We start from the raw sequence: 72,089 nt of genomic DNA, 5'->3' as shown, positions 1-72,089 counted from the left end.
GTTGTTAATGACAAAATCTCTATATGAATTTAGATTGAATAAGACAGAAATAATGTTTATGTTCTGCTCGGGGTTTTAAGTTAAGATTCGATTTCTCAAGTAAAAATATATCTCTAGTTCAATAAAATAAGTTGTAGCTATGGATGTCAAAATGGATAAAAGTTAATGGATCAACCCAAACCAATCCAAACCATGGATCTTAATGGATAGAATAATTGGGTACAAATGGATTAATGGATTAAATGGGTTAATGAATTTAATGGATTGGGTTAAAATGGTTTAGATTGTAATGCATAATGAGTTATCCATAAGTAAACCAATAACAATTTATAACAAACAAAAAATCAAATCAAATATATAAACAAAAAACCAAACTAAATTTCTAAGAGACGTTTACACTGAGAGACACTTTGTGTCTTTTATTAACACTGAATAACACTTCATATCCATAAAACACATTGTTGGACAGCTGTCTTTTTGGTGGACACAAAAGCCCTTTAAGGAACAAAAACAGATATTTCCTCGATTGGAATAAATGAAAAAGGTGCAAAAGTAAAAGTATTTGTATGGGTTTTATGGTCTCTTTCCTGATCGTCGGATCATTTTTTAAAAGAAGATCTAATGGCTCAGAAGAGGCGTATTGGTTTGGCTAGTAATAAATGTTGTTCCTTAAACATAACTTGTTGTGGGTTTCGTTTTTCAACGAAAGTGAGAAATAAGGTGAGGAGAGATATAAGAGATAGAACTGATCGCTTCAAAAGTCATGGTTAGTTTGGTTATGGATGTCTTGTTTGTGGTTGTGGTGGTGTATTCAAAATAGCATCCACATGTAGATTGGGTTGTGGCTAGAGAGGGTGTGGCTATATGGGTGTTGTGGTTGAAACCATGAAGGTGGGTTGTGGTTAGAGAGGTTGTGGCTACATGAGTGTTATGGTTGAAACCATGAAGTTGGGTTGTGGTTAGAGAGGTTGTAGTCAGAAGAGGCGTATTGGTTTGGCTCGTAATAGATATTTATAAATTGAATAAAGAAGAAAAAAAATTTGTGAATCGATGAATTATGGATCTGATTCGTCATTTAGTAAAATTTCTCTACAAAATCATTCATCATTATTATGAAACAAAATAAGTTTTTCTGTGGACACAATTCAGTAGTCGAACACACTTCTGTGGACACAATTTATGTGGACATGAAAATGTTACAAAATTTTATGTGGATACCATATCTACCACCACCTTCTCCTCCTCATGTCTTCCACCTCATATTCACATTAACCACCACAACATCCACCAACACGGCATCCACCACAACTTCCTCCTCCTCACATCTTCCACTTTCGTATCCACATCCACCACAACAGCATCCACATCCACGGCATCCACCACCACATCCTCCTCCTCACGTCTTCCACCTCCGTATCAACATCCACCACCATAGCATCCACCATCACGACATCCATAATCACCACCAGCTCTTCATCCTCACGTGTTCCACCTCTGTATCCACATCCACCACAACGGCATCCACCACCACCTCCTCCTCTCGGGTGAATCAATTAGTTTATCTGCCGGGTGAATTAATAAGTTTATCTGTCGAAAGAGGAGAGGGATCACTAAGTTCAAGGAGCGGGGTCTAACCTTCCATTTGTAGTTTTTCCAGACCTTTGATGTCGAGAGACGGTCTCTGAGAAGATGATAACGCGAAACACGAAACACGAATCCGACGGTGAAACATAAAAAATAGTAGCATTTTGGGAAGTTAGATTTGGGGCCAATTTCAGATTATGAAATCTGGATCTACAAGATGTCGCCGTAGAAAGTAATTAGGGTTCATCGGGTTTTGTAAAAAGGGGAAAAATAAGGTGAGATTGGAGAGAGGTATGTTCAACGGGTTTTGTAAAAAGTTTAAAAATAAGGAGAGAGAATCGGTTGGGTTGAGTTATCTAGTTAACTAAATGTTGGATTGAGTCATCTAGTTAACTAAAGGTTGGGGTTATATTAGTTAATCTAGCAAAAGAAAGTGTGTTGTAGCACAATGTGTCCCTGAGTGAAATTAGAAACACAAAATGTGTCTCTGAAGGTAAAAATTTCCAAAATCATTCATCATTCATCATTATTATGAAACAAGATAAGTTTTTCTGTGGACACAATTCAGTAGTCGAACAGACTTCTGTGGACACAATTTATGTGGACATGAAAATGTTACAAAATTTTATGTGGATACCATATCTACCACCATCTTCTCCTCCTCATGTCTTCCACCTCATATTCACATTAACCACCACAACATCCACCAACACGGCATCCACCACAACTTCCTCCTCCTCACATCTTCCACTTTCGTATCCACATCCACCACAACAGCATCCACATCCACGGCATCCACCACCACATCCTCCTCCTCACGTCTTCCACCTCCGTATCAACATCCACCACCATAGCATCCACCATCACGGCATCCATAATCACCACCAGCTCTTCATCCTCACGTGTTCCACCTCTGTATCCACATCCACCACAACGGCATCCACCACCACCTCCTCCTCTCGGGTGAATCAATTAGTTTATCTGCCGGGTGAATTAATAAGTTTATCTGTCGAAAGAGGAGAGGGATCACTAAGTTCAAGGAGCGGGGTCTAACCTTCCATTTGTAGTTTTTCCAGACCTTTGATGTCGAGAGACGGTCTCTGAGAAGATGATAACGCGAAACACGAAACACGAATCCGACTGCGATGAAACATAAAAAATAGTAGCGTTTTGGGAAGTTAGATTTGGGGCCAATTTCAGATTATGAAATTTGGATCTACAAGATGTCGCCGTAGAAAGTAATTAGGGTTCATCGGATTTTGTAAAAAGGGGACAAATAAGGTGAGATTGGAGAGGGGTATGTTCAACGGGTTTTGTAAAAAGTTTAAAAATAAGGAGAGAGAATCGGTTGGGTTGAGTTATCTAGTTAACTAAAGGTTGGGTTGAGTCATCTAGTTAACTAAAGGTTGGGGTTATATTAGTAAATCTAGCAAAAGAAAGTGTGTTGTAGCACAATGTGTCCCTGAGTGAAATTAGAAACACAAAATGTGTCTCTGAAGGTAAAAATTGCAATTTCTAAACCAATTTTACTACACCAAATTTTATTTATATTTTCATATATATATATATATATAACTAAATTTAATAAACTAAATCTAACCCAATTATTCACATATACATATATATATGTGGGAAATACCCTAAGATAGCACTAAAAAAATTTCTGTCACAAATATAGATTCTATGGATCGAAATGACCAAAATGTTTCATTAAACAGGTAATATATACTTATACCCCTAAGGTTAACTAATCAAAGCCATAGGGTTTAGAGTTAAAGGGTGGAGATTTGAGATTGAGATTTAAAATTTTATAAAATAAAAAATAATTATTAAAAATTTGAAAATAATTTTTTTAAAAATAGTTTCAAAAATTATTTTCGAATTACAAAAAAAAAATTGAAAAAAATAAATTAATAAATTTGAAAAAAAATTCAACATTTTTTTTTTGTAAAAAAGTTCGAATTTGCAAACATATAATCTAAAACTATATTTTTTATATCTAAGGTATTATGGTCATTTTACCTATTAAATGAAACATTTTGGTTATTTTCCTCCTTATAGTCTATTTTTGTAACCAAAACTTGAAAATGGTCTACTTAGGAGAATTGTATATATATATATATATATATTTGTTAACACCCAACTTTTCATAGATATAAAACTATTATATCTTGATATTTTCATAAGCCAAATTTAATCATAAATTTTGCCAAATCATAAGATCAAGTTTTCCACCAAAACTTTAAATTGGATTTTTTTTCCATCAAAATGCTAATTCTCATTTTTCCACAGGAACAACAAAATCATGTTTTTCCGCCAAAGCTGCAAAGTCGTGTTTTTTCTGTCAAAACCGTAAAATTGAGTTTTCCGCCAAAACCGCAAAGTCGTGTTTTCCCACCAAAACCGTAAAATCAAGTTTTTCCGCCAAAACGCAAAGTTATGTTTTCCCGCCAAAGCCGTAAAATAAAATTTTCCGCCAAAACGACAAAGTCGTGTTTTCCCGCCAAAACCGTAAAATTGAATTCTCCGCTAAAACCATAAAAATCGAATTTCCCGCCAAAACCGCAAGATTGAGTTTTTCTGCCAAAATTGAAAATTGAGTTTTCTCGCCAAAACTGCAAAATCGTGTTTTCTCGTGTAACCTGTAAAATTGAAATTACTGCCAAAACCGTGAACTCAAGTTTTTTTGCCAAAATCGTAATATTGAGTTTTCCGCCAAAACCATAAAATCGAGTTTCCCGCCAAAACCGCAAAATTGAGTTTTCCCGCCAAAATCGTAAAATTGAGTTTTTTCGCGAAAACTACAAAATCGTGTTTTCTCGTGAAAACCGTAAAATTGAATTTACTGCCAAAATCATAAAATTGAGTTTTCCCGCCAAAACCATAAAATTGAGTTTTCCCGCCAAAACCGCAAAATTGAATTTTCCTGCCAAAATCGCAAAATCGTTTTTTTCCGCCAAAACCGCAAAATCATGTTTTCCCGCCAAACTACAATATTGTATTTTTCCGGCCAAAACCGTAATACTATGTTTTCTTGCTAAAACCGTAAAATTGAGTTTACCCACCAAAACTACATAATTAAATTTTCTCGCCAAAATCACAAAATCATGTTTTCTCACCAAAACCGCAATATTGTATTTTCTTGTTAAAACCGTAATACTGTGTTTTCTCGCCAAAACCATAAAATTGTATTTCCGCTAAAACAGAAAATCTTGTTTTCCCGCAAAAACGTTAAAAGTAGTTTTCTCACTAAAATCATAAAATTTTCTTCTCTGCTAAAATAAAAAATGGTTTTTAACACCAAAACCATAAATTGTATTTATCAAAAGTCTAAGTATTCTCTTTGTTTTCAGCCCCAAAGTAATATTTTTACTTAGTAACCATTTAAGCTATATAATTAGTGTTCATGGGTTAACCATTAAAACCATTAATTCATTAACTTAAATGAGTTATGGATTGATCCAATCCATTTGACAAATGGATTGGTTAAAACCATAACCCATATAAGCTTAAAACCATTTGGATATGGTTTGGTTTGGGTTGGTTTACTCATTTTGTTACTGATATTTATGGCTGAAGAGGGAAAAAACAAAACCAAAATAAATAAATAACCATTACATAGACAACATTAGTATTTTTTCACAAACATAAGCACTTGAAACAAACAAAAAACAACAATATTTTTATCCCAAATGAAAAACAAAAAATTGGAAAAACACAAACCAAACAACTTAAAACCAAATGCAACAACTTTAAGTACAAAGGCAAAAACAAATAAGTTTCCAAGTTTTCCTTGGAAAAAATTTTAAGCAAACATAACACAACAGTTATGAATAAACTGTGGGAGCTCAGCACCAACACACCAATATTTTATTTCTTCCCAGTGCTGCTCTTCCACGTCTGGAGAAGGACGGCATGAGTGAACTACTGTCTTCCTATGCCAAGAGTGAGAAGTTCCAATCACCAGAAGTCTGTCTCCCATCGATTTAAACGCAATCCCCCAACCGAAGGCAGCGTTTGCGCTCACAGGAACAACACCAAGTTTCTTCCAAATATTAGTGTTTATATCATATACCCGAAGCTCGTTCAAAGATGTTTCTAACATGTATAGATTGTCATCAACCACAGCAATAAGGGGCGGAGATTGGGAATGCGCAATGACTGTCATGTCTTTTAGCATGTCAGGTATCAACTCCCAAGAATTGGTCGTCTCATCATAACTTTCTCCACAAGTGAGGTGTTTATCATTATCATCTCGGCCACCAAGGACGTAAAATTTTCCACGCAAGAAACATCCTGAGCTGAACTTCCTTGCTTTATGCATTCCATTAATCATAGTCCACCTTTTTGTATCAGCATTATACTTTTCTACAGTTTGCACAACAACAGGGTTCCCATTTTCATCCATTTTAATGCCTCCTGCAAAAAATGCGGTTTTACCATGGCTTGCAGAACCGTACATGGCCCTCGGTGTGATCATTGAAGGAACTTTGAACCACTTATGATTCTCCAGCTCATAGCGAAACACCACAATTCCATCTATTTCTCTCCCTATGACAATTAGTTGAGTACCCACACTAACAGTTTCCTTATCGCTGTGGAAAAAGCAATAGTCAGAAGAAGGAACTTTAGGAAGTCTCCGAAAGGTTTTAAAATCCTTATCAAACATTTCCCAATTAGATAGAGCCCCTGAATGCAAAATCACATAGGGTTTCACAAGTCCCTTTTCTTGTCTCACCCTGAAAATTTCACAGCTCTTTAATAACTGCAAGAATTTCTTGTTAAGAAACTGCAGTTTCCAGTACTCAAAGCATGGTAGACGAGCAATGATCTCGACCTCAAGCTCGTACAAAAGCTTATGATCAACGTAACAAGCATTATGAGTTTTTAAACCTGCAAGATTCTGAAATTCTTTTGCAATTTCTCCTTTTTCTTCCTCGTCGGAATCAGAAATAGGTTGCACATTCAAGTCAGGTATGTGAGGTTTAATGCCAACCATTGAAATCTTCCTTGGTTCAGATTGGCTCAAGCTTGCTCCAACTTTAGGAGCCTGATCTTCTCTTAGCATTAGCACATCTCGATTTATTTTAGCCATCTCTTTTGACATCAATTCCTGTAAATTTCAAAATAATACTATGAATAACAACATTCAATTCCAAGAATCTAACATAATTTTTTTTACTACATATAATTACAAACAATTTTAAGTATTTGAACTTCCAAATTTTATTTAAAGAAACAATAATGAGATTCTGTTATATGAACTGGGAAATCAAAGAGATTCAAAAATTGCATTAAGTAATATAAACTCAAAAATTGCAAGCAAATAATTAATTAATGCTTCTATATAATTTATTGTTTTGAAAATTTAATATTTCAAGAGATTAAGAAAAATATTTCCTTAGTCTATACAATAATGTGAGCCACTAGAAAAATGTAATTTAAATTTATGCAACACGACGGAAATGGACAAGCACTGTTCTAAAACATATAATTACAGGCCTTTTAAGATTATAATTTTTCTATTTAAAGAACTTTCAAAATATCAAATTGGGAATATGTATTATTTCTTATAAGTAAATCAATATAATTTTAAAACTAAGCATATTATGACAAAGATTAATATATTTTGTGATAGTGATGCAATATAAAAATCTGATATGTAATAATATCACTAGTGATTAGATTTATCATAAAATTTGCATGTGTACCTTAAGAACTGATAGAAATTCTTTATTGAATGCTCTCTTGAATCCCAGTTATATTTAGTTAGTTGAAAAGATGCATAAAAAATCTTGACTAAGTTACTCAGATATATATAGCATATGCGTTTTGAATTTTAGCTCTACCATATTATAATGTTTTGTTTAATTTTCTTACCATATTAATACAATATCCTTATTCAACCTTCTACCATAAATACAAGTAATAAATTATCTGGAAATTTTGACTAAACTTTTATGAGTTTATTTAAATCTTTACCATACACGATAAGACTACTAATTAGTGATTTTTTGCAGTTTTGACTAACTTTTTGTTAATTGTTTGAGAATATTTATTAGGTTTTCAAAGAAATTTTTTGAATACTTTTTGGCTTTCCATTAAATTAATTATTTTATTTCATTGCAATTTTTTTTTTAAATGTATGCATTATTAAAGAACAATAAATAACAAAGTTGATATTTGCGAAATACAATAGTTCCATTTTAAAATAAAAGATTACTTTCCATCTATAATGGAAGTCCATTTTGTATATTTTCTTTGATCAAAGTCTATTTGTGTATATAACACATTAAATTTATAAATCAAAAGTCGAGTATTAATTTAATACCCTATGATTAACCTGATTCGAACCAAACTATATTTGGTTACTCTGAGAATATAAAGAAATGAATTTATGTTACAATGCAACATATATTTATTGTTTCTCCGATACCTTTTAAGTACCTTACAATGTTCACTTCTCAGAAGAAAATTTGATGCTCCTATATCTTCAGAGAGTTTTTTAAATCGGCTTCAAGGAAATAAAATATTACGAACTCAAATCATTGATCTTGGATAAACGATAAGGAGTTTTGAAATTGGGATGATCTAATAAATAGTTACAGATATCAAGCCGCTAATATCGAACTGACATGTAATAATATTAAGAAATAACAACCTTATCCTTATTATTATTTGTAGATAAATAAGCACATATTTATAAATGTTGCTCTTTTTTTTTAACATTGGGTAACACATTACATCATCATATAATCTCTAAATCTATTACATATGATGATCAACTACCTGCAACATATGTGATATTGATGAACAGCTTGACGAATAATGATTCCACGATAAAGCTCTCCCCGAAACACTTGAAACCACAGACGGTTCTGCATGTACGACATCCTCAATAGACAAGCTTTCACCGCAACAGGCGACCACAGCGAACGGCTCTGCTTACAGTACTCTGGAGCCTCTGAAAGCTTCACATCCTATAATCTGCAAAAAAATTGCATAGTCTGGGATTCAAAACCCCAGACCTGGGTGTAGAAGCCTTTAAACCTTAACCAATAGGCTAGGGTGCTTCCACATAAATGTTGCTCTTTTATTACTAACTATTTACAATTCCATTATTTTCTGCACCTCTGTGAAAATAATAAATATTAGGTTCACAGAAAATACGATAAAATAATATATTAAAATTACCAAAACTAAATTAGTTTATTCTTTGTTTTAGTAAAATCTTATAGAAAATCCATTATGTAACCATATAAAATAAAATAGAGATTTTTAAAATAAAATAGATACAACCATAGTTTATGGTTAAAAGCCAAATGACCTTAAAAACTCTAGTTATCCGAACTAAAATAAATAAATTAAGATACTATTTTAATGTGTTATAACTTTTACAAACCTAAAATTTCGGAAAATAAACTGAAACCAGATAGCAATTTTAACTGAACATATGACATAATTTCCCGCCAAAGCCGTAAAATCAAAATTTCCCACCAAAACGGCAAAGTCGTGTTTTCCCGCCAAAATCGTGAAATCGAGTTTTCCCACCAAAACCGTATAATTGATTATCCCGCCAAAACCATAAAATCGAGTTTCCCGCCAAAACCGCAAGATTGAGTTTTTCTACCATAATCAAAAAATTGAGTTTTCTCGCCAAAACTGCAAAATCGTGGTTTCTCGTGAAAACCGTAAAATTGAAACTACTACAAAAACCATAAAATCGAGTTTTTCCGCCAAAACCGTAGTTTTTCCGCAAAAACTGCAAAATCGTGTTTTCTCATGAAAACCGTAAAATTGAATGTACTGCCAAAATCGTAAATTGAGTTTTCCCGCCAAAACCACAAAATTGAGTTTTCTCGCCAAAACCGCAAAATTAAGTTTTCCCGCCAAAACCGCAAAATTAAAATTTCCTGGCAAATTTGAAAAATTGTTTTTCCCGTCAAAACTGCAATATTGTATTTTTCGGCCAAAACCGTAATACTATGTTTTCTTGGCAAAACCATAAAACTTACTTTTCCCACCAAAACTGCAAAATTGAACTTTCTCGCCAAAACCGCAAAATCATGTTTTTCCACCAAAACCGCGATATTGTATTTTCCGGCCAAAACCGTAATACTGTGTTTTCTTTCCAGAACCATATAATTGGATTTCCACTAAAACAGAAAATCTTGTTTTCCCGCAAAAATGTTAAAAGTAGTTTTCGCACTAAAATCACAAAATTATCTTATCTGAAAAAATAATAAAATTGTTTTTAACACCAAAACCATATAATTGTATTTATCAAAAGTCTAAGTATTCTTTTTGTTTTCAGCTCCAAAGTAATATTTTTACTTAGTAACCATTTAAGCTATAAAATTATTGCTCATGGGTTAACCATTAAAACCATTAAATCATTAACTTAAATGAGTTATGGATTGACCCAATCCATTTGTCAAATGGATTGGTTAAAACCATAACCCATATAGGCTTAAAACCATTTGGATTTGGTTTGTTTGGGTTAGCCATTTTGACACCCCTAGTTGTAGCACTGGTTTGATCGATTTTTATTTGATAGTACTATAGTAGTATTTTCGGACCTTAAAAGCAATTCAATTTACCTGCATATGTTACAATTTAGATCAGATATACGTATTTGATTGTCCTCATCTACATCAATCTACCCATATACAGTAAAAACTCTATAAATTGATAATATTGAGACTATAATAATTTATTAATTTATAGAATAATTAATTAAAAGAAAATTTCCATTTTTACAAATAGTTTTTATTTAAAAGAAGGAAAGAATATTTTATTTAATAATATTTTATATTAATTAAAACTTTATATATTTGAATTTCATCTATTTTATGAAATTATTTAACACATTTTATGTATGTTGAATATATATGGAAGTATACAAATGAGTTTTTATATGTAATTCGATAAAACAACACCAAATTTTTGAAATAAAAATAAAAATTAGAGATACAATTCATTTTGAAGATTAATAAATGATAATATGCTTTATTTATGTATATATAAAAGAACAATTTGAGTAGTAAATATCAACTAAGTTAGTAATTTGCAAAGATGGAAGAAACGTTGTTCCAACGGTTGGTCCATGTCAAGAGCTTGCAAAATGACCAGCGTGCCCTTATTCCTTAGTTATTTACTGAAGAAGTGTAATAGTTTTGTAATGATGACATGCATGCAATTATGACTTATATATACAAACAACGTAAGTATTTGTGTAGCATACACATGTCTAAAAATAGTCAGCAAATACTGATCAATACGACAGCATTAGTTGACGATTTGTTTTGGAGATTTGATCATTACATATACAAATATACACACAATGCAATCGATATACCATGTATACCATTTCTGCAACGATCAATACATCGCTTCACATGAATTGTTTTCTCTATTTAGGGGTTTGACATAATTTTAATTTTTACATAAATCAACTATATAAACAATGGTGTTTTGCATCAAAAAGATGAAGTAGAGGTATGATCAATGTGGTGGTCCACAACTTCACTTGGTCTCTCACAAGAATTATAGGTGTTTTACCGGTTAAAAACTTTTGTTTCTTCACAAACCAAAATTTCATCTCCGGCGAGTCACATCGAAGTTCTCTGTCTCAGAACACTCAATTTGAGTTAGTGGTCGCCTAATTTAAATGTAAGTATGTAGGTAATGTATAACAAATTTTCAGTTATTTTTAATGGTCGTTGATTATTTAAGTAAGTGGTCGGCTAACTTAAATAATTATCCGGACATTATTATTGTTAGTTGGATTTTTTGATCTGTATTCAATTATCACCATAGACTAAAACTCGTAGATTATTCTTATATCTAATAAATTAAGTAGTGTATTTTAATTATTCATATATTATTATTGCTAGTTGGATTTTTTTATTAATGGTCGGTTAAATTAAATAATTATCCAGACACTATGATTGTTAGTTGGATAAAACTTTTTATGTAGAACTAATTATTTTATTAGCAGAAATTTGAAAAAGACAAAAAAAAAAGACGAAGAGCTTTACACCATTACTTCCTTCTCCCAAAAAGTTCTGAGGTCGATGTAAAACACACAGTTTCCTTGTGCAAGTCTCACTCTTCTACAGAACCAAGGCCAACAAAGACCAAACACAACCATACCTTGTTCATGCATCTATGACTTAAAATCATCGGAGAATCCTGAAGTTGACCCAAGAGTCTAAAAGGGGAAGCTGGAGAAAGCAAGAAGCTTTCATCGCAAAACTTCAGTGGATCCGATGATGAAGATTAATACAAGTCTCGGCCATGGGAGGATAAAACCAGCAAATATTCAGATAATCATAGATCTACAAGATAGGACAGAAAATCTAACAAAAGAAGAACCGGATCTACCAGAACAAATAAACACAAGGAAAAAAATAAAAAGGCACAACGCCAAGACTAAAAAGTCATTGGACACTGACTGGAGAACATACAAACGATGGAGACAAAAATTATGTAAAAGAGAGGACAAGTGAATTAGAAGAGAGGAGAGAGATATAGGGAGAGAGTTGTGCTATAGGAAGGGTAAGGGAAACTGCCATTAAAAAGAACAGATCAGCAAAAAATGAAATTCCATATATACCATGTGAATCTAAAGAGAAACCTTATACAAAGGTGGAAACTTTTGTCTTTTTATTCAGCTTTAAGATGTCATACAACGTCATTCTCTATTATACAAGAGTCACTCCTTAACCTAGTAAGGCAGTGTCAACACATGATTAGAGAGTGAATAAAACATTCAAATCTATTAGACGTTGCAGGGTAGTGAGCTGGCCTTGTCATACTCGTTGCACTCGCTTTATATGATCTTTGAGCATTCAACGCCGTAACAGAGAAGGAAGAAGAGCTGGAGCTGGGCTTCACATCGTTCTTCACCGTGGACCTTATTATCGTCTCAGTTTCTGGCCCAATACTCTCTATACACCCCCTCAAACTTGGGGTAGAAGGAACCGAGACACCAAGTTTGTCTCTCAATTTAAAGAAGAGAGCCTGAGACAGTGAATTGGTGAAAATGTTGGGGAGCTGAAGAGTAGCTGGGATATGTTTAACTTCAAGAGCTTTCAAAGCAACTCTCTCTTGAACGTAGTGGTAGTCCACATCAAAGTGTTTCGTTCGCTTTTGAAACATTGGATTTGCAGTAAGGCAGACGGCTGAGAGATTATCACACAACAGCAACGTGGCTCTTTGTTGTTGAAGACCCATCACCTGAAGTAGGTTATGTAACCAGACAATCTCAGAAGCTGCTTCCGACATAGTCCTATATTCTGCTTTGGTTGAAGACTTGGAGACTGTATCATGCCTCTTAGCCGACCATGAGATGACATTGGAACCAAGAAGTGTACACAAACCGCCAGTGGAACGTCTTGTGGCTTTACATCCGGCCCAGTCACTGTCACTATAGCAGAGCAAGGTGGAGTCTGTTCCTGCAGTCATGCTTATGCCCATGTTGTACGTGCCTTTGACATACCGCAGGATGCACTTCAACAAAGAGAAATCTTCTCGACTTGGCATATGCATCCTCTGACAAATGTAGTTAACAGAGAACTGGAGATGTGGCCTTGTGATAGTCAAATACTGCAGTTTACCTGCTAGACTGCGAAAGTAAGACGGATCAGAGAAGAGTGCATCCTGACCACTGACGTTATGAAGCTTCAAGGGTAAAGGAGTAGGCATTGGAGCACAATCTGCCATTCCAGCTGTGATTAGAAGATCTTGAGCGTATTTCTCTTGATTCATAAACAACCCATCTTGAACACGATGAATTTGTATGCTGAGAAAATAATGAACTTCACCCATGTCCTTCATACGAAATTGAGTATTCAAACACTTGAGAAGACTGTATCAATACTTCATTGTTTCCAGTGACAATCGTGTCATCAACGTATAGAAGAAGGTAGATGACATCTGATCCTCTGTGATAGACAAACAATGACGGATCAGGACAGCTGCAGAAAAACCCAAAATCAATGAGGAACAGAGTGAACTTGATTTCTATATAATCTTTCCATTCTTCTTGCTCATTTCCCCTTGCAACAAGCCTTGATTTCAGTTTGTTCACACTCCCATCAGCATTGAGCTTGACCTTGTGAACCCAACCGCAGTTTACTGGATTCTGACCTTCATGTGGAGAAACCAAATCCCATGTTTCTGTCTCATGCATAGTACATATCTCAGTTTCCATTGATCCATTCCAACGTGGGTCTCTTAGTGCTGCTTTAAGAGATTTAGGCTGAGTGTAGTCAGACTTCACAGGGAACAAGGCATGGCGAGGGTTTGGTTTCACTATGCCTGCACGTGCCCTTGTGATCATATAGTTACCTGGTTGTTTCATAGGTATCACTCCTTGATTGACTTCCGGATTTGAGTCAGTAGACGAACTGTCAGATTCTGTTTCTTGAGAAGAGTTTCCATGAACCTCTTGATGTTGAGCATTGTTAACGTTTCAGTTGATGGAATGACCAATGGTATAGTACCAATGTGGATAACATTAGAATGTTGAGGAGGAAACACTTCTTCAATTGGATCAGTAGAGACATGAGAGTCTTGTTTCTGCAGACTGGAAGAACGCCAAGCATTCAAGAGAGCAGAGTCTGAGGGCTTGTGATACTGACTGTACATATCTTCAAATGGATAGACAGACGCATCAAACAAGACGTGACGACTGATAAAAACTCTTCCTGTGGGAGGGTAATAACAGTGATATCCCTTATACTTCACATTATAGCCAATGAACATACACACCATAGACTTTGGATCCATCTTGTTCTTCATATATGGTCGCAGATAGGGAAAGCATTTACATCCAAACGTTCTTAATGATGAATAGATCGGTGGCTTCGCATACAGAGCTTCATAAGGACTCTTATTCTCGGACAATACTGAAGAAGGCAGTAAGTTACCAAGAAAGCCGCAATAAAGAATGCTTCAACCCAAAACTGTTGAGGTACTTTACTGTTATACATCATCGTGAGTCCTAACTCCGTTATATGTCTGTGTTTGCGTTCGGGAAGATCATTCTGTTGAGACGTGTGAGGAAAAGACATCAACTGTCTGATGCCGTGAGTTGCAAGATGTTTCAGAAAGGCAGCGTTTATGACCTCTCCTCCACCATCACACTGAAACTGCATGATCTTTGTTTGAAACTGATTCTCCAGAAGAGTTTGAAAACACACAAAAACAGTGTAGAATTATGATTTGGACTTGAGAGGATAAAACCAAATAAACCTTGTGTGATTGTCTATAAAGATAACATAATATTGAAATCCTTGTGAAGAAACAACTGGGCTAGGCCCCCATAAGTCATAATGTATCCTTTCAAGAGGTTTAGAAGCCAAAAATTCAGAAGAAAGGAAAGGAAGCTTGCAACTCTTTCCCAACTGGCACGCATCACACAGCTGCTGAGGACCAGAGGTGTGCATTATTATCGCCTTATTTCTTGAAAGCTGTTGAAGGATATCATTGTTAGAGTGACCAAGCCTATGATGCCAAACTGCTGCACTTGCTGCCTGCTGTCTTGAAGAGTAAAAGGTTTGATGTCTGACATCTTTCAACATGTAGAGATTCTTATATCTTTTTCCTTGGGTTATCACCTGCTTTGCCCCTTGTCCTTTACAAGCACAGTTTCAGAGTCAAACGTAATCTCACAAGGAAAGTACGAAGTTAACTTTGAAACAGATAGAAGAGATTTAGTGATTTTAGGAAAAACTAAGACTTCCTTGAGAGGTAGAGTACCGTGAGGAGTTTGCAGAGCAATAGACCCAACATGAGTAATAGGAAGGTAGTCTCCATTACCCACTATGACTTGATCTTTGCCAATGTATGGCTCAGACGACTAAAGACGAGAAGCATTGTTTGTAATGTGAGCGAAAGCAGCTGAGTCAGGATACCATTCCTGAAGAGAGTAATGATCTTGATCAGAGATCCTGGCTGTCGTCAAGGCATTGTGAAGACTCTCTGGAACTTGATAGTTCTGATAAAATCTGCTGTAACAATGAGCCGAAGAATGTCCATACTTGCCACATATCTGACATGTTGGTCTTGATTGGACCCTCAGCTTGAGTTACCAGAGAACTGATGTTGGAACCCACGACCACGAGTTGAGTAAGAACCGGATCATCTGCCTCTGTAGCCTCCTCGACCACTGTTATATCCTCGTCCTCTGTTTGAATAACCTCGAACAGCGTGAAAGGCTAAATGTGGCGTAACGACATCAGCTGAAGCTTGATTCTCACTTTGTAGCTTGTCATCAAAGTTAATGAGCTTAAAGACAACATCTTCAAAGGTCATATCAGGAAGGGAATCCATAGAATGCTCAATCACAGTACATATAGACTCATATTCCTTTCCTAAACCACTCAACGCTCCATAAATCATCTATGGTTCAGTAACTGAAAACCCTATGGAATCTAGCTGATCACATACGCTCTTGACATCTCCTAGATATTCAGCCATAGTCTTCTGGTTTTTAGACATACCTTGAAGCTTTCGTTGGAGATCGAGCTTGCGTGTTGCAGAGATTCGGTTGTATTTCTTTCCCAAGCTGAACCAAACCTCCTGAGCAGAGTGTAAGCCATAGACAGAACGTAGAGTCTCTTTCGTTAGTGACCCAAACAACCAAGCCATAACCAGTTGATCCTTGCGTATCCATTTAGTAAAGTCCGGATTAGCTTCTTCCGTGACAACATCGCCGTTTCTGATGGACACGGTAGGAGATGGACGAGGAGAGCTTCCATTGATAAAGCCCAAGAGAGACTGACTCGCTAAGAACGACTCAAACTGAGTTTTTCAAAGCAGATAGTTTGAAGAGGAAAGTTTTAGAGTAACACATTGTGAAATGGTTAGAGAAGGAGCTGACAAAGTATCCGAGGTATCGGCCATGGAGCTCTGATACCATGTGAATCTAAAGAGAAACCTTATACAGAGGTGGAAACTTTAGTCTTTTTATTCAGCTTTAAGATCTCATACAACGTCATTCTCTATTTATACAAGAGTCACTCCTTAATCTTGTAAGGCAGTGTCAACACATGATTGAAAAGTGAATAAGACAATCGAATCTATTAGACATTGCAGGATAGTGAGCTGGCCTTGTCGTACTCGTTGCACTCGCTTTACATGATCTTTGAGCATTCAACGCCATAACAGAGAAAGAAGAAAAGTTGGAGCTGGGCTTTGCATCATCCTTCATTGTAGGCCTTATCATCTTCTCAGTTTCTGGTCCAATACTCTCTATAATATTTAGCTAAAAATTTTCTATAGATTATTATCTTACTATTTTATCGAATTACGTTATATTTTCCATGTACCCAATTTAGAACCGGAAGAATGTATTAATTTACCATGTTTATTAATTTATTAAGTATTTATTTATAGAGTTTCTATTACTAGACTACATGCTTAAGCTCGAATCCTGGTCTCACACGTACTGCATCTGTTTAATAGGATATAACTTTGGTGTTTACGATATCACCACTTGATGTTGCAATATCTTTTTTCATTTGGTTTTACAACAAAGATGGTTTACTTGAGTGTTTCATTAGTGTTTTATCATTAAGGTCCTCTGAGTTCCCTTACTGGCCTCACGCCCTTCCTCTATATTTCTAACCGATAATTTTTTTGTTTGTTTCAAGTTATAGCTACACTACATCATTTCCTTTTAAATAAGTGTAAGTCCATATAAAAGAAGCCTTAGTATTCAGATTATCATGAAATAAATAAAACTGGTTAGTTTCTAAAAAAAAGTTAATTATAAATCAATTATTTGTCTTTCTTTAGAAAAACTAGGATGCATGAAATTTTCCAGTGGTGTCAAATGCTTTTACTGCATATAATCCTGACATTTTCTCGTAGTATCTAGGACTGGAACTCGGGTCCGGTAGTGTCGAAAAACAACTCTCTAGTTGAACACTAACGGACCCAAGTTACAGTCCTAGATGCACATGCACTTGGGTAAGTTATCATGTAATTTACTTCTTTTATTTTTATGAAAATGTGTTTCAACTTGGTGTCTAAGGCTTGTTTTGACTATCTCTTAAAGTTTCTGTATAAGATCTTAAAATTTGTTATAACCTTTTAATTGGTTTAACTTGGTCTCCAAACATTTTTATTTCCTTAAATTTATTTTTCTCTTAATATTTTTTTTAATGTAAACTTGTTATCTAAGGCTTGTACTTTTCATCTCTATTAGATAATACACTTGAGAACTTGAGAAAAAAAGCACAAGAAATCACCAAATTAGTATTGAAATTTTCTAAAAAATGTCCCAACTTCTCAGCCGAATCAGGAAGCCCCTTGTCTGCAAAAGTATCCTCGTAAGCATTTCTTTCGTCTTTGTCTATACGATTAGGTCAGTGTACTAATTAACTACACGCTGCAGAGACACAACAAGTAGGTAGTTCGGTGGTCCTCGTCTATGCCAATCTACCCGTACATGTTACTAGACTACATGCTTAAGCTCGCAAGTTCAGGCAAAGATTCTTCAGATGGCCGCATATCCATAGGAAAAAACTCACGGTCGGAGCAAAAACACATCGTGATTAAGGACCTAGCACTGGTGAATGAAGTCCGTAACGCAATGACTCCGATATAATGATTTCAAAGTTGGCATCTCGGGAGACAGAACCAGTGACGTGCGTCTACTCCTTCCTTTCCAACCAACACGATCAGACTCCTTGAACGTGCTTCCACCTCCTTTGCCCACAGGTCCTGTGATCCAAAACATTGCGATGACCTCTTATCTCGACCTAGAGGATGAAGATTGGGTACTGGCTGTCAAGCTCTATGGCTCTAAGATTAAGCTTTTTAGGCGCTCATACAAACCTACGTGGATTGATTGAAACTACATGCCTCCGTCTATATACACAACCTCGAGTCTCATGTATTCTAAGAAAGATGAAAGGTTCTACGTTCCAATTCCTGGAGGAGATTACTTGTACTCTTTCGATCCTAAGTCAACGGAAAGATGATCGTCCCGAGTTCATTGGCTTGTGGACTGAAGATTTAACTAAGTATTTGATGAAAGCCAGTTGGAGGTAAATACGTTTACCAAGACAGTCCACTTCTTGGAGCCACCTTCAGGTGAACAATTCCTCGTCAAATGGTATGCATACCTTTAGGTGCTGTTCATTTGCTCACCCAGGTGATCCATCTGGATAAAAATGCAAATCGATGTTCGTTTTGTGCATTATAATGCTACATCCAGATGGATCACCTAGCTGGACTTTTAAAAACTCATCTCAAATTCTCACTCAAATGATGGTGAGTCTTGATGGTGCATATGCAGATGCATCTAGTTCAGTCCAAAATGATAAATGACAAAAATGACCTTTTAAAATCAAAATATTATTTTCAAATCGTAAATCTAATTTTTTTTTTGCAAATACATTTTTCCACTAGAACCAGAAAATACATTTTCCCACAAAAACTGAGAAACACACTTTCCCGTCAAAACCGCTAAATGCATTTTTCCACAAAAAAACTTAAATTGCACATTTCCATAAAAACACACTTTACAACCAAACTAGTAAAACCACACTTTTCGGCCAAAATCAGAAAACATATTTTCCGCCAAAACCCAAAAAACGCAATTTTCCCGCCAAAACCGAAAAATGGATTTTCTCGCCAAAACCGGAAAACGCAATTTCTCCGCCAAAACCGGAAAACACATTTTCTCGCCGAAACTAGAAAATACATCTTCCCGCCAAAACCGGAAAAACGTATTTTTCCGCCAAAACTAGAAAAACTTATTTTTCCATCAAAACCAGGAAAACATATTTTTTCCGCCAAAACCGGAAAAATGCATATTCCTGCCAAAACTAGAAAATGCATTTCAACGCCAAAACCGTAAAAATGCATATTCTCGCCAAAAACTCATTTCCCCGCCAAAACCGGAAAAACGCATTTTCTCGCCGAAACCGGAGAAAATGTATTTTCCCGCCAAAACTGGAAAAAGTATTTTCCCGCCAAAACCGGAAAAACATATTTTCCTGCCAAAACCGGAAAACGTATTTTCCCGCCAAAACCGGAAAAAACGCATTTCCATCCCGAAACCGGAAAAATCTTTTTTTCCGCCAAAACTGAAAAACCATATTTTCCCGCCAAAACCGGAAAAACGTGTTTTCCCGCTATAACCAGAAAAACGTATTTTCTTGCCAAAACCGGAAAACACATTTCCCGCCAAAACTGGATAAACACATTTTCCCCGCAAAAACTTGAAAACGTTTTTTCCCGCCGAAACCGCAAAAATAATTTCCTTCAAAAATGCAAAAAAGCAGTTTTACCGTAAAAGAAAACTAAAATGCACATTTCCCGCCAAATCCGCAAAAATGCATTTTCCGCCAAAATCGCGAAAAAAAAAACTTTTCTAGTCAAACCCACAAAACGCACTTTTTCGTCAAAACACACATTTTCCGTCAAAACCGCAGAACGTACATTTCCCACCATAACCGCAAAAACTTATTTTCCGCCAAACCCATAAAAAAGTATTTTCGGTGAAACCCATAAAAACGTATTTTCCGCCAAAACCACAAAAAATGCACCTTTTCGTCAAAAACACATTTTTCTTGAAAAACCACAAAAATATTTTTCCGCCAAAACTGTAAAAATGCTATTTTTCTGCCGAAACATAAAAAAAAAATATTTTAGTCTTTTTATTAACAAGTGCACCTGGATGCAGATGTAAGTTAAAAAATGAAAAGCAAACGAACATAGATGTATTCTGATGATTCATCTGGATGCATGAACGAAATGAAGAAACAAACAACACCCAGATGAAACATCTAGATAAGACATCTAGATTGACCATCTGAATGCATCTTCCAGATGTACAAACGAACATGGCTTTATTCTTTTTTCTCTGTTTTCATTTATTTTAATAGAAATTCCCTATGATGATCATTTTTAAGTTTTTATCACAAAAATAGTTCTCAATGAGTAAAATCACAAAAAAAAAGTTTTATTAAAGGGTAAAAATATAAAAATATAAAAAGGATAATTTTTACCCTAAGGTTAACTAATCTAGATTTAGAGTTTAGAGTTAAGGGGTGGAGTTTTGGAGATAAAGTTTCAAATTTAAAAAAAATAAAAACTAAATATTAAAATTTTTAAAATAAAAAGAGACTGTTTTGGTCTTTTTATAGGGCTATTTTTGTGACAAAAATTTAAAAATCGTTATTTGAGAGAAATGCTTTTCTTTCGGAGTTGATACACTAAGAGACACTTTTTGACTTTCTATTAACCCTAGAGACACTTCTTACATGTGACACACTTTGTTGTGGGACAGCAACAAATTGTGGACAATTTTGCCCTTAATGGAAAAGACATTTGTGGATGGGTGATTTGTGGACGAGTGATGCGTGGTTTGGTGATTTGTGGACGGGTGATGTGTGGATGAGTGATGAGTAATGTGTGGATATGTGATGTTAATGTGTTTGTAGTAGATAACATGGATAAACACTCTGTTTTGATTCCATAAAACTATACAACAATACGTGGACATGGACTCATGTTACCAAAATTATACCATAAAACGTGGACACGAATAATGTTATCTCCAATACAAACACTTGGCTTCTTCAGCTCAATTGATAAATTATCTGCAATTAAACTTCAATCAAGATGGGAAAGAGATGATATTGTGAGTATGAGCGGAGAGAAAAATCGAAGAAGCGTTTACTTTTTGTCGGAGAGTAATAGATCTTGCATGTCAGAGATTTCTGATCTAAGGAATTTATGCTTTGTAATGATGTGGATGGATGTAATTTTGATTAGAGTTGAATTTAGATCCCAAGATGATGAATGGAATCAAAAGAATATTGTCCATGTCCACAACTAGTTTATAATTCTCTTAAGATATGCATGTCCATAACTAATTTATAATTTTGTTATCCACGCTTTGGTGTCCACGTCCACATTTTGTTTACACATTAATATATATAATATTAATTTCCACAACTAATTTATAATTTTGTTATCCACGCTTTGGTGTCCACGTCCACATTTTGTTTACACATTAATATATATATATATATATAAACATGGATCTTAAAAGATAGAGAATTTTATATAAAGTTTATTATGACAATTATTTTTGTTTAATATGTTTTAGAACTCGAGATAAAAGTAAATCTCTATAATATTATTTGAGAAGTCAGTTTCCTATGTGTCGCACTCATATTAACTCTCACGATGGTTGATTACACTGATACTCTTAATGAATTAAAAATATTAAATACTATTATTTATTTTTTTATTTAGTTTCCTTTTTAAAAATTTTCAAAAAAATATACCTATAATTAAAAGGAATTTTTTTATAAATTTAAAAAAAAAAACAAATTCAAAACGAAAATATATGTATATATAATATGATTTCAAAAAAAAGGAAAGTTCACAAAATAGTAATATTACATTTAAAGAATATTTTTAAATAACATAAAATATACTTTTGAAGAAATAAAATACTTTATTTATATCTATATTTTCTTAGATGAAAAACATGAATTTGTATATGATGTGATTTCATTAAGAAAAAATTACACAGATAATCTTGATATTAGAAAAAGAAATAACATTTCTTTTAAAACATAATTTTAAACAATACAAAAAAAAATCAAACTAATAGAAGTATTTTTATATATCTATCTATTTTCTTAGAAGATTATATAAAATAATTGAGAAACATAAACTGATATATGTTTAATTGACTAAAAATAGTTTATAATTAGTATTATTGAAGTGTTTTATTTATTTTTCATATATTTTAGTGACTATAATATCTTCCAATTACATCAAAAAATATCGATAAATTATATTCTACTTATATAATATTATTTTTAAATAAAACCAAAATTTTGTTTACGGCTTATTTTTAAGAGATATTAAAAAAAATCGTTTGATCAAATAGTTGCAAGATAGATATATTATATTTTATCGTTATTAAAGTTATTTGTTTTCTTAATATTAAATTTTCTTTTAAAGTTTATGTTTGTGGAACTTAATACAACCATAATCAAAATACCAAAGCAAATCTGAATTCTCATTTTTAATATTATTTAAAATAAATTTTAGTTTCCATTCAATAAATCAAAGGCATAAAGTTATTTAGAATTTATAAAATATTTTAATTATTGTAAATATTAATATGTGTTCATGAGCTTCTAAAAATGTATCACCTACTTATATGTATGTAACTTCCTATTGACCATCACTTTATTTTATAATATATTTTAAAAAACATCAATATATAATTTAATAAATATTATGAAAATACATGCACGTTTAAACAATAAATAAAATTGATTTGTTTTGACTTGGTTATAATTTTTTTTTTTTTTTTTTTTTTTTTTTTTTTTTTTTTTTTTGTCATCAACTTTACAGACTCATATAGACTCTGTGAACCAAACTGGGAGATCTTGATCCATGTGAACTACAAAAGACGTTTCCTTCCTAGCGCTACGGGCTAAGCTATCCGCCTTCTTGTTATGCGTTCTTGGTACATAGATAATCTCTGCGTGGGAAAAACTCTCTTTCAAGCTGTTTATATCCTCCAAATAACTTGCAAATGCTGGCCATTCCTCTGGTGTTGAAACCATCTTCACCAATTGAGAACAATCCGTTGCAAACGTAACCTGAAATTGTCGTAAGTTTTTCATACATTCCATTGCCCATAACAAGGCTTCCATTTCTGCATGAAGGGGAGAAAGTGACGCCCGAACATTCCTTGCACCCATCAAACCCGCAAATCCCTCTAGAGTACTATACCATCCTTGGCCAGAAAAAATATCATTTTCTTTCCAGGAACCATCCGTAAAACACCATCTTCCTGGGATTGACGGAAGAATCATTGCCCCTACCGGTTGGATCCTCTTGTTATCATTCAAAATTTGAGCCTCAGCCCAAAGTTTTGATTCCGCTTCAGCCAGTTTAAGGGTATCCAACGGATCCACATCCATATTACTAAAAACTTTATTATTTCTTCCCTTCCATATATACCATAGTATCCATGCAAACTGATGATCCTCCATCTGTGGAACAACTCTCCAAAAAAGATGATCCATGTTCACAAAGAGAGAACTTGTTGGAAACAATGTTGGACATGTTGGAATCTTTGAAAGAGCCCATGTCTGAAGTGCAGGAGGGCATTCAAAAAACACATGGTTGATCGATTCCTCCTCCGCACCACATCTTGCACAAACAATGTCGCCGGGTATCCCTCGCTTATGCAGATTTTTCTTGACTGCTATACAACCTGTCACCAATTGCCATAGAAAATGTTTAATCTTTGGTGGACACCGTATTTTCCAGCAATATGCTTTCAAAATATTCACTGTGGGTCCAAACACTACTGGTGGTTTTGCCTTATCTGGATATATCCTTTCAATCTGATATCCAGATTTAACCGTGTATTTTCCATTATTTGTGAAATGCCATCCATCCTTGTCTGCTATCAGAGTTCTACTCAATGGTATACTCTCTATTAATTTCACATCCTGTGGATCCACCAAAGCCTGAATCGCCTGCGAATTCCATCGTCGCAAATGAGGATCAATAAGCGACTCCACTGTAAGGTCTGGGTAAAGATTGTGTTGATTTTTATTGGCTGGTCTCGGGCGAGTGGTTGGGAGCCAAGGATCATTCCATACTGATATAGAAGATCCTGTTCCCACCCTTTTGATTAGTCCTTTGCTTACCAGAGATCTAGCAGAAACAATACTCCGCCAACCATATGACGGAGAGTATGAACGAATCGGTTCCAGGGGTGAAGCATTCCTGTAGTACCGACCTTTAAAAACTCGAGAAAATAAAGTATTTGGCTTTTCTATCAGCCGCCATAATTGTTTACCAAGCATCGCAGTGTTAAAGTCAGTGATATCTTTAAAACCTAAACCTCCATCTTCCTTACTTACACATACTTTGTCCCATGATTTCCAATGCATCCCTCTTGTACTACCGCATGGGCTCCACCAAAACTGTGCTACCGCACTCGTCAATTTTTTTGCAGTAGCCTTGGGTAAACGATAACACGACATCACATGATTTGGCAAAGCCGTAATCACGGATTTGATAATCACCTCTTTTCCTCCTTTCGTAAAGAACTTAAAAGTCCAACCATTGACCCTATTATTTAACCGCTCTTGAACAAAGACAAAAACTTGTATCTTAGAACCCCCAAGACTCTCCGGTAATCCTAAATATGTTCCCATTCCTCCCAGATTTTGTATGCCCAAAATATCTCTTAGCTCCTGTCTGACAGATTCTTCAATTTTGTGTCCAAATTGAATTGAAGACTTATCAAAGTTTATTAGTTGACCCGAAGCTTTCTCATATTCCTTTAAGATCTTTAGAATAGTATGACACTCTTCCTTTTTAGCTTTACAAAAGAAGAGACTATCATCCGCAAAAAGCAGATGAGATATTGAAGGGCATGCCCTGGCCACCTTTATTCCTGTTAATTGTTTCTCCCTCTCCGCCTTCTTAATATTTGATATCAATGCCTCGGTACACAGAATAAATAAATAGGGAGATAACGGATCTCCTTGACGTAAGCCCCTCTGTGGTATAATAAGTCCTCTAGGTTGGCCATTTAAAAGAACCCGATATTGAACTGATGATATACATTCCAACATTAGTTTAATCCAATGAGCATGGAACCCCATTTTTTGTAATAATGCCTTAATAAAGTCCCATTCAACCCGATCATAAGCCTTACTCATATCCGTTTTGACTGCCATATACTTTCCTTTACACGCCTCATTAGTCCGTAATCCATGAAACATTTCCTGTGCTATAAGGATATTATCAGAGATCAGTCTCCCTGCCACAAATGCCGATTGCGTTTCTGAAACTAGGGAAGGTAGCAATACCTTCAACCGTTGACACAAAACTTTCGAAATAATCTTGTACCCTACATTACATAAACTGATAGGTCGCAACTCCGTCATCCTTGTAGGTCTCTCTGTCTTTGGAATCATGCAAATATTAGTAATATTTAACTTTGTATCCATTTCTCCAGACACCAAAAAATCATTCACCATCTCCACCAAATCTACTTTAATAATATGCCATGAATGTTGAAAGAACAGAGCTGTCATACCATCCGGTCCTGGAGCCTTCTCTGGATGCATCATAAACAGAGCCTCTCTGACCTCATCCTCTGTCGCTATCCTCAATAATCGTTGATTCATCTGTGGAGTTATGCCCGGTGTTACCTCTGAGAGAAAATCATCAAACTCCGATGGAGAAGTTGTAGTAAATAATTCTTCAAAATAATCAACCGCAACTTTCTCTACTCCAGTATTCGCTGTAATCCAATTTCCCTCAACATCATATAGCCCTACGATCCTATTACGGACCCTTCGTTGCTTAGTTAAAGCGTGATAGAATTTTGTATTGAGGTCTCCAGATGAATACCACATATTTCTACTTTTCTGATGCCAGTACTCCTCTTCGTCCTTGTATGCCTCTTGCAACTTCCTAGACACCTCCATAATATCCTCCTGAGAACTAGTATCATCTGTTTGTACCTCTTCAAGAGCTTTCTGTAAGTCTGATATTTTTTCCTTCCCATAAGGTGGATTATTTTTCCTCCATTTGGCTATTTCATGGCGGCAATTACTAATTTTTGCCACTATACCAGTTCCTGTTCCTTCACTATTATCGGACCATCCCATTGTAATTGATTCCAGAAGGCCTTTTTGTCCAACCCATCTCTTATCAAATCTAAACTGTCCTTTTCTCCTGAGAACTTTATCTTCTAAGTAAGCCACCACTGGGCGGTGATCCGATGCCACCAACCCTAAATATTCTGTATACGAACAGGGGAATAGCGTGTGCCACTCCTCATTCGCTAATGCACGATCTAAACGACATCTGACCATTACTGCCCCTTTGCCTTTGCCTCTTCTTCCTTGCCATGACAACTTATTTCCTTTGGCAGGAAACTCCAGTAAACCACAATTCCTTATCATATTGTTAAAAGGAACAAATGAGTTCGCACTTCTCAAAGCTCCACCTTCTTTTTCATGATTTCCTGTGATCTCATTTAAATCACCAATAATAAACCAAGGTTCGGATCGCGAAATTCCATATCTAGTTAAACGTTCCCACACTTGTTCTCGTAGGTCTTGAACTGGATCTCCATACACAAACGTCATATATACCGTTTTTCCAAGAGCCACTGCTTCCACATCTATCATTCGATTACTTGAATATAAAACATTAACCTGATACTCGTTATTGTAATAAAGCGCTAGTCCACCACTTCGTCCCACTGGATCCACTGTGACCAGATTATCAAATCCGAAATGAGATTGAAATTTCTGGACAAACTCAAACTCTTGCTTTGTCTCCGTTAAAAATAAAAAATCTGGCTTATGTTTATGCCATATCTCCGTTAAATAACTTATAGTCCACTTACTTCCCATTCCTCGGCAATTCCAACTTAGTGCTCTCATTTAAAAAATATATAGAAAGACTCCTTTGAGCTGACAAAATTGGATGTAATGATACCCTGAACTCTCCAACCCCCATAGTAAAAAGGCTCTCCGCCACGTTAACGCCGTCAAGCTTATTAACTTTACTATCTCACCATCCCATAATAATTTTCCTTGAAACCTCCAAAGAAAACACTTGTGTGTCCCGTGATGAAATAAAATATTAGAATGGTCTCTAGCCAACAACAAATTCCTAATTTCCAACCATCTGTTGTGATTCGTTATTCTTCCAAATACCATATAAGATCCCATTAAAGCACCTCGAGCATCCTCCGTAAAGCCTTTAATACGTAACAAAAAAATCTGTCTAAAGTTATAATTTAAATAAATTATAAACCTCCTGCTCCATATCATGAGCAAGAAAATATTACACCAATTCATAAAACCCATTAAAAGTGATCCTTTGTGGCATCGGGGAAACTCCAAAACATAAGGCCATGATGATCTAAAAATTCCCATAATACGTTGTTTATAAAAGAACTTCATCCATAACAAAACCATATGTCCAAGTACCCACTTTTGAACTCCATATCCAAGTCCAAGAGAATCTCTATATCCCACTACTCGCTGATGACCTCCATGTCCAAATCCAACTAATGCGCGATGTGGCCGTCTCCGGTTTGATGAGACCAGAGACCACATCTGCAAGCTCCTTACATGATCCATTTTCAGATTCCAAAAAACCTGAGAACCATCCAAAGACCAATATCTCTCCTTCCACCTAAATATATACCAGTACAGTACCAAGTCTCTCATAGTCCATATCAAACATATCCAACGAGAGATACAAGAAACATCAAAAACACCAAATTTCTTCCAGCATAAAACCAGAACCAGATAAACTAGAAATACATAAACCAAACGTCCAACCCAATGCCATAAAGCTCCAAGCCCCAAAAACAAAGAAATGCTCATATAGCTTATTGATAAAAAAGAATGAAAAACTCCCCAACCCCACCACAATACTTCCTGAGTCTTAAACGGTTTGGAAGAGGAAAGTTTAGGGTTTAATGGGCCCTTATCCTCTGTCTGCCTTGCTCCATCTCCTTCTCCCCGACCCTTCCCTGGCTTAGCAGGATCATTCTTTCGTGGTGGAAGCACTGCCTGGACAAACCTCATCCTAGAGGTCCCTACTGCGATCGCCGTCATTCTCTTGAACAAGGCCTTGCGTGCTCCTTTCTTCTTCTCCTCATCTCCTGCTTGAATACTCTGCTCTCCAGTCCCCCCCTGCTCATGTTCCTCTCTCGGATCTCGTGATTGATATTCCGAATTCCTCATCTTCTCCTCTGATCGCGTAAAAATCCCGATCCATTGAAGCCCCCTCATTGTTCTAACCCCGTCAATGCCATGTTCTCCTTCGAAAACCCTTGATTCCAATACTTCGTTATGATTCTGTATCCCTCCAATCCTATCATAATGATAGAGATCAAGTCGACTCCCATAGACCCCCGGATCCCATTCGAAAATAAACATCAAACCCAAGAAACCCTAGAAACAGAAAGACACCGTCGCCATCGCCTTCGACTTGGTTATAATAAAAAGTAATTATATTTCATTTGAATTTGAAAGAATAACAGTAACTCAATATACTCACAACATGAGTGATTCGACTAATCTAACTTATAGATTTAACTACGATAAGAATATATAATTTTATAAGAATAGTAATTTATTTTATAAATATAAATCATAGAACAACTCAAAACATATTAAAATGAAAATAAAATTTTCAACAACTGTTACAATTTAGTTATTTTCTAAAATTTATATATATGCATGAGACTTGAGAATATTATCGTTATATTAATTTATGTAACTTGTAATCAGACACTTTACTTTATTTTATTATTTTTTATTCTAAGCATAATATATCTAAAGTTATACATAATCTTCATAAAATATATTTACATATTTAAGACAACAACCACCTAAATGCAAATAAGAAATTAATCAAAATTTTAATATATTTAGAATAAAAAATATTATAGTTGAATTCAGAGATGCAATCCAAATTACGCAAATTATAACTAAATTGATTGAAAAAACAACAAAACCGATTAAATATAACATATATAAAATCATATGTATTATTAATGTAATATAATATTATAAATATAAATGATGCATACAAATTTTAAATTAATTTAAATTAAAAGTAAATAGCAATCAATTATTATAGTATATTTACTTCAAAAACATTTATACCCGTGCATAAGTACGGGAAATCACCTAGTAGATACATAAAGTAGAACAAGAAAAATAATAAAATGAAATAAGAAGAGGAGATAGATTTTCTTTAGTTTAGGGTCATAAGAATCTTTTTGACAAAATAAAGTGTGTCTCAAGTAATAAGTGTCTTGTAGTGTAATTTGAATGTGAGAAAGTGTCTCTAGATGTAAAAAATTCTTTCTTTCGATTGTTGGTCCATATAATATATTCGTCAACTGTTAACAACGGCTAGTACGAAACCTATATATAACTCCTGCCAATTTACAAAAGAAAAAATTAACTACTTCGTTTTCTTGTTTTAATAATACCACGGATTATCCCCTATATATTATTTGAGAAGCATTATAATTTTTTTTTGTAGCCACATGTCATCACTAGGATGATTCTTAGAATCATTATAAAAATATGTTGGTCCATCTAATTATATAATAAGTTTTTTATTAAAATAACAATAAATTCATTATTAATGTACTTCATTATTTCCTTAAATAAAATTTACAAAATTGCCTGATGTGGCTAAAGTATATATGGCAATTAATGATTTTGAATAATAAAGATTTGATAAAAATTAGTGTATCTTCTATCATATTTGTTTAATTTTAAACTATTAAATAAATTAAACAACCACAATAACCATATAATCAAAATTTTAGATTTTTCTGTATATGTTATATTTTGAATTTTTAAAAATGACTATAAATTACTAAAATCGTTAAAAGTCTCACATTCAAATGATTAAAAAATTATATACATAAAATATAATTTAATTAATTATTAATATTAATATATATATATATATCGATTTAAATTAAACTATAAACCATAAAAAATACATAAATATTTTTGGTTTAAAATTTACTTTGAACAATTTTTTGGTAAAAGTTTTGAACGAACCTTGACATCTTATTTTTTTAAATTATAAATTATTAAAATTATTAATCCCACAATGAAAATTTTGATATCAGTAATTTAAATATTTTCTATAAAAGATACAAATGATCAAAAAAACTATATGAGTAGAAATCATCATTTAATAGACATTAATATTAAAAATATACTAAAATATACTATGTATGTTAGTATCATTTAAATTTAATTACATATCCTATCAAATATTTAAAAAAAATTGGATTAATAAAATTGATTTATATGCTCACACCAATTTAATTATATATTTAGTAGTTACTGACTTTTAATTATTCAATATATATTTATAATTTTATAATATGTAAAAATATTTAATACATAAAATAATTTTTATATATAATGTTCATCCCGCGCAAGGCGCGGATCTTAACCTAGTTATTATTATTTTGATATGAGTTTCCCATATGTTTCCAGGTTTTTCTATGATGAATATGAGATTTACAAAGGGTCGAAGCAAGTCACAAGCAGAACAGTAGACTTCATCGTGTTTAGAGCAGAGGTCCATCCTATAGTATAGAAAAGAAGAAAAAACAATTGTTCTACACAGTCGACATTGGGGATCTTTGTATCTTTCTTGGACAAGGTGAAGTTTTTTGCGTCCGGGCTAGCTCGCATCCTGGTCTCAGAGCTAATTGCATCTATTTTTCGGGATACAACTTTGGAACTTACGATATCAACACCAAACGTTGCAATTTGTTTTGCGCTGAGGAAGATATATTGAGTTCTACCAAGTTCCCTTACTGGCCTCATCCCTAATCATTATGGTTTGTTTGGTTGGTATGAACGAGCGTTTGTTTTTAAATTATATTATATACTTAATGTTTTGTTCAAGTGTTTTGCCTTATTCATATGCATAAAATTGTCCCCTCAGTTGTAATCAGGCTACTCGGGTTATGTCTACTGGATCTAATTTGACGGAAGCAATATCGCTAAAGTTAAATTGTAATATAATTGCTAGTCAACACCAAACTGGATCTGGTCATAGTGGTTGGTGTCTTTATCTAAGACCCTTGGGTCGGGTGTTCGATCCCTTGTTGGTACTCCAGTCTCTCTCTCTCTCTGGCTTGCTGTTGTTGTTGTTGTTGTTCCATTGTTGCCTATAAAGTGAGGTAATCTAAATTACCTTATTTTTGCGGTAAGTTTTTTTGCTAAATGCGCACATATCTGACCATCAATTAACGAGCACGCTAATTAAAGTTTTTGCTCTCATTTATAATTTTTTTCTCTTAATTTTTTTTCCATGTACAACTCAAGAATGAACATTACTGAGAAATTCTTGGGTTCACCCCCTAGGTGAACCTCAATAGTGGTTGAGTATTTGATATTTGATATCTTTTAAAAAAGGAAATAAAATTGAATTTCCAAATATGATATAAATTTTTAAAATAAAATAATAAAAATACATAAATATAGTTACAAAAAATAAATAAATAAATATTGTTAAAATGTTAGCAAAATACTAAATCCTATACCCTAAATTCTAAACTCCAAACCCTAAATTATAAACCTTAAATCTTGGATAAACCGTAAACCATTGGAAAATTTTAAACCCTAAATCATACATCAAAACTAAATCTTAATAACACTAAACCCTAAATCTTAATCACTAAACCCTAAACCTTGGATAAAGCCTGAACCCTTGGATAAATCATAAACTTTAAATCAAAAATATTTAAAATTAAACCCTAGAGTTTATGATTTATTCAAGGGTTCAGAGTTTACCCAAAGGTTCATAGTTTACCCAAGGGTTTAGGGTTTAGTGATTAGGATTTAGGGTTTAGTGTTATTAAAATTTAGTTTTAAGTGTATGATTTAGGGTTTAAGATTTTCCAACGTTTAGAGTTTATCCAAAGTTTAAGGTTTAATATTTAGGGTTTAGGATTTAGGGTATAGGGTTTAATATTTTGCTGAAGATTTAACAATATTTATTTATTTATTTTTTGTAACTATTTTTATGTATTTTTATTATTTTATTTTAAAGATATAATCTAATTTGGATATTCAATTTTATTTCATTTTTTAAAAGATATCAAATTTCAAATACTCAATCACTATTGGTTGGTGAACCTAGAGGTTCACCATAGAGGGTGAACCCAAGTATTTCTCTTTTTTCAATCAAAACTCTGGGAATGTTGGGGGGGGGGGGGGGGGGGGGGGGGATTGAACATTTAATCGTTAGAATAAAGGGAGACGTGATGAGTGGTTGATGATTTATGGAGTTGGAAGTTACAACCGCAATGGAACTTGTTTTGTTAACTTCAGGCTTATTCAGGACATCACGCTTCTTCCATCAACCGCTGTGTTCGTAAGAAGATTACAACTTACAGTTATTCGATTCCTAAAAACAAAAACTTGAAGTCTTTATATCATTTTAAGAGCTGCCAATCCGAACATGTACCCAAAACGATCCAAAATCTCAAAATAATCCCAAAAAGAAACGAAACAGAAATACCAATCTCTTTATTTAGAATCTACCATTGCGGTTTCCAAAGGCGTCGCTTCTATAGTAAAACTGATCGTTGTCGTTGTTCTCGTTTGAGTTATCTTCTTCATTGTTGGTGTGGCTTGTGCGACGGCCATATAGACCATAACCATGTCCTGTATCTCGGACAAAGACTGACTCTTGCTCTTCTTCTCCATCTGTTGTGCTCGGGTGATTCTCCGGCACCGGTATATTACGGTTTGTATCGGTAAGTTCGGTTATGGTTTGGCTGTTTGTTGCTTGTGTTTGCGTTAGAAAGAATGAAATGATGAAGAAGTTGAAAGAGAGGAGGGCTGTGAGATTTAGTGATCGGGCCATTCTTCTTGGGTTTATGTTGGTCGAGTAGAGACTATATATTTAAATATGATGGTGCACCCATTGCCAACGTTTGGTGGGTTAATTGGTCAGAAGAGTGATTCGTACTTTACCAAACGTTTGGTAAAATAAAAATAAAGTTGTTAAGAATGCAATGAAAATAGTTTCATTAGTTTTGTTCCTTGATTTGCGGAAAAGCAATTTGAATGATCGATCACCGAAAGTATAAAGATGTTACACTCCTTTAGATAAATTAATTAGGTTAGATGATTATAGGAAAAAATATTATATTTACAAAAAAAAAGACGAAGTTAAAATATTTTGTTTGTACACAGCTCACCATAGAGAAAGTCGAGGATTTTCATCTGATAAATATACAGAAAGTCAAGATGAAATTTCACAGGAGGTTCAGATGAGGTTTTTGTGGTTTGGTGTTGTCATCTTGAACATGAGGTTCAGATGAGGTTCTGCTCTCCTTCACAAACTTTGCGTGCTCGCTTGCTCAGTTCGTAGTAAGATCTCCGGCTAGTCATAGACAATTAAGTCTTTGTTCTGTTATCCTTTATTGTTTAACTTTGGGTTTTTGAGGGAATGTAAGGGTTTAGGTGATGTTTCGGTAGTTTGAACAAGACCCGTCTGTTTGGGTTATAGCTTCCCGTGTTTGGGTTTAGTTTCCGGGGATTTCTACGTTTTCCGCCGGCTTCAGGATTTCACCGATGTATCTTTTTTATGGTAGTAATGAAAATTTCAGTGGAAAAAAAAAGTCGAGGATACATAACAGATACAAATTTTCGGTGTATTTGTATACGTTCTACTTTCTGTTTTTAATAGCAACGAAAAAGTTGGAGCATCTCTTACATATGTGTATATTTGTTTTTGGTAAAAACATATGTGTATATTTATCATATGAATCCTAACAATCCACAATTCTACATATAACAGTACAAACTACCAAGAGAAAAACTGTAATCAACGATGATACATATTCTAGAGAAAATTTTTGTTTCTAAAAGATTTATTTTTTACATTTTCAATGTATGTTTTATTAACTAATTGCAAATTTTAAAAATCTTAATTGCATTAATTGATTTTTTATTGGTTTAAAATTATGGAAAGAAATAAACACAAAAAAAATTATGTAAATTTAATATGTTTTATTAAAATGTGTGAAAAAACTAGAATATAAATCTTTTAGAAACAGAGGGAATTATGCTAGCAATGCAGAAGAAATGGTAAAAATGTTCTCCATTGGGAACAGAAGAGGCAGAAAAAACAATGTAGTATATAATTTAGAAGAAAACGAGACGAAAAACTCGAAAACAATGTTTGATTGTACCATACAACATACTATTGCATTTTGGTTCTTTTATTATATAAATATATTATCCACCGGAAGAATTGTTTATGCAACCGTTGACCGCCGCTCTCTACGCCGTCTTTCCTTTCTGAAGCAAAAGAAAATCAATTTCTCACATTAATCATCTTTTCCTCAAATTACAATATATATAAGTGTTACTAATATAAGTTTTTAAGAAAATGACAGAATAATGAATTGACCTTTTTATCTTCTTCGATCTTGGCCTTAATGATAGAGTACATTGCAACACCAGCAATGGCTATTCCAGTTCCGATACCTGTCTGCGTCGATATTTTGTTTCCTGCAAACATTAATCATTTTCAAACTACGTTAGCTATTTCATTTTTTTTTTACCTCAGAAATAAAAAGAAGAGATGAAGAGAGTTGTAATCTCTTACCGAAGATAACGATGGAGAAGCCGATCACGAACACACGTTTCAGAACGTTTCCAACAGCGTGAGTCAATGGTGCAACCCTCTCCAACGTATTAGTAGCCAACTGCAACCATACGTGATTTTCTTAAGTTTAAGCTTAAGGATGAAACTTTGCATATTAAATTTACATTACCTGATTGTAGAGATGGTAAAACATTCCAACCCAGAAGAGATCAGAGATGAATTTTGTCATTCCCACTTTAGCTATCGCGTCGCTGAAACCATGTTTCAACAGCTGAGGCCCTTCAACCTAACCATAAGATAAACCAATAATCCTAATAAATAAGTTGCTTGGCACATACGTAGCTGATAATAAATAATCTGAGTGGATTCAAAAGACTTTACGATGATGGCAGGAGGAATGCAGACGATGAGAGCAATGATGGAGATGTAAGCGTAGACATTTGTACTGTCCATATCAGTCTGCGAAAAAAAAAAACCACAATCCAAATCTCAACATGCAAACTTGAGAAACTTATAATAATGAGCGGGAGAAGAAAATAAGAACCATGGCTTTCTTGGAGAAGATGCTACGGTAAGTGAAAGAGATGTTTGATATCATTGCGCTTATGAATCCAAGCCAGTTGAATGATAACTCAGTGAGCGAAGCCATTGCAACTCCTGCGATTTTCCTTTAGGGTTAATCCAATATACTTAGGACACAAGAAAAACATAAGAAAATGAGTTTAATCAGAGTGGTTACCGAATACAACAGGAGCTAAGGACAGCCATAGTGTTATGGGGATTGATTGTCCAAGAAGGAACTGTGAAGCAGACGCATTGAAGAATGGCTCCAGCGCTGCGTTTTGGACAGGATACATGTTATGTTATATGTATGGATTAGTATCAAATGCTTTTGACAAGACATTGAGAAACCTTTGATGGTGTGAGTGAAGGAAACAGCGACGGCTGCGAAGGAAATGTTGCTGGTGATATGGCCTATGGCGTGACAGACTGCAACTGGGATCAATACCTTGAGGAGGTTTGAGTTAATTGGCTGCAATAGATATAAATAACCGTTAAGTAAATTATAAGATAGACAATTAACAATTGGGCGTTTGGTCTAGTGGTATGATTCTCGCTTTGGGTGCGAGAGGTCCCGAGTTCGATTCTCGGAACGCCCCACATTTTTGCCCGCGGTGTTAGTTTTTGTTCGTTATAACGTACAAACTAATGAAAACTGTAACGAGCTATGAAGAGAAGAACTTACGGCACGTTTAGGAAGGCCCACGGACCAGCTCAGCAAGCAGTATACAACTCCAACGAACAAGTGAACAGCCGAAACAAAACTGAAAACAGAACAAAAATTAATTTATGTTTAGGAACAAATGGATTCTCTTGATTTTTATGTAATGCTATATTCAATTGAAAGGAAACGGTGTAATTTGTTTGGGTCTCAAACGAAATTATAGAACATTTTAAAAAAGAATATTAAATATAAAAACAGAGAACCATATCTGAATTGGACCAGCACAATGGATTCTCTTGATACCACAACATTATTCAGATTCGACTCTAAATTGGACCAAAACTATATTATTCTCGATCATATATAAACATTAAACCGAATCTTTTAAATATAATGAATTACCTTTACAATTAATTATTTACAGATGATTTTTTTTTTTTTTACAGATGATCAAACAGAGATACAAAAAGACTAGATATCAATGTATGTAAATGTAAAGTTTTCATATGTCAAAAATAATAATATGTATTTTTACTTACTAGGGATAGGGGAAGTAGTTATAGATCTTCTTGTTAAGGATGTTGAAAATCACATTCAAGAAGTACCTGTAATAAAAATCAACAAGGGGTCAAAACCGTAAATCCACGCTATCAAACTTTGGCGGTAAAGCCACAAAAGCGCGTGAGGGACACGTACCACATGAAAAAGAAGAATCCGGTGACGAGCCACGGATACTTCCCGAGGAACCCAACCTTCGCCTCCCTGCAAATAAACGAGTCAGATCACACGAGTCAAACGAGTCAACACCAAGTGAGCCAGAAACGGACCTCATTGCTTACCCAGCTGAATCTCCAGCGGCGGCTCTAACCGGCTTGAGAATCTCTCTCTTCTCCGGCGAGCTATCTAGGAGGAGAATCGGTCGGAGCTGACGACCAGAGATCAGGTTCCCTCCCTCTCCGGCTGATCCGATCGGCTTAGCGAAAGCCGTGAAGGACGACGCAGTGCTGACCTGGCGGTGGATCGCACCGATCGGTCGTCTCAGTTGCGGTACTCCGGTGACTGCGGCGCGTAACAGCACGCGTGACTCCATCTTCGAGATTGATACAGTGGTTTTTTGGAACGATGAGTTGTGACAGTGAGAGGGAAGGAAGCGGAGTATGTGGTTTTCGCGTATTTCAAGAGTGGATACTTCGTGATCGAGTGTTTCGCGGTCTATGATATGACAGGGGGATCGATAGTGTAATATGATCTAACGGTGGGGAAATATGAGATTAGATAAGAATCGTGAGATTATTGGCTTAGGTTGGATGACTGTGGGGCCTATCTTATCTTAAAGTGTATGGCTGAAGAGACAGAGTGAGTATTGGCCGTCTGAATTTCCACATCATCATCGTCGTCTATTTATCTGTTTTGTATAATGTTTTGTTCTTTTGTCATTTTGAATATAATATTGTAATTGTTGATATAAATTTCTGTAGATATTTTTCCTCTTATTAACATTAGTGTTGAGTGGTCTTCAAATCTATGAACGTGACAGAGTCACAAGAAAGTTGATTTTTTTCCTAAAATTACTGGTTTTGAATATTTATGATAATTTCTTTCTTTTTATTGGTTACATGTCGACATTTGATTTGTAGCTATACTATACTTTTCCAGATTTTAAAATATTTTATCAAATTGCTTTCTCTTTTTATGCTATACATTTTTTATATGTTTGAAATTAATCAAGACACCTATAACTGACAACAAATGTTACAAAATTTAAAATTTGAGCTATTTAGGAACAGATAATTTTAATTTTTTTACAAAAATATACGGTTTTGAAGGTATGAATATTTTTAAGCAAAAAAAAGGTATGAATATTTATGATAATTTCTTTATTTTTATTGTTACATGTCGATATTTGATTTGTAGCTTCTATGCTTCATATACTTTTCCAGATTTAAAAATATTCTATCAAATTTCTTTCTCTTTTTATTGCTATACGTTTTTTTATGTTTGAAATTAATCAAGACACCCATCACTGATAACAACTGTCACGAAATTTTAAATTTGAGCTATTTATGAAAACAGATAATTTTTTAACTTTTTTAAAAAAATATACGTTTTAATTTTAGGCATTTGGCAATCCATAATTTGAAAGTCCATAAATAATCATAGACTAGGATAAGACGAGTTTATTTTTATATATATTTTGATCATTTTATTTATACATATACAATGTTTTTTTGTTGTTATTATATAATTTTTTTCCTATGGACCAAATCAATTTTTATTAAAAGTTGTATAACTAAACTAAATTAATATATCATGGGTTTATGGAATTGGACATTAAACAAATTATGACACAAAACCTTATTTTTTTCCACCGAACACATTTTTGGAAAAATTTGAACAGTATTGTTTTCACAGTTGAATTACTTTGACATTTATCTTCCATATGGTTTTCAAATGGTTTTAGGTCAAGCATCGAATTGATACATGTTATTTTAATCTTTTTAGACGTATGCTTAAGAAAAAATTACATTATGTAATTTAAAGTCATTCTAAAAAAATTTAAAATATAACATATAAGAAAAAATCTAACATATAAGGTTTCCTCATTTTTTTTTAATTTAAAGTCGTTTTAATTTTTTTTAAATATAACATATAAGGTTTCTTCATTTTTGTAATTTAAAGTCATTTTAAAAATAATCAAAATATAATTTATAAGAAAAAATCTAATTTTTATTATATGGTTAATGTGATTGTTTAAATTTTTTTTAATAATATAAAACAAATGAAGAAAGATGCAAAAATTGTTATCAAATCTTTATTATTCATAGTCATTAATTGTCATATATATGTAATCATATTATGTAATTCCGTAGCTTTTATTTAAGAAAAAAAAATACACGGTTCTTATATTTTGGGTTAATATAATGTTCTCTAGTAATTGGATTTGGACAAATATTTTTTAATTGATTCTTAAGCTACACGTAAGCTAAATTGTCATCCTACTTAAGTGACACCTATGCATGATCTTTTTTAGTTAGTACAAACTTAAGATTACAATTTTTTAAATGATCCTCAATTAATATATATGAGATTTGTTCATAGGTACACCAAACGATACACTTTGTTATGCATAATAGCGAGTGTTTTGACCTAAAAAACTAATAATAACAGGGAGACTCTCTGTATCACTCAGACTCTCAAAAGTCTCGCCTCGGAAAAGCCGGCCGTGTTTTCTTTCTGTTGTATAAACCTCAAAGTGAGTCGCCAAACTGGTTATAGGATCTTCTCCAGCGATTGTATCCACCATCGAGATCGTAATGAGTTTCTCTGCTGCTTCACTTTATTTTGGTGAGTTACCAAAGAGGATCATATACACAATAGAAATGTTTGGATCACAACCTGTGTAGTTTTAGAGACACACGACAAAATGTGAGTGAGATCGTCATCTTTACATGTTGATTGCTCTCTCTATTTACCTGGCCTATATTTGATAGATTTTGTAGAAACGCGTCTGATAAGCCCATGGGTTGAGCTTATCTGTGTCGAACAGAAAGGGGAGAAGATTGAGGAAGAGCAAAGGTAGAAGAGAAGATAGAGAGGAAGAAATTAGAGATTGAACCCGTTGTTTGATTGATGATCGTAATCGATATGTGTACAATAGAGTTAACCTCTTACATATATAGAACTACCCAAATGGGCTTGAAATTCAAAACCTAATGATATAAACGAAAGGCCCATCCCATCTGAGCTCATTTCTTCAGTCTCATGCTTATCAATACTCCCCAGGTGGAGAACCAACTTGTCCTCAAGTTGGTGAATGTTAGAAGCCGTTACGATGAGCGCATCAGTGTTGCAATCCTCGATCAGTCTGTCACTAACGCACCAGTATCAAGGAGAGAAACCAAACTTTTGGTCTTAGTCATTTCTGGTGGTCTTGGTTATTGAAACCAGCCATAGAAAAAGAACTCCATTATCTCTTCGATGCCTGTGAAAAACAGTACCAGATATGCAATAACATAACCTGCTGATGATGCTGTTTGAGCCAAATAGTATTTGCTAGTGAATGGTTCTTCCCATGGATGAACCTGTTGTAACCAATATTTGTTCTCAAATCATGTTTCACTTGGATCCCACACTCCAAGATTATGAACATGAACTAATTCATCGCAGTAGTTTTCTCCATTGAGGAAGGGACCCACTGAACCTCGTGTAACCTTCATCTCCTTTAAGATTTCACCAACGTGACTCCAAAGGGGTTCTGGAAGCTTCAAAGATATCCTGCCTGGCTTCCACACATGGTAGGATGAGAAGCTATACATGATTGTTTCTCCTCTAAAACCGTATTTATGTTCCATATGCCTCCCACCAGTGTACTTACACTCTAATACCAATGATAAGCCCAGGGGTTGAGCTTATCTGTGCAGAACAGAAAGGGGAGAAGTTTGAGGAAGAGCAAAGGTAGAAGAGAAGATAGAGAGGAAGAAATTAGAGATTGAACCCGTTGTTTGTTTGATGATCGTAATCGATAAGTGTGCAATAGAGTTAACCTCTTACATATATAGAACTACCCAAATGGGTTTGAAATGAAAAACCTAATGATATAAATGAAAGGCCGATCTGAGCCCATTTTTTCAGTCTCGTGCTTATTAACGTCATTTTTATAATAATGGAAGCACCAAAGTGAAGATGTTCAAGTGGTTGAAAGAAATCACGCCTTCACAGGTTATCAAACTGATGATAGCTGAAAAGGACAAGGAAAAGTTAATTTCGGTTTTCGACTCCGCAACAGCGGAATACGCAAACGGGTTCTTACACGACCAGAGATCTTTTGGTTATACGGTCTCGAGGTTGGTCTCCGCCAACAAAATCAAAGCAGCTGAAGATCGCATTGCAAGAATGAAGACTGAGAACTGTGCTGATAGTGAAGATGTATTGCTTTTGATATCCAGAGGTTACGGTAGGGTTCACATGCCGTTTGATTCATTGAGGATTTTGACTGTGATCTTACCCACAAGGGTTACGTTACTGTTCTTGCGATTCTCGTGGAAGAGAATCAGTTAAAGTTGGATTTTAAGTTTTACAAGAATATGAGAGAAATTGGTTTGCCTCCTACCGTTGTGTCACGCCCCCAATCCTGAATAGGATTGTTGGGACGACCATGGTTCGAGGAAACGTACCAGCCAGTCTTAGGACATCAAGGCAAGCGTTCCATGGTCGAGAAAGAAGGTTAAGAACATAAGGAAACTTAGACTTAACCTTATATAAGCTAAGAGACAGCTAGGACGAGTAAGACGGTAATTGGACGAAGTAGGCGAGTAGCTCGGCCAGCTCAACGAAGCTAGGTTTAGTTCACTCCAGCTCAGTCCCTACTAAGTCAGCTCCACTAGCTGGACTACTAGCTCACTCAGCTGAGGCAGCTGAGAGTCAGCTCATCTCAGCTAGACGGACTGTTCGAGCTTTAGGCCGATGGTCCGGGTCCGGGTCAGTGGCGGGTTGTGAGGTCCGGCCATGAGGCCATGGACTGTGGGGTCTTTGGACAAGGCCGTGGGCTAAGTCCAGGAGGCTTGGGGCGTGGGTTGGGCTTATGACCGACCCCAAACCCAATCAGAAAGGGCGAAGGGATGCAAGTAGCCGAGAGGGTACAACCCTTGGCCGATGGTGCCCATTCGCTAGCAAGTCGTGCCTGTTCGTGGGGCAAGACTTACCCCCTCGTTTCCTATAAATATGGGGGCTCTCTTGTCGATTTCATTATCCAATTCCAGAGTAAAATACTCAGAGAAAAACGTAGAGAGAAAGAAAGAGAGAAAGAGAGAGTTCCAGCCAAGAGAAAGGCCGAGTGTGGTGGTGTTGTGTTCCGGCGACTCTGATCGTTTGGGAACTAACTCCGGTCAAGAATGGGAGATCAAGAAAAGGAGAAGAGCATGGAGACAGACGTGTTTCACAAGGTATGTGATTGACCGTGGCTCCATCAAACCGAACGGACGGTCCATGCGACCGCACCGCGGCTCTGCTCGGTTCCTAAGTCCCATCCGGCTCTCCTTATCTGTTTCAATTCGTTTCTCTTCTCTTCTCTCTGGTTAAACACGAAAGGTTGTGTTGGCTGAGTCCAAGGGACACGTCCCTAGGCTTTGGCCGAACATAATCAAACCGCTAGCCTAGACACTGGTCGGTTAGACGGACGGTCCGATCGCTCCAAGACTGGGCGGTTAGGACGAACGGTTGGGAATGACCCAAAGGGCATGAGTTGTCAAGAGTCATGAGTGTCCAAAGGTTGTGAGTTACCAAAGGGTGTTAGTGACCAAAAGGTACGAGATACCAAAGGTTACGAACATCAAAAGGTACGAGGACCGAGAGGTACGAATGGCCAAAGGGTGCATGTTCCAAACGGTGTCTTTTGGGACAGGTTATGACCGATCCTTATGGATCAGCCTATGGCTTGTTAAGTAAGACAAGGTCACGGTTTGTCTAAGCCAAGGTAGAGTCGCAAGGTCTGACCGGTTGCTAAGCCTTCCGGATTAGGCTTGAGGCTTACTCGGCCGATTGGATCCAGGCCTAAGGCCGGATCAGGTAAGGGAGTCCGTTGGGCCATCGAGCCGGACTTCATTGGCCGGTCGCACCTAGATTCTATCCGGTTAGACGGATTGGTCTTTGGGGACGATCCGAATCTGTTCGTGTGTTCTGTTTATCTATTCTGGACTATCTATATGATTCTAAGTCAAGGGGTGGTTGGTTGAATGACTTAGGATACGGTAGATAGGTTCATACTTTTTATGATTATGTTGACTGAGGTTTACTAAGTTCTAGGGACCAAGCCATGCATTGTAGAATCAATCCGTTGTATTCTCGGTTATGATTAATGCTTATCTGGTTATGGTTTCAGGAACTAAGGATGGTTCTTGTCAAGCCAAGGAGCCGTGAAGGCTCGGTCAGTGAGAGGCTGTGTAACGTGTGGGTAGATGAAGCTAGGGATGAACTAGTGATTGTCTATAAAACTGTTAAGAAGTTGTGTATTGGATCTCATGTTTCTAAGTAATACAAAGTTAACACATTATTATTCCGCTGTGCAATCTGTTCCTTTGTTTATGAACCTCATATTCGAATATGACTTAGTAAATAAAACTTAGAATGAATCAGACAAGCAAAGAAATTAATAAGTAAGCATTCGTATCCAGTTGGGTCGAGAGACCAGGAACGTGTCTTACACGTTGCGTCTCTCAATGTTCTGACCAAAGCCCTCTGCATAAATAAGAAGACGGTGGATGCTGGTGTTAAGATATTTCTTGAAATGCCTAAACGAGGGTGTGATCTGGATTCTTACACATATGGAACCTTGATTAGTGGTTTTTGTCGGTTCGGGAGGATAGATCAGGCGAAGAAGTTGTTTGAGATGATGGTTGAAAGAGATTGTTTACCTGTCACATATACGTCTATGATCCACTATTTGTGTGGATCGATGAATGTTGAGGAAGCATTGAGATATTTAGAATAGATTAAAAGTAAAGACATAGAACCGAATGTTTTCACATACATTTCTTGACGGACTCTGCAAAGATGGGCGAGCTTTGCAAGCCATGGAGTTGTTTGAGATGATGATGGCTAGAGGATGTAGGCCAAACATGGTAACCTACAGCACTCTGATCACCGGTCTCTGCAAGGAGGGAAAGATTCAAGAAGCAGTTGAGCTTCACTATAGAATGAATCTTCAGGGGTTGAAGCCTGATTGATGGGTTTTACGGGAAAGTAATCAGTAGTCCGAGGTCTTTGTACAAGTTATCCAACTCGCACATTTACTCTATATCTAAGCATGAGGAGTATAGGAATCTCGGTTGAGATTGAGACATTAGATTCTTTGGTGAAGTGTTTGTGCAAAAAGGAAGAGTTTCAGAAAACAGTTCAGTTAGTTATCGAGATAGTGGCTGATGGGTGTATTCCAAATAAAGGAACATGGAAGGTTCTTGTAGGTCACACATTGGATAAAACGATCGTTGGAGATGCTTCTTCAGAGTCTCTTCTCAGAGATTTGGAGGTCTAAATACAAGGAAGATTAGATGATTACAGCTGAAACAAACATGTGGTAACAGTTGACCACATTCTGATCAAACATAACCACGGCGCCAAACACTAAAACATCATAATGGCATTTGCAAAGTATATAACTGTAGTCTGTAGCTTTTAGAGCGTTCCTTAGGAAGAACAGCTTTGCCATCGATTATCTAGAAACCACTGGCTGTGGCAAGTCCATAACAAACAGTTCCATTTAAGTCCCTGTCAAAATCAGTGAAGCTTCGCAGATGCAAACCGTTTGTGAAAATCGTCGACAAGGCCTGTCTAGTGAGCGAAAACTGTCGCAATAGGTAAGGGGATAGCTAGATGAGTTGTGGTCTTAATTGTCTGACTTATAACCTTGTGTATAAATTGTTATTTTCGATATCAAGAAAATCCTGAGCCTTCAAGAGTGGAATTTTCTCTTCTTTGATCGTGCCACCAGCACCATTGACCCCAGCTTCTTCATCAACCTTAGTCGCCATAACACTAAAGATCCAAATTCTTTGTTTTTCTTTCTTTTTTCTTGTTTTAGAATGCTGTGTTGATTCTCTGTTTGGAGTAGATGCTTGAGTCCATACAACAGTGGCTGCTTACCAAAATATGGGATTCCTATCAACTAAAATTTTTGACTTCTGACCCTAGATAAAATATACCAAACATATGTAAAGTTTGATGTCTCTAATTTTGTCATTATCATGCTATATGATAGATAGTTAATCACACTTTGACACATGTCCATTTTCAACTAAATCCAAATATATTATATTATATAAAAAAATATAGTTCAAAATACCAAAAGGATATATAAATAGCTAAATAATTAGAAAAGTAAAAATCCAGTTAAAAAAAACCTAAATATTCAGAAATATATGATCAATTTTAATTAGAAATAAAATAATTAAAAAAGGGAAAATAATCAAATTGTTGGTTCTTTGCTGATTTTGTAAACTTTGTTATTATTTTTTGCGAGTGATGTAATCTGATTTTCCTTTTAAGTTTATTCATCTAACAATAATAAAAGGAAGATATATTCAAAGGAAAGCATGTCCACGTCAGATTAAAAAAATCAGCCAATGAGAGAGTTTGGTTTGCTATGTCACCATCGCTTTTGACTAAAGAAGAGTGAAACCGGGTTTTTGCGTGGGCTTTCAAATTACGTTATGGCCCAAATTAAACATAATATGCCTAAACCTATGTTCAGTCGTCAAACTCCGTCTCTTCCGTTTCGTTTCAACCAATCCTAAACTCTGTCTTGCCATTACTGCGAACTTTACTTCGTCAATCAATGATGTTCTTTACTCACTTCGTTCCACCTCCCATTGATTCTTTTCGTATATAAATCGCATCGTCTAAACCTAAATCCATCCAAAATTGAAAAGATATTCTCTCACACCTCTGTTCTCACTGTCATTGACGATATCCGACTATCTCTCTATTCACATGAAGACTTCCAAGCTTAGTGTGTGGACTTAGGGGTAATATGTCTAAACTTCTATTTAATTCATCTCCAACGTTAACATATTTTCTGCTATGCTTTTAATTTACATCAACTGTCGTTTATCTGCGAACCCGTCTGTTTTCAATCTCACATAAGAGTATGTTGCTTTTACTTATTAAAATCACGAACCAGTCTGTTTTCAATCTCCCACACAAACATTGAAAATTAACCCATCATTAGCTATCATGAAATACACCGCCAGTTCCAACAGTTTGTTGTTCTTTTAGTTACTACAATGAACCCAAAACGCCTTGGAGGTAATCATTTCTCCCTCCCTTCAACCTAACAATTTAGCTTTAATAGTGATATTATGTCTAAATGTGTAAATATATTTAGTCAATGTGGAAATGTAAGCATGATAGTGTCCATAAAATCGAATTACCTAAAAGATAGTCTATGCATATGTCTTGGGAACTAACACTTAACATTTAGCCATGACTATGTTCATTTATCTGTGATTAGTAAACACTAGCTAGGGGTTCGCCGGATGTTTCCGGAATGGTTTGTCACCGGATGCTACTGTGATACTTTGATACCTGAAGCATCATATTTTGGATTTTTAGTTTGGCCTCATGAACTCTAACTTGAATAAACAAATTTAAGCTAAATAGTGTACTCTTCATATGGCATCATGTTCAGCTTGATGTCTACTGTTAGATTTTCTTTGCTTTTCAAAAAATATGTGTTGATTTCCACTTAACGATATGTTGCCGTTTGGTCAATCAGTTTTCCTGACGTGTTTAAAAAAAAACAGGGAACCTTACCGTCAGTTCAGTGTCATCCCCACATGTTTTTAAGGACTACGATGTCCAACCCACCATTGATTACTTCAACTGGTTAGTGTTTGTAGAGCCAAAAGGCTTATAATTGCCAACTCCAAGTAATATTCTAATTCAGCCTCTCTTTTGTGACTCTGACCAATCTTATATTTGTATATTGTCTCAGGTTGGGTTCTAACCCAGAGATTGAAAAGCTGGTGAATGCAGAGGAGGTTACAAAGGCTGAGATAGTGACAGCTGGAAAAATCTATGCTTACATCAAAAAGAAATTTGCCAGGGTAAAATTACAGCTCTAGATAAGTCACTCGGATACAGAGGCCTATTTATGTAGATCACTTGCATTTATCCCATTGCAGGAAGGTCGTTCAAATGCGTATCTAGATCTTGGTGCTGGGCCTGCTGGCCATGAGATGCATGCCCTCCCCGAGTTTTAATTTATGTCATTGGTCAAACACACAAGTTCAGGGTCAAAGTGTCAGAATACAACTTCTCAGGAAAGACTCAGACTATAACTGTTATGAAGATTGTATCTGCAGTAGTTTTGCCACCTTTAACAACTCCACCCGAACTCCCACTTGCCACCAAATCTAAAGTGGCACTGCCTTCTGCAAGTGATGTGGGTGCATCTTCCAAAAGCTGTGTATACGTTGCTGAAGAGGGAAAAAGAGTACCAGTAACAATAACAGTGATGAATTACAGAAAGCAAAGCGTTCTAAACATATGAAATAGAGCTACCACCACTCATACCTTCCCTTTTTCAGTTTGAGCTTTTAATTAAAATTCATCTTTCAGTGTTGCTTTAGTTAAGTATTTTCAAACAGTTTACTTATTTGGTTAGACTAGAACTTTCAATAGAATACGTAATGCTTTAGTAGTGATTTGCAAGTACTTGATATTTTGTATCATAATCCCGGATTCTCTGCTGAGTGTATGCTGTTGAAGCACTTCATTTAAATTGATATCACATACCTCTTCAGCCATAGTAACTTCCCAAATAGTATTGCATGGTGCTATGTAGCTACAGCTGTTCATGTCAAGAGTTATATGACTAATCCAACCTTTGAGGGACGTAGTTAGCGGCAGAAATTTGGTACCCGATTATTTAAGTCCATCTCAGTTTAATTTTTTTTTTGAACTGAGTCTCAGTTTAATTATGAGAACTAGATCTTGGGTTTTATTCCCTTATATTAAGATATTCTAATTTATATAACATTATTATGTAACAACATTATTTTGCATAATTTTTTGTATTTTGTGAAAATAAAATATTTTGTAAACATTATTATGTAACAATACCATTTTACATAATTTTATTTTTTATTTCCAAAATTTAGAATTTATATGGAAATTAAATTAAACTGAACCTATATAATAGAGAAGAATTTTTTTTGGGATACTATTAAAAACAACAAAACTTATTTAAAAAAAAATACTATACTATTTTGTACTTGCAAAATAATTTAGTAGTAAAAATCATGTTTGAGAAATTTCTTGAAATTCACTGACTTGGATATCATTTTAAAAAAAACTCAATTAAAGATATTTTAACATTTGAGTTTAGGATTTAACGATTATTGTTTAGTATTTATTATTTAGGAGGTGAAGTTGAATTTATAAACTTATGTAAATAATTTTTATGTATTAATAAATTTATTGGAAGGGTTAATTTTCTCTTTCAATAATGAATTTAAGATATTTATAAAAATGATAATAATCTAAAGGTAAATTTAAAAATAGTATCAAATATGAATTAAAATTTAGATTTGTTGGAATTATGTTATATACTGTAACATATACCAATTTGATAAATGTGTGTTCTCTTCATGTAGAATAGTGTTGGAATATTAATCCTTTTGACATATATATGTCATTCATGCTATGACAGTAGTATATATATAGATGATAAAAGTGTATTCATGTTTAATGTATATGTTCATGTATATATTCATTTCATATATATATTTTGGTCCATTTATGGTTGAGGTAGGAGATGTAAAACTTTATATATAGTGATTAATCAACCAATTTGGTATAGTTGTTAAATATTAAAATGAAATGGTTTTTAACTCAATGGAATATATATAAAAACTAATAATAGTAGACTAAAACTTTATATATATGATATTTAAAGAGGTTAAATGTTTCATCTACGAAGGGGGGGTGAAAAAAAATTTAACCATTAATAAAAATAGTAGATTTGTGTTAAAATGATTGACATAAATTGTAATATTACATAATAGAAAGTTAGAAACATTTAAGTTCTGACCTCTAAGAGATAGTTTAAATTAAAAAATCACATAATAAGTCATGATTTATGTGTTTAATAAAAAAGATTTTTATTTTAAAATTTAAATAGAAATGGATATTGCTTTCCAACAAAATCTTTTTAAAATCTTTGTAAAATGTATTTTGAAAATTAATAATTTAAGTTGATATTATAATTAAAATATTTTATATTCTTTTAATATTCGTTTATAAATCAAAACTAAATTAAATTTAAATTTTGATTATATTTTATGATAACTAAAATTTAAATTAGTCTGTTTTCGGAAATAAAAATTAAAATGATTATGAAAATATTTTTAAAATATTTGTTAGAATTTTATTATAAATATTTATTTTATTTTAAATAAAAAATAAATATATTAAAAGATATTATAATAAAGTTATGTACATTTGATAAACTTTCTAAATAATGGTCCAACTTAAAATAGATATCAATTTTCCCATATATACATCTCCTTAACATCAAATTAAAATCAAATATCTTCCACAATAATCTCCATCGTCCACCTACCTAATAAGAAGTGAAAATCATGTTTTTTAAAAAGACTTTCAAAAAAAACTCTACTTCTTTAACATGTTCCAAATCGCATCTTAAACCCACCGGTTGACCCGTTTTCTAAGCCATCTCGAACTAAATGGGGAAACCCATTTCTACCAAAATGGAGGTAAGACAAATCCTAATCTAGCTGATTCACCAAAATGTTTATACATTTGAAGTTTATATTTTTTGTATGTCATAACACATCTATCCTATACTAAAAGCAAGATATGCTCAAAGGAGAAGCATGCCACGTCCTCATAAAAAATCATCAACTCAGATGTTGACAGCTCACACTCCTTGCTATGTCATGAATAACTTCCCCGGGATTTCATAGACGTGTTTGAGTTTCATAAAATACTTGGGCCTTTGCTAATTAAAAGCTAATCTCCTCTAAGCTTACTTTATGGCCCAGCTTATCAGCACGAAAACCAACTCATATACTGTTCATCTTCCTTGATGTTTTGATCTCCTCAGCTCATCCTGTGTATCGTTCACCTACCACTTTTAATTCACTTAAACCACCATTGTTACTGCCTCAATCAAAAGCCTATGAAACTGTTGTGATTTCCTCACCTCAGCACCCTATATATATCGTATTCAGACTTATTTGTTTTCCAATGTATTATACAGACCTCTATTTTTTCAGCGGCGCCTCTCCTAGGTTGGGTGGAGTTCTGGTAGTCATAAAGTATGTTCAGATTCACAGGATTCTGTCATTGACGGTGGTCGCAGTGGAATTTTAGCTTCTGGTAGCAGCAAAGGCTGTTGAGTATCACAAGCTTCTGAGGATTATGATGGCTATGTATACCACAAAGATGATTGGAACAGAGTTTCATCGATGGCTTTAGATGGTGGAACGGTGGAGACGTTGGGACTGAAATTATTTGTGAGCTTTTACCCGTGAGTGTGGAGTCTGCGGAGTTTTGGTTTCTGGTGATGGTAAAATTGGTTGAGATTGAATGGATTACTCAGGATTTTCAAAGTGTCTCCACTTTCTCCTTTCTCCAGTCTTCTCTTTTAACGCCTACAGGCCTGTAACGGTGACTCTTTTTCTCACCATCGAGGTCCAAACATCAACCTTCTCTTAAACCCAAGGTACTTATGTTCATATGCTGCTTTAATCCCAATAATAACTTCATCAGTCCCATGTGCAAACATTGGCAACTTACAAGGAGTTTTGTGAACACAATAGATAAGTCAAAACGTTATTAGAATTGAAGTGATGGAGTAATGGGATTTGACAAGGAGTTTTGTAAGGTAATTAGTTTCGCTTCATTCAAACTTAATTCAGATATGACAATAAGTTTTGTAATTATCTAAGGTAACATGTATCTTCTTTAAGTCAAACGTTTTATTATCATGATGTACGTACAATTTACTTCCTTCCCCAAAACTGTCTATACAGGATGCGTAGATGAGATGATGATCTATGTTGCAAACTGGCCATGATGAAGATGAAAGGAATCCAATTCTCAGGACGCGCAAGCGAAGAAGGACGAGCGTAGATAACATGTAAGGAACATTTTTCTCTTTTCAGTTCTCTTATTTTTGCACACTATTTTGGTTTGAGAGAGAATTTTGTATTTATATGTTTTCTGCTTTGATTACTTTACTAAGTTGCTTTCATATGTGACTACATCTAGCAACTTGCATGAAATTGATTTTACAGATCGAGCATCTTCCAAACAAGATAGTCAAATGGTGAATAGTGTACTGCATACAAAGGTATAGCTCGACCAGAGTTTTGTGAAAACAATAGATAAGGTTAATAGATCTCAAGTTTGGCTTTCATTGAGGTTTGATTTTCTTTTTCATGGATGCATCATGTTTGTTGTTATGTGGAGTGGACATGATGTTGATGGATGTCTTGGAAACACTGATCTTGAGAAGTCTATTACAAATGGCTTGACCAATAAAGATTAACTTTCTCGAAGTAAAAAGATCAGTCCCCACCAGAAATTTGAAGTTGCTAGAGTCTAAGGTGTCTCTATAATCTAATAGCAGCTGCTAATGTCTAATATTATAATTAAATTACTTTCTTTTGATTTGCTTATACTGTTATGATCCCTATAGTTGTTCATATTGAGCTGTGCAAATATGACTGTTTTTTGGGTTCCATAATGGAAAGAAGATAATGATGCTGAAGGCGTAAACGATCAACTCCAATAATCCCGTTGTCATTCATGTCCTTCTCTCACGTTCTTTTCTCTGTTATGAAGTTACTCCGGAAAATTCTAGGTAATATCAATAGTCTTATAGCTTTGAGAACCCTGTTTCTTCCTCTCTTTTCATATTACATTGATAGTTTACTAAACTATGAGTATGTGAGTAATCATTTATGATTATTGACATTGACAAAACGATAATGGTTTCGGAGTGGCCTGCTACCGTTTGGTTAAGATTCTCTTATGATTGTTGTTCTATAGAATTGTCACAAATCCAGTGCTTCTCTTAAATACGGGTCAATATTATCATTCGCTTCAAATCAGTATTGGTTCTGGGAGGAAATTGTGACAATATGCGTGTTAAGAAAGGGGAAACATCACGAAAAGAAGAACAAGTCTTAAAGGCTAAACGTGACAGCTAGGGCCGTACAATTTTTTGTTAACGATCACCTTATTTGCCTCGATGTTTTTAAAACAAATGATGTAATATATTTTTCCTACATAGGGCGTAAAATTTGTTGTTATTCTAAGTTTTTACTTCGAGACTTAATAGCTTCTCCTACGCATTGTAAGTTTGCCATGGGCTGACCAATGGGATAGTTAGTCAAAGTCAACATTTGCAGTCTGCAGAGAGCAGATTTAGGCATGTGACAATTACTTAGTAAAAAAAAAAAGATTAGTCCCATTCTCAAGACTGTTCCTGGATCCACCGATTCATTACTTTCGGAGAGGAAAAGTTTTAGTAGTAGCATTTGATTTGTCAAATGAATCAAACAAGTTTTGTTTGTAAAGGGTGTTATTACTATCGATGGATTTTATGCTATCTTTTTTTTCTTATTCTTCAACAAAATTAGATATAGGAAAAGTATTTAACAAAAACGTTAAATTTGTAGTTTCAGAGTGCATAAATATTTATATTCAAATAGAACTTAAATTCACAAATTCCATTGTAGAAATAATAATACACCAAAACACCCTAAATAATAACAGATACAAAACAAAAAAAAATTGAAAAAAACACAAGAGTAAAAATATCACAATATAGAAATATTTTTTTTTTTGTTCACCATAGAAAAAAATTATATTATTAATCATAAACATGATGGCAAAATAAGAATAAAAATTAAAATAAATTAAAAAAACAGATAAACAGAGTCGACCGAACGACCATTAGAAGTAAGGGTGTTCAATCCGGATATAGGTTTGGTTTCACTTCAGTTTTTTGGTTTTTTCGGTATTTCGGTTTATAAAAAATAGCCACCATATTAAAAATATATTTAATTTGATTTAGTTCGGTTTATATACCATTGGTTTTTAGTTTATTCGGTTTTATACCAAAACCCCATAAATATATTAATCTTCTATAATATTTTATAAATTTTAATATATATGATTATATATTGGTTTTAATATAACATGAAGATATTTTCGTTTTCATATTGACTATTTTTTTAAAAAAATTATTATTTAAAAAAATTAATAAACATATTAAGTTTATAATAATAATATTTTCTATTGAAATAAAAAAGTTAGTATTTCATAATATTATTAAATAACTAAATATTAACACACATATTTGTCAATAAAAAGTAAAATTTATCTTTTGTTTAGTTTCATAAAAATGAAAAAATAAAATTTTACATAAAATATTAAATTACTAAAATAAAATGAAGATCATATGAATAAAATAAATTATGTATATATTATAAAATATATTTTTATAATTTACATATAATAATACTACTATATTTTAATTGATCGGTTTATTCGTTTTGATCGGTTTATATACCAAACCATATTCAATACCGCGGTTTCTTAAAAATAACATATATTCGGTATATTCAGTATTACCAAATACAAACCATTTTCTCTATTCCGATTTAATTATGTTTTAAATAGTTCTGTTTTTACCGGATTAAACACCCTTAATTAGAAGTTTATATTTTGTAATTAGCTAGAATTAATTAAACAATATCATATTTTTATACATTATTTAGAGAAAAATGTAGGATAATCCGCGCGTAGCGCGGACACGGATCTAGTCATATTTAATTATTAGTTAGCACAATTTTATACAAAGGTGTGGAGAATATATTACACACATCTTTTTAGCAAAAAAAGAGAGAGAGAGAGAGTTAATAATGCTGTTGTTAACCCAAAATACACAGACATTCAGTAAACCTTATTCAAGCCTACTACAATCTATTTTATTAAAATAGAAACATTACAACTTCTTCTAGGTGGATTTTTAAATTGGACATCACATTATTATTATTATTATTTATTATTATTCATACCATAACCTTATATTTCCTTAAACAGTTCAATATCAACCACCTTTCACTTTACTCTACCGTAAGATCTATCTTATTATATGTTTTAGATTATACTTCTATTATTATACATCTATTAAACAAAACATCTATTATATTGTTATAGTATACTCACATTATCATATTAATATTATATCATGTACAAATATAACAAACCCTCTTTTTATTATAGTCAAATGAATACAACAAATAACAAATGTCTCCAATCAAATATTTTGATCGGCATGCTTACGCACCTGCTATAAGATAGATAAGAATAAAAATTAATTTTACACATGTTACAATAATTCTGTGAAAACAAGTCACTACATCACGAGTCAGTCATTAGCGAGTCGAGCCAGCGAGTCATGAGCGAGTTGAGTCGATCGCGAGTCATTAACGAGTCGAGTCGACCGCAAGTCATTAACGAGTCCTTAGCCAGTCATTATACAATTCCGAACGTCTTGGTCTGGTTATCTCCTAAACCAATTGATTAAATTAACCAAACCGATTATGGAAAAACCTCTTCTCCAAGTTAACAAGAATATACTAATGTATATTCTTCTTTCAATAACAGAAACATCAACTTTTACTATAAAAAAACGATTATGGAAAAACCCCTTCTCCAAGTTGAGTCTACTATGACTAAAACCTCAGTTACAATCAAATATTTCCACTCAAATTGCCGGATTTGAAAAATCATGAATATGGAAAACCTCATTCTCCAAGTTTATTCTACTAGACCTAAAATCTTGGTGTCAATAAAATCCGGAGATTTTGTAATTATTATACCTAACTTAATAGGTTAGGGAATACCCATTTCCTCCCACTATAATGTATCCATAAATACTTATCGATATCATTCACCATTCGACATTCACAAAAAGCTCCCACAAAGCACAATGTCGAAAGAAAGACATCGACCAAAAAAACATACAGAGAATGTAAGAAGCTGGCATGTCTCAATCGAGCATATTGATAGCCGATCTTTTATAGGAATCGATAAATCTATCAAGAAACAAATAAATCTGAATGAGAACAAAATAATCAGTATCGATTGAATATTGAAAACAAAGAATAAGAATATATATTCTAACTTTTTACGAGTATATCTTTTAATGGGTTTGCTCTGTTTTACGAGAATGAAGAAAGAAATCTTGGGGTTCTTTGAATTCCTAAATTTTGATCGGGTTACAAATACTTTTTCAACATGAATTGATGACTTCCAAGAGGAACAAACACGTTTAGAAAAAAAATGACATGTTTATGTCTTTAGAAGAAAATAAAACAAAGAAAAAGAAATAATGGGTAACCATTTTTATTCTTTTTTATTATTTTTTTCTGTACAACTACTCTTGTTACTAATGGGCTTATTAATTTGATATTGACATGTGCATATACAATAAAATTTGCTTCGTGGATCATAATAGTTAGATTGCCGATAAATATAAAACAAAAACATTTTTTTATCGCACTTAACTTTTTAACCAAACATTGTTATTCTTTATTTATTGAACTTCTTGCATACACATTGAAAATACTATTCTATTAATAAAACAAATTGAAACTATAATTTTTTTCGATTAGTACAGTTTCATTAAAATGTTTGCCAAATAAAAATTGTTATATCTAAACATTTATACAAACATTTATATATCCGCATGGGGTTAATCTATTAAGTATTTTTAATTTGTTTTTTGACGTGTTTGTTTGTTTATCTATCTTATTATTACAATTATTTTATTAGAATTATAATGAAGACTTCAGGGATTTTAGTCTATATCGTATTGGTTAATATTATATTAGTATGTTCACCTTACATCTATATTTATAATAAACTGATATGTTAATCCAAATTGTATTTGTTACTATTAGATTTTTGTACAGCACATCTATAATACACTGTTATTTCAATCCAAATCGTATTAGTCAATATTATATTAGTGTTTTTACTGCACGGTTATATCTCTAATACACCGATGAAAAACTACTAATACAAAATACAGTTTTTATAATTTTCTTTAAACATTAAACTAGATTTTGATCCGCACGCCCGTGCGGGTGTATTTTAAAAAAAAAAATATGATGCTATTTGCTTTTTATGTCACTATTTAGGGTTGGGCAAAAAACTCAAATTCGAAGAATCGAACCGATCTGATCCCAATCCAAATAAGTAGTACTAAATCCGAACCAGAATTGATTAAATATCCAAATTATTCAAAATTTTGGTATTTGAAGAATTGAAACCTAATCCGTTCTGAACCGAATTATTTTTAATATATATAAAAACATCCAGAATATATATGATACTTTTAAGTTCGCATAAATGCTTGAAAAAATATATAAATAAGTAAACGTAAATATCTTAAATAGTTAAAAAATACTCATCACTCCAAAAATACTTAAATAATTATTAATTCTCTATCCAAATATTTAAACCAAACCTATTTAAATTGGTTGTCCAAATCAGAACCAAATCCTCAAAGATCTGAACTGAACACGAAATCCCAAAAAGACCCAAAAATGAATCCGAACGCCCACCCATAATCACTATTATATATATATATATATATATATATATATATATATATATATATATATATATATATATATATATATATATATGTGTGTGTTATCATAGGTTACAAAATATGTGTTATCATATAATTAATCGTATTTTATACGTACCATCAAATAATTTTTCTTATAATTAATAATATTTTATACGTACAATCATATAAATAATCACATATATTATATTTTAAAATTTAATGTAAAATATAAAAACCATAATTTAAGTTGGTGTTTGAAATTGTGCTCTGTATTGTATTTTTATTATATATATTGAAAACATTTTTATAATAGTTACTGGAAAATATGTTAGTAAAAATCAAATTTTGAATATATGTATATTTTTGAATGAATTTTTGATATAAATCAATTTTAAGATATTATTTTGATTTGAATATATATATATCAAATAACATAGACTCATTACTTTTTAATATAATGTAATGGACTTTTAATTTTTTTAGTAGCATAAGCCTATTATTTTTTTTCTAACTTACTATTATCCATGTTTCCAGACAGTACTATTTTTTTTAACTACTATCCACATTGCCAAACAATCTCATTTTGTACTTGAGTTTTAATAAGATAGATATATTATATTTTAAAATTTAATGTGAAATATAAAAACCATAATTTAAGTTGGTGTTTGAAATTGGGCTTTGTATTGTATTTTTATTATATATATTGAAAACAATTTTATAATAGTTATTGGAAAATATGTTAGTAAAAATCAAATTTTGAATATATATATATATATTTTTGAATGAATTTTTGATATAAATCAATTTTAAATTATTATTTTGATTTGAATATATATATCAAGCAACATAGACCCATTACTTTTTAATATAATGTAATAGACTTTCAATTTTTTTAGCAACATAAGCCCATTATTTTTTTTTCTAACTTACTACTATCCATGTTTCCAAACAATAATATTTTTTCACTACTATACATATTGCCAAACAATCCCATTTTGTACTTGAGTTTTAATAAGATAGATGGAATTGGACAAACTTGATATGCGTTAAAACAAAAACAAAATCTGCGCGGTTGCGCGGGTCATGATCTAGTAATTTTAATGATTATAAGAGGGGGTTAGTGGGAGATGAATTTAGGTAGAGTTGATTGATTTTAAGAATCAAGATATTTGTTAAAATTATAAAAAAGTTTTAATGAATTTTTCATATTTAAGAAGTCCATGAAACTATTTTACTACAATGATTTTGAGAATCATGAGTATATATGCAATATTTTGAAAGTCTTTTTTTAAGAGTTAAAATCTTAAGAATCCAAAATTCTAATAACATTAGATTTTGATAGAATTAAGAATCCTTCAAATCCAATTTTTTTTGAATTACAATGAATTCTATATGTTATTAAAAAATCATCAAACTAAATAATACTTGATTTTATAAGAATGTTAGAATCTATTAGCCAATAATTATAGACTTTTAAAATTCTAACAATCGTTATAAATATAGAGTAACACCTCCTAAATCTACGTATACAATGATCCTGATTTGTTTTGTCAGCTTCCCATCTATTTTCAATGGTCCTGATTTGGTTGTGATATAAAAAACGTTTACACAACCGATTTAGACTGTTCATATTTTACATAACAGAAGTTTGAGATTTCCAAACAACTCCCCCCCCCCCCTCCCCCCCAATTGAAATGAACTCTTATAAATATTAAAACTTTATAGAAAAAATCATGTCAGCTTACGTGAGAATGCATGAGCAGTATTCCACTACAAGAAAACATAGCAGTAACAACGGCGTTTTATGACGAAATTATTTCCTCGTAAATTTACATGGGCTTTACAACGTAATTACGACGAGACATTATTTCGTCGTAAAGTCAATGTAAGTTTACGACGAAAGTACGTGGAATGCGAAATAGTTGTAAACGTTACATCGACATTACAACGAATCATGTTACCGTTATATAAAGGTGAAAACGTGTATTCAATGTGCTTTAACTTACCTAAATTCGTTGTAAAGTCGTTGTACATGTTCCATGTAAAATCCATGTAAAACTTTTCTTGTAAAATCGTTGTTATATTTCTCTATATATATGTCATTTCCCACAACTCTCTTCCTCACAACACACAACTCTCTTCCTCTCGAACCTGATGGCGTTTAGACTCTGTTCCTCATTCAGCCACCAATTACTATTTCGAAGATGACGATAAGGAACATGAGTCATTCGTCTGTCTGCCAATTCAGTGGAGCGACAAGGAGAAAGTGGACGGAAGTGCAGTTGGTTTATACTTGAGAGGAACCTCCGACCATCGTCAAAGGTTCCTCTCAAGTACAAACCAGCTGCACTTCCGTCCACTTTCTCCTTGTCGTTCCACTGAATTGGCAGACAGACGAACGACACAAGTTCCTTATCGTCGTCTTAGAAATAGTAATTGGTGGCTTAACAACGCAATTACGACGAAACCAACGAAACCAAATTTCGTCGTAAACGCCATGTAATATTACGACGCAAGTACGTCGAAAAGAAAACTTTACATCGACATTACAACGAATCATGTTACCGTTATATTTAGGTGAAAAATTTATCGAAATTCGTTGTAAAGAAACCATGTAAAATCCATGTAAAAGTTTCCTTGTAAAATCGTTGTTATATTTCAACTACCCAACTCGAAAATTTCTCTATATATATGTTATTTCCCACAACTCTCTTCCTCACAACACACAACTCTCTTCCTCACAAGACCCAAACGGAAAAAAAAAAAAAATTTAAAAATAGAAGAAAAAATGGTCGGTCGCGGTAGTATTTACGAGTTACGAAGTTGGATGTATTTGCACAAGATTCCGACGGGAGAGTGACGAATGCATTTCTGAACGGGCTAGAGACATTCATGCACCAGGCGGGCTGTACACCGATCACGCAGGAAAGCGGTAAGATGTTCTGCCCCTGTCAAAAATGCAAGAATTCGAAATTTGCACGTAGTGAAACTGTATGGAATCATTTAGTAAACAGAAGATTTACACCACAGTACTACATTTGGTATCAACATGGAGAGGGTTATGGGGAAAATGAAGCTAGTAGTAGTAATGCTAATTTTGAGGATGTTCATCATAATGAAGAACCGAATCATGTGCATTATGAATATAATTATCATCAAGAGGAGCAGATGGTAGATCATGATAGGGTTCAAGATATGATTAGTGATGCATTTTTAGAAACAACTACAACAATAGCTGATGGAACTGGAAATGTAGAAGAACCTAATTTGGATACAAAAAGGTTTTATGAAATGCTAGATGCTGCAAATCAACCAATCTACACTGGTTGTAGAGAAGGTCTCTCTAAATTGTCTCTAGCAGCAAGGATGATGAATATTAAAACGGATCATAATTTACCTGAGAATTGCATGGATGCATGGCCGGAGTTGTTTAAAGAGTATTTGCCAGAAGACAACGTGTCTGCTGAATCTTATTATGAGATTCAGAAATTGGTTTATAGTCATGGGTTACCCTCGGAGATGATTGATGTTTGCATCGACAACTGCATGATATACTGGAAGGAAGATGACAAGTTAGAAGAGTGTTGATTCTGCAAAAACCACGATTCAAACCGCAAGGCCGTGGGAGGAATAAGGTACCGTACCAAATGATGTGGTACCTACCAATTACAGACATATTGAAAAGATTATATCAATCTGAGAGGACTGCTGCATCGATGAGGTGGCATGCCGAACATGTCCAGAGAGATGGTGAGGTTGCACATCCATCAGACGCAAGAGCGTGGAAACATTTCAACAAGGTACACGCAGATTTTGCTACAAATATTCGGAATGTCTATCTTGGGTTATGCACCGATGGATTTAGTCCATTTGGAATGTCTGGTAGACAATATTCTTTGTGGCCAGTCATTCTTACGCCGTACAATTTACCGCCGGATATGTGCATGGAACAAGAATTTCTATTTTTGACCATATTAATCCCAGGGCCGAAGCATCCAAAACGGTCTCTTGATGTTTTTCTTCAACCGTTGATAGAAGAGCTAAAGCAATTGTGGTCAGAAGGGGTGAGGACGTACGATTGTTCCTTGAAAAACAATTTTACGATGCGAGCAGTTCTGATGTGGACGATAAGTGATTTCCCTGCTTATGGGATGTTGTCTGGCTGGACAACACATGGAAGATTATCTTGTCCGTATTGTCTTGGATCCACGGATGCTTTTCAACTGAAGAATGGTAGGAAGAGTTGTTGGTTTGATTGTCATCGTCGCTTTCTTCCACATGTCCATCCGTACAGAAGAAATAAGACACTGTTTCGACACAAAAAAATTGTCAGAGACAGTCCTCCTCCATATCTCACCGGCCAGCAGATCGAAGCGGACATTGATTATTACGGAGCTCAGAAAACAGTTAAGGTTGGAGGAAATTGGCATGTTCCTGGAAATATGCCTGATGGGTATGGTGTCTCTCACAATTGGCATAAGAAGAGTATATTTTGGGAGCTACCCTATTGGAAGGATCTTCTCTTACGCCACAATCTGGATGTCATGCATATCGAGAAGAACTTTTTTGAGAACATCATGAATACATTACTTAACGTCCCTGGGAAGACAAAAGATAACAAAAAGTCAAGGATGGACTTACCTGATATTTGCTCAAGAAGTGAGTTACATATCAAGAGCAATGGAAACGTTCATGTTCCCATCTTCCGGTTGTCATCAGCAGCCAAAACAACCTTGTTTGACTGGGTTGCATCGGAAGTTAAGTTTCCTGATGGTTATGTTTCAAATATGTCAAGATGTATTGAACGAGGTCAAAAGTTCTCCGGAATTAAAAGTCATGATTGTCATGTGTTTATGCAACGACTGCTTCCATTTGCTTTTGCCGAGCTCCTTCCAGCAAACGTCCACGAACCACTTGCAGGTAATTATAAATTTATATATATACATATGTTATGAAATGTTATTAATTTGATTCCTTTTGAAATATACAGCCATCGGAGCATTTTTCAGAGATCTTAGCACACGTACGTTCAAAGAAGAAGTCATCGAACAACTTCATCAGAACATTCCGATCATATTGTGCAACCTGGAGAAGATATTTCCTCCTTTATTTTTTGACGTCATGGAGCATCTAGTTGTCCACCTACCGTATGAAGCATTGCTTCGTAGACCTGTTCACAACGGATGGATGTATCCGTATGAGCGACAGATGAAACATTTGAAGGGGAAAGCAAGAAATCTTGCAAAGGTAGAAGGTTCAATAGTTGCAGGGAGTTTGACAGCCGAAACATCTAACTTCACATCATACTACTTTGCTCCAACTGTTCGTACGAGAAAAAGAGTTCCTAGTCGGCGGTTGGAGCAAAGTTGACATCATACTACTTTGCTCCAACCGCCGACATCATATCCAATTGATGGTGTTCCTGACATTTTCTGCGAAATTGGACGGTTTGGTGGTAAAACAAAAGAAGTATGGTGGTCATGTGAAGAAGATAAACATAGTGCCCACACTTATATTCTGCTCAACTGCGAGGATGCAATGACCCGTTACTTTGAAAGGTAAATATTTTTGTGAATGTTAATTATATGAATTGAAGTTAATTATGTGTGATTTGATTATTTGTTCAATTTGCAGGATGTTTGTATCTCAAGTTGAAGAAGCAATACCAGGAATATCTGCAGCTGATGTGGATACACGTAAAGATAAGCACTTTGTCAAGTGGTTAAAATCACAGGTAATATATCTCATACTATTATATTAATTAAGTAAGTGTTTAAGAATATATATATGCTTTTTGCAGGTTGATTATGACGATCCTTTTTATCCCGTATGGTTTCACGAATTGGTTTAAGGTCCAGTTGCAAAGGTCACCACATCACCTATGTATTTCACACGAGGATTTACCTTTCACAGATACGAGTATGGGAGACATCGGGCAACGAGTAACTACGGAATATGTGTGAAAGGTGAAACATACTTTTACGGGATATTGCAGGAGATTATTGAAGTGGAATTTCCGGGGTTATTGAAGCTAAAATGCGTCCTCTTCAAATGTGAATGGTTCGATCCTGTTGTGAACCGAGGGATTCAGTATAACAAATTTGGTGTTGTGGATGTCAATTTTGGGAGAAGATACAACAAATTTGAGCCTTTCATTTTAGCTTCACAAGCCGAGCAAGTTAGCTTCCTTCCTTATCCTCGGCTTCGAACTTCTGGGATAAACTGGGTAACTGCTATCAAAATTACACCTCGTGGACGCATTGTCGTTGGAGAAGAACCGCCCTTGCAAGAAGAAGACGCTATCACTGAAGTTGAGGTACCAGAACAACCAACTGATGAAATCCTTTTGATCGACCCGCAAAACTTTCAATATGAAGATATTCCCGAAGATGCGACAGATGAAGCACGTGAAGACGAGTTCGAGAGAAGCGACGATGATGATTGTAATGATAGTGATGAGAACGAAAACGATTTAGAGTGATGTAATAGTGATGAGAACGAAAACGATTTAGAGTGATGTAATATATGTATCAAATGTTGGATTTCTCTATTGTAACGTATGTTAAAAGAAAGAGTAAGAAGTAGTATCAAATAAGATAAGATGTTAGATGATATGTGACTTTGGGGTTTAGGGATTTCATTCTCGGTGTTTAGGGTTAAGCGTCGTAAAATCGATGTAAAAATAACACGGAAGACGTAATTTCGTCGTAAATGGAAAAACGCGGGCCTGGTAATTTCATCGTAAATCGAAAAACACGGGCCTAGTAATTTCGTCGTAAATGAAAAAACGCGGGCCTGGTAAATTCGTCGTAAATGGAAAAACGCGGGCCTGGTAAATTCGTCGTAAATTTACGTTGCTTTTATGACGAATCCTAATCTATATAAGGAGACGCCGAGAGCGAGGCTGCCTCGCTCATTCCTCCCAAATTCCTTTGCTCTCTCTAAGGTAAACTTTCTCTTCTCTTTTTTTTTTTTAAAATTAGTTTAGGTGATTAGTTAGGTAACGGAATTAGTTTAGGTGATTAGTTAGGTAACGGAATTAGTTTAGGTGATTAGTTAGGTAACGGAATAATATTTTAATTATGTCGTAATTGATTAAATTTATTTAAATTATTTTTAGATGGCTCTTAGAAGAAAATCAGCATCACCTAGTTATAGAGATTTGTTTGGCGACGATGGTTCCGGTACATCTTCTTCCGGTCCATCGTCTTCCGGTCCATCATCCTCCACCGCAGTTCCAGACTCTCAGCCTTCTCAGAGAGTTGCTTGGAGTCCTCCTCCACCGATGCCTCCACCGCAGATGCCTCCACCACAGATGCCTCCACCTCCTCCTCCAGCGGCTGCACCTCAGCCTATCCCAGAAGGTGCAGTTCATCCGGATCTGCATGTGCCTTCATATGCCCCATTCGCGAGATATACGGTGGAGGATTTGCTTGCCCAGCCTGGACGGGAGGGTTTGGATGTTCTAGACCCCGATAAACCCCCAGGAACTTATTGGTAAGTTATAAATTTTTATTACATTAAAATTTAAATTATTTTTATTTTCTAACGGTTAAATTGTTTTCCTTTCAGGTTTGGGGCTAACAACCGTGTTGGCCGGAGCGTTTCGAAAACGATTAAGGGTTACTACGACGGGGCATATCCGAACTGGAGCAAGACTCCCAATCACGTTAAGATCACTTGGTTTAAAATGTTTGCGGTAAGATTTTTAAATTTAATTAAATTTTCACTTTTAAATATGTATATATTTTTTAAATATTATTATTAATTGTAATTTCTTCAAAATTTTTAATTTTGTTTCAGCAAAAGTGGCATTGGTGTTTGGGAATCACCGAGATGGTGAAGGCGAAATTCGTTGCAAAAGCAAAGGTCCGCCTCTGCAACACAGTCTCCGATTGGAAGGACAAGTGGGAGCTCGACGGGTATGAGGGAAAGCCCACTGAGCTCACGAAGGATGTGTGGGATGGCCTCATCGCCTATTGGAAGCATGTGGGAACCGAAATTCGCACTGTCGATTTCCGTTTAAATAAGGAAACTAGGAAAACCCTAATTTCCCAGAGGTCCCGGATCTCTGGGAGAGCCAACGACAAGTGATCGAATATATGCGGAAATCATGAAAAGATAACAAACGAGTTTAGAGAAAACAGTAGATCTTATTTCGAGTCCGCGTAAGAGCGTTGCGATCATTACAAGAGAATACAAAGGCTTTGGCCGCAGGGGCCGTCAGCGAGTTACCTAGTTCTAGCAACATAAAAACCTAATCCTAGTTGAGTCGCAGCTCGATAACAAAGGACGAAAAAGATATCTAAAAGGCTTAGATTGATTTCGGACTGAACCTTGTTAAAGGCTGCCTACGTACCCCTTTCGAGGATCAAGCCGAACGTAGTTCAATTGATAGAGCTGGACAAGAGATCGAACTGCCTGGGCGAGTTCGTCTAGTAATTGAGTGCCAGTCATAGAAACCGAACTTGTCGAGAATAAGCCTAAAGTTTCTAAGTGCAGAGAATTCCGAATCTAAAAAGTTCTCCCTCTTGCTCCTCGCCTAGGACTCCTTATATACTAGCTCCAAGGTCGGTTTACGCTTTTACTCTTCTGCCCTTAAGCCGTCATAGCATAAAAATGGAGATATTCCATTTTTCCCGATCTTCACAATTATCTTCAAAACTTCCGTATTTATCCGCGGAAACTTGACATTTATCCTTCCTTGTGGACCAAGCGTAAACCAGGCTGTGGTTTACGGGCTTTTGATTAGGAAAATCGTAGGATGGGCCTCGAGTCGTGTTTTAGGTCCCTTTGGGCCGTCTTCCGACTCGACACGTTTACTACGAGTTTTCCGCGGTTTCTAATCCGCGAAGTTTGATCGATGAATTAGAATGGCGGGAAACATGGACTGAGCTTGCTACGGTCTTCGGGAGATAGCATTCGAAGGTTTTGACGAGAATGCAAGAACTGGTGTCGTATTGACGTTCGGAAAGGTTCAATCGCTACACAGCGACCGAACTTTGGCTCGAGCCCGGTCGCTTCGTAGCGACCGAGCGGGACGAGCGCTCGGTCGCTACGTAGCGACCGAGCTTGGCTGAGCTCGGTCGCTACGTAGCGACCGAGCGGGACGATCGCTCGGTCGCTACGTAGCGACCGAGCTTTGGCTCGAGCTCGGTCGCTACGTAGCGACCGAGCGGGACGATCGCTCGGTCGCTACGTAGCGACCGAGCTTTGGCTCGAGCTCGGTCGCTACGTAGCGACCGAGCGGGACGATCGCTCGGTCGCTACGTAGCGACCGAGTTTTGGCTCGAGCTCGGTCGCTACGTAGCGACCGAGCGGGACGATCGCTCGGTCGCTACGTAGCGACCGAGCTTTGGCTCGAGCTCGGTCGCTACGTAGCGACCGAGCGGGACGATCGCTCGGTCGCTACGTAGCGACCGAGCTTGGCTGAGCTCGGTCGCTACGTAGCGACCGAGCGGGACGATCGCTCGGTCGCTACGTAGCGACCGAGCTTTGGCTCGAGCTCGGTCGCTACGTAGCGACCGAGCGGGACGATCGCTCGGTCGCTACGTAGCGACCGAGCTTGGCTCGGGCTCGGTCGCTACGTAGCGACCGAGCGAGACGGATGCTCGGTCGCTACGTAGCGACCGAGCTTGGCTCGAGCTCGGTCGCTACGTAGCGACCGAGCTGTGTGCATGCTTGGTTGCCGCGTATCGATCGAGCTTGGCTTGTCCGCGGTCTGATTTCCATACTCGAGCTTGTCCGCGGCCGATTTGGATACATGTCCGTTGCCTTCGGACAATCGGTATTTAGTGGTTCGATTGAGATTTGGACGATATTTTACTGCAAGGCTGTTCGTAAAGATATCTTTACGAAGATTACTTTTCGTAAAAACGGTTATGCTGATTTTTACGGACTTTCAGACATTGATTCCGTCGTGACCGATTTTGACCCCAACAGTTAGCCCCCCAGCTCGTTAGAATCATGAGCTTCTAGCGTGAGGTTCTAGCGAGTGGCTTGGCAAGTTAGGTGAGTTAGGCGGAATTAATGGTTGAAAAGGTCTGTGGTAAGTGATCTTCTCGCTCTCCTAAAAGTAGAAAACGCGATAAGATTGGGGCTGCGCCTTATGACGGCTGCCTACGTACCCTTGTTGAAGGGATCAAGCCTTTCGTAGTTCATCTTGGAGTTAAGGTTCTTATGACTAGTTTTCCAGTAGGACCTTTATGGTCTAGTTTTTATGTAGCGGTTATAAGGCGTGTTGCTGCCGATGGCATTTTGTATGGGTGTAGAGGGAAGACTACGAGTTGTCGTCTCGTAATCTAACTCTGTGTGAATTGCCATATCCATAATCTGTTTCGAGAGTTTTCCGCAGTGTGTAAACTTGCGGGATTTTCTGAAGACGTTCGAATATTGGCAAAGAGACAAATTTTGGGATCTCGTATCAGGGTGTTTGATACTATGCCTAGAGATGTTAGAGACCAGTGCGCTGGGTTTAGGGCAAGACCTAGGTTTACTCCTGGTTTTAGAGGGTGCGATGACTAATTCGACTTACGTATCCCGTTTCAGTTTCATCCTGATTCCATACCGATTTAAAGTCCGCGATAGGTTCTCGGCTTATACGACTTGTATGGTTGGAATCGAGCATCTCTCCGGAGACCGGAAGTGCTGGACCAAAATTTCGGATTTCTTTTATAGCGCTATTATCCTTGTGTCGGATGTAAGAGAGTCATCTTCTACGAGATGGCTAAGTCTGTTTAGGACGTTAAGAGTTTGTTGTGATCAGCAACAAACTTAATGGTAAAAATTACTATTTTGAGTCTTCGCGAAGAATATGTTTTGAGAAGATGTTAGTGCGTATGACTGTCTGGTCTTCCATGAAGGTGTTTTTATCGAGGAAGGAAATTTCGTCGAAGAACTAATCTTCAGGCGTCCGCGACGTCTCGCGATGCTGAAGATTTGTTATTCTTTCGTATGCCACGTTTCGTGCTTGAAATGTTCGCGGGCTTTGAAGATATTTCGCGATGTTGCGAGGGTTTAGTATTAGCCCTGTGTTTGAGAAACATTCTGGTTTGACTAAGAATGTTCGCAGCCAAAAATTGTTGTTCCTGCTCGGATGCTAATAGTTTTGTTTGCGATCGAGGAATTATGACTGAGGTGTCGTGTAAATTTGTCCATGGGAACAAGTGTTTTCCTTCATGGTGCTTTGTGAAGAGTTGGCCTTCCGAGATGTATTTCGTGCATTTTTTAGGATGTTTCGTATAGCTCTAGAAGCTTTGTTACGAATTTTTCCTTACATGCCGCGTATTGTGGTTAAAACGTTGCGGGCTTAAAGTGAATTGTGGAGCGTATTGAACTTGGTCAATTTTCGAAAAGTTTAGATTTTCCGTTAACCGTTTGGTTGTTAGGACTTAGTTTCGTTATGAAGAATTTATCATATGATTTCCGATTGTGGGCTATACGATAATTTATCATATCATATAACCGATTTTACGAAGGTCGTAAATCAGTGATATGTATACATATGTCAAAGTAGCATTGTTTCTGCGGGTTCTACGAGAAACGTTCCCGCTGTGATTTTGATCTTAGGTGAAAGTTGCTTGGCGTTACCCATGGAGTATTACCGAAGTTTATTTCAATACGATCTAGTCGCGGAACGTTTTTCATAGGTTTTTCGAGAGGATTCTCATGACACATTTGTTTCTTGAAAGAATTGGTCAACCAGAAGTGGATCTAGCTAACCATCGGGAGGAAAGTGCTCCTTTTAATGTGCACGATGCTACATATATTCTCGAGTTTTCTTCGTCGCAAATGTTTTCGATACTTTTCCGTGACTTACTTGGTACAACGGAAACTGAAAGAAATGCTTTGGTGATTGAAGATTTCTCGCCGCTAAGTTTAAAACGAAACTGGCTTTCTGAAGCCGGAAAAGGCTTCAATACTTTGGCTAATCGTCGAGTTTCAGTTTGATATTGGTACAAGTTTTCTGTACGCATGATTGCGACAAGAAATGATGTATAGTTTTTGAGATTATGTTCATGATCGTCTGGATATGTTGCTAGCGTTTAGACGAATATTAAGATTGTCGTTTGCCTATTCTTGACGATTTGCAGAAGTTTTTGAAGTTTGGGAGTATACGAGTATAGTATACGTACCTACTCCCCCCTTTTTTTTTTACGAAAGAAAAACGGTTGAACCGATACTTTGAAGGGTTGTGTACGTTTCCTCTCCTGATGTTTGGAATGATCGATAATTCGGGACGATTTATAGACGACGCTTGGACTGTGATTTGGTTGTTTCCACGTTGACGACTTGGGATATGTCGGTTCCGAGAAAATTGCCAGAAACGAATCGGTTTTAAGACGACGTTCATGTCTCTAACTTTTTCTCTCTTTAGGAAGCGAGCTTGATATGCGTGGCGATCATTTCTCGACTTTCGGAGAGTTTAGATCGGTTTGCAAGATTTGGATGAACAATTATGGGACAATATATCGAGACAGGAAAAATCGCTTAAAACTTAGTTCGCTAGACTATCCGCCTAGGTTTTACGTTCCCTAAAGTTCTATGGCAGCCTCAAAGTAATTTCCTACGAAAATTCCAAGTCTGATTTCAAAAATTTCAAGTCGGAAATACCTTAGTTCTCTCGAAGATGCAGTTTTGTCCCTTCTCAGTTTTGCGTGCTCATTTCCGTTTCCTATTCTCGTGTATGTTCGCCATTTCCGATATTGGTGTTTATCCTTTGAAACTTGACATTTATCTTCCGAACTTGACTGTTATCTTCTCCTTAGATAAGACGTCGATTTTTGTAAAAAGGTCCAACGTAATCGTATAGTTAAGGCGGCTAAGGTGTTAAGTTAACCATTGCCGTTTTATACGATTAATCTGAATCCATGCGAGAAAATAGGTCTTTGCGGTTTTTTTTTTTTATATCGTAAAGTCTCAATGGTAACTTCAATCGAGGCGAAACAAGAGACGTTTCGATCGAGATTCGAAAGTGAACGCAAAGATGGAGGTAGGGTGAGCAGAAACAAGCCAAGGAGTTTAGGATGAGGTTTACTTGTTTTTGTCGTAAAATCTCAACGGAAACTCCGATTGAGACGAAACCAAAAGCGTTTCGATGAGAATTCAAAGGAGAACGCAAAGGAGGACCCCTTTGAGGCCTGACAGGTTGCTATAGCGAGTGAGGATGTCATCTCGGTCGCTATAGCGAGTGGAAGGGAGCCGAGACGAGTCCCACTTGTTTTCGTCGTAAAATCTCAACGGAAACTCCGATTGAAACGAAACGAAAAGCATTTTGAAGAGGATTCAAAGGAGAACGCAAAGGAAGAACCCTTTGAGGACTTACAGGTCGCTACGTAGCGACTGACAGTCTGACAGGTCGCTACGTAGCGAATGGAAGCAAGCCAAGAAGCGTCCTACTTGTTTTCGTCGTAAAATCTCAACGGAAACTCCGATTGAGACGAAACAAAAAGCATTTCGAAGAGGATTCAAAGGAGAACGCAAAGGAAGAACCCTTTGAGGACTTACAGGTCGCTACGTAGCGACTGACAGTCTGACAGGTCGCTAAGTAGCGAATGGAAGCAAGCCGAGAAGCGTCCTACTTGTTTTCGTCGTAAAATCTCAACGGAAACTCCGATTGAGACGAAACGAAAAGCGTTTCGACGAGGATTCAAAAGACAACCCAAAGGAGGACCTTTCTGAGGCCTTACAGGTCGCTACGTAGCGACTGACAGTCTGACAGGTCGCTACGTAGCGAGTGGAAGCAAGCCGAGACGAGTCCCACTTGTTTTCGTCGTAAAATCTCAACGGAAACTCCGATTGAGACGAAACGAAAAGCGTTTCGACGAGGATTCAAAAGAGAACCCAAAGGAGGACCTTTCTGAGGCCTTACAGGTCGCTACGTAGCGACTGACAGTCTGACAGGTCGCTACGTAGCGAGTGGAAGCAAGCCGAGACGAGTCCCACTTGTTTTCGTCGTAAAATCTCAACGGAAACTCCGATTGAGACGAAACGAAAAGCGTTTCGACGAGGATTCAAAAGAGAACCCAAAGAAGGACCTTTCTGAGGCCTTACAGGTCGCTACGTAGCGACTGACAGTCTGACAGGTCGCTACGTAGCGAGTGGAAGCAAGCCGAGAAGAGTCCCACTTGTGTTCGTCGTAAAATCTCAACGGAAACTCCGATTGAGACGAAACGAAAAGCGTTTCGACGAGGATTCAAAAGAGAACCCAAAGAAGGACCTTTCTGAGGCCTTACAGGTCGCTACGTAGCGACTGACAGTCTGACAGGTCGCTACGTAGCGAGTGGAAGCAAGCCGAGAAGAGTCCCACTTGTGTTCGTCGTAAAATCTCAACGGAAACTCCGATTGAGACGAAACGAAAAGCGTTTCGACGAGGATTCAAAAGAGAACCCAAAGGAGGACCTTTCTGAGGCCTTACAGGTCGCTATGTAGCGAGTGGAGAGTTGGCTTGAGCTCGGTCACTACGTAGCGACCGAGCAGTGTGTGTGCTCGGTCGCTAGCGACCGAGCAGCGTGTGCGTGCTCGGTCGCTACGTAGCGACCGAGCAGTGTGCGTGCTCGGTCGCTACGTAGCGACCGAGCAGTGTGCGTGCTCGGTCGCTACGTAGCGACCGAGCAGCGTGTTCGTGCTCGGTCACTACGTAGCGACCGAGCAGCGTGTGTGCTCGGTCGCTACGTAGCGACCGAGCTGTGTAATCGTTTTATTGTGTTTCCTTTTTCCGCGATTAACTTAGGGGCTTTTCAGCGGTTTTTTTGGGAGAACAAGTTTTATCCTTCCGAAATGTTTTCGGAAAACGTGTTTTGGTAAAACCCTTATGCATCGAGATTTGTTTACGGGGTTTTGATAAGATTTATCGTTTCCCTTCTTGTTTACAGGGAGGAATCGCGAGCTTGTTTTAGTGCTCTTCCTGTGGCGGAAGGTCGCGACTAAGTTTTCGATTTTGTTGAAAACTACGGCGTTTGCGTAAGCGTTGGCCATAGGAGCAGTCAGTGCTGCGAGTTTGTCTTTCATATATCCAAACATCGTTTCGATCAAGCGTTTTGTGGCCATGAGTAAGAGTAATCCGTAACCCCCCCTCCTTCTAGCGCCAAACTGTGGGAACCGAAATTCGCACTGTCGATTTCCGTTTAAATAAGGAAACTAGGAAAACCCTAATTTCCCAGAGGTCCCGGATCTCTGCGAGAGCCAACGACAAGTGATCGAATATATGCGGAAATCATGAAAAGATAACAAACGAGTTTAGAGAAAACAGTAGATCTTATTTCGAGTCCGCGTAAGAGCGTTGCGATCATTACAAGAGAATACAAAGGCTTTGGCCGCAGGGGCCGTCAGCGAGTTACCTAGTTCTAGCAACATAAAAACCTAATCCTAGTTGAGTCGCAGCTCGATAACAAAGGACGAAAAAGATATCTAAAAGGCTTAGATTGATTTCGGACTGAACCTTGTTAAAGGCTGCCTACGTACCCCTTTCGAGGATCAAGCCGAACGTAGTTCAATTGATAGAGCTGGACAAGAGATCGAACTGCCTGGGCGAGTTCGTCTAGTAATTGAGTGCCAGTCATAGAAACCGAACTTGTCGAGAATAAGCCTAAAGTTTCTAAGTGCAGAGAATTCCGAATCTAAAAAGTTCTCCCTCTTGCTCCTCGCCTAGGACTCCTTATATACTAGCTCCAAGGTCGGTTTACGCTTTTACTCTTCTGCCCTTAAGCCGTCATAGCATAAAAATGGAGATATTCCATTTTTCCCGATCTTCACAATTATCTTCAAAACTTCCGTATTTATCCGCGGAAACTTGACATTTATCCTTCCTTGTGGACCAAGCGTAAACCAGGCTGTGGTTTACGGGCTTTTGATTAGGAAAATCGTAGGATGGGCCTC

The 72,089-nt window shown here is 35.6% G+C and overlaps 3 protein-coding genes, 1 non-coding gene and 1 pseudogene across 5 annotated transcripts; 2 read left to right on the top strand and 3 right to left on the bottom strand.

Annotated features, from left to right (window-relative positions):
• Positions 1 to 4,528: 4,528 nt before the first annotated feature.
• LOC125588623 (F-box/kelch-repeat protein At3g27150-like) lies at positions 4,529 to 9,809 on the bottom strand. The gene has a single exon (XM_048760163.1). It carries the CDS (start codon positions 6,689 to 6,691, stop codon positions 5,390 to 5,392), a length of 1,302 nt encoding a protein of 433 aa, XP_048616120.1. The 5' UTR covers positions 6,692 to 9,809; the 3' UTR covers positions 4,529 to 5,389.
• A 22,800-nt stretch (positions 9,810 to 32,609) lies between these two features.
• On the bottom strand, positions 32,610 to 33,931 carry LOC111209093. Its single transcript, XM_048760156.1, has one exon. It carries the CDS (start codon positions 32,898 to 32,900, stop codon positions 32,721 to 32,723), a length of 180 nt encoding a protein of 59 aa, XP_048616113.1. The 5' UTR covers positions 32,901 to 33,931; the 3' UTR covers positions 32,610 to 32,720.
• Positions 33,932 to 34,287: 356 nt separating this feature from the next.
• Positions 34,288 to 37,256, bottom strand: LOC125588618 (triose phosphate/phosphate translocator TPT, chloroplastic-like). 2 transcript variants are annotated; one of them, XM_048760147.1, is made up of 12 exons: positions 36,877 to 37,256; positions 36,734 to 36,799; positions 36,577 to 36,642; positions 36,059 to 36,137; positions 35,725 to 35,845; positions 35,552 to 35,647; positions 35,357 to 35,469; positions 35,194 to 35,271; positions 34,982 to 35,098; positions 34,813 to 34,912; positions 34,615 to 34,715; positions 34,288 to 34,502 (listed from the first exon to the last, which is right to left on the bottom strand). In XM_048760147.1, exons 1-12 carry the CDS (start codon positions 37,125 to 37,127, stop codon positions 34,485 to 34,487), a joined length of 1,206 nt encoding a protein of 401 aa, XP_048616104.1. In that variant the 5' UTR covers positions 37,128 to 37,256; the 3' UTR covers positions 34,288 to 34,484. The 2 variants fall into 2 exon arrangements, with proteins under 2 accessions (XP_048616104.1, XP_048616110.1); XM_048760153.1 differs by having other exon boundaries at positions 36,865 to 37,223.
• TRNAP-UGG lies at positions 35,901 to 35,972 on the top strand. The gene has a single exon. It is a non-coding gene; the product is annotated as a tRNA-Pro (tRNA).
• A 3,443-nt stretch (positions 37,257 to 40,699) lies between the features above and the next one.
• Positions 40,700 to 50,924, top strand: LOC125575507 (annotated as a pseudogene).
• Positions 50,925 to 72,089: the final 21,165 nt, after the last annotated feature.

Source organism: Brassica napus, chromosome A2 (genome assembly GCF_020379485.1).
Source record: "Brassica napus cultivar Da-Ae chromosome A2, Da-Ae, whole genome shotgun sequence".
Lineage (NCBI taxonomy): Eukaryota > Viridiplantae > Streptophyta > Magnoliopsida > Brassicales > Brassicaceae > Brassica > Brassica napus.
Note: the sequence above shows the minus strand (reverse complement) of the source record. Positions and strands in the feature narration are given on the sequence as shown.

Excerpts from the sequence above, each read along its gene's own strand:
- LOC125588623 (XM_048760163.1), bottom strand. The coding sequence starts at position 6,691 with ATGTCAAAAGAGATGGCTAAAATAAATCGAGATGTGCTAATGCTAAGA.
- LOC125588618 (XM_048760147.1), bottom strand. The coding sequence starts at position 37,127 with ATGGAGTCACGCGTGCTGTTACGCGCCGCAGTCACCGGAGTACCGCAA. Across the intron at positions 36,138-36,576 it reads AACTACTTCCCCTATCCCTA|TTTTGTTTCGGCTGTTCACT; the intron begins GTAAGTAAAAAT and ends TTCTGTTTTCAG. Across the intron at positions 35,272-35,356 it reads TCTTCTCCAAGAAAGCCATG|ACTGATATGGACAGTACAAA; the intron begins GTTCTTATTTTC and ends TTTTTTTCGCAG.
- LOC111209093 (XM_048760156.1), bottom strand. The coding sequence starts at position 32,900 with ATGGAGAAGAAGAGCAAGAGTCAGTCTTTGTCCGAGATACAGGACATG.